This window comes from Balaenoptera borealis (genome assembly GCF_965194805.1).
Source record: "Balaenoptera borealis genome assembly, chromosome: 9".
NCBI lineage: Eukaryota > Metazoa > Chordata > Mammalia > Artiodactyla > Balaenopteridae > Balaenoptera > Balaenoptera borealis.
The window spans coordinates 36813029-36885117 of NC_138873.1; the positions used below are offsets into that span (position 1 = coordinate 36813029).

Consider the following 72089-nt stretch of genomic DNA (forward strand, 5'->3'; position numbering starts at 1 on the left):
GTCAAGGTGTCGGCAGAGCTGTGCTCCCTTCAAAGGCTCATGGGTAGCTTCTGTTCCTTTTGTCTCTCAGCTTCTGGTGAGTGTTAGCACCACTGCAATCTCTGCCTCTGCTTTTACATCACCTTCTCCAATGTGTCCTCTCCTCTTCTGTTTCTTATAAAGATGGCTGACATTGCATTGAGGACCCTCCTTACATCCAGGATGATCTCAAGATCTTTATTTACATCTACAAAGACCTTTTTCCCAAAAGGTCACATTCATAGGTTTGGGAGATCAGAGTGTGGACATATCTTTTGGGGAGGACTCCATCCCACCCACTATAGTTACCTTTCCACAAACAGAACAGTCAACTGTGCAAACTTGCTGTTCCACAGTTAGGCTGACCAACCGTCCTGTTTTTCCCTGCATGAGATTTGCTGGCAGTGGAGTTTTCAGTGCTAAACCAGAGGAAGGAGCATCTCAGGTAAACCAACAGTTGGTTACCCTATAACGGAACAACGGACCTGCGTGACCAACATCCCCATCCTGGAGGCATGATGTCAATGGAGGAGAAAGCAAAAACCTCTGAGAAAAGGTGCATTGGCCCTACGGTGCCCCTTCTCCTTCTGACCTCTGCTTTGACAGCTGTGATGAATGACTCAGAGACTTCTGCTGGAAGGAGAGACCCTAGACAGTAGTTCTGTCTGTCAGAGCCACTCTCCAGACTTAATTTCTGCTCATCTCATTACCTGTGGCAACTCTGCGTTCTCCTCAGATCTTGGGGTCTCTAAAAGCAGCTATGGCAGAGGCAGCTGGCTGGTTACCCTTTAGCCACCTGGCCAGTGATACCTCAGAAGAGTGTTTCTTGTGGACCCAGCAATGATTTGCAGTGTGCTAAAATGCCCTTCCTTTTTCTCCCACCCGCTCCCTCATTAACCATCCCTTCAGCCTCCTCAGAGGGGAGTCAAGAGGAGCAGTGAGGAAAGCTGGGGCTTTGATCTCCTAAAAGGCAGTGTCTCTTTGTCCACTTGGGCCAGAGGTCACTGGGTGAGGAGCAGCAGAGATGACCTCGGCCCCAGGGCCCTCATGTCTCCCTCTTTGAAGAGTTCATCTCAGCCAAGGACAAGGAAAGAGGTCTGGCGTTTGCTGGCTGTGGAGTTGTCTGGGAGCCTCAGCCTTCCACCTTGTTCTAATGACTTCTGTTTTGAGAGAACAAGATAATCCCGCCTTCAAACCAACTTTATGAGCTTCTGGTACTACTCATAGCCTCTTCCGAACTGAAGCTTCATGGAGATAGGGCTATATCTGGTTGCATTTTAAACCCTATTTTATTCTCCATGCTGAAAAAGATAAGATTCTTTTGTGGGAAAAGAGCTGCTTTGCATCAATTTAGAGGCAGTAAATTAAAAAACAAAAGTAACCTGAATGAAATAATAGGATCAGGACATGATCTTGAGGATGAAATGATCACACTTTCTGCTTTTGTCATAGTTAGACTGCATCTTTTTTTTGTGGTTGTTTTTTGTTTTTTTGTTTTTGGTTTTTTGGATTGGATCTTTCATTTACACAAATTTTATACCTTTTCATGATTAGAAATGTTAATCACCTAATTCAGTACTTTACAAAAAATCTTTTGATCATTGCCACATGTAATTGTGATGGTTTAAAAAATCTATATGCAATAATTTTTTGTTGAAAGCAACATTTAAAAAAATTAGATATTCCTAAGAACCAGTTTCTATTCATTCATTCATGCGTTTGTTGCATCTTGATTGACGTATAGTACAGCTTCGTATACTGTTCTTAGTGGTTGCTTTCTGTACTACAATATGCATATGCAATTTATCATGATCCACTGGTATCAACTTATTTTTCACTTGAAGTTTCACTACTTCAGATGAAGTATGGAAACTTCCTTTCATTTAGGTCCCTTACCTATATAATTGTCTTTAGTTCCTTTACATACATTGACCACCACATCAGATGGTTTTATGATTTTTTTCTTCAGACATGAAATATGATATTAGAAACTCATGAGAAGGGTAGTCTATTATATTTACCCATTTTGCCTTTTGTCTAAATTTACCCATTTCCATGTTCTATTTTTCCTTTCTGAAATTCCAAGTCTTCTTCTGTTATCATTTTCTTTCTGTATAGAGAACTGCCTTTAGCCATTTTTTAAGGGTAGGTTTGCAAGCAATTTTCTTAGTTTTTCTTCATCTAAAAAATGTTTTTATTTTCCCTTTGTTATTGAAGAATTTTTTCACTGGACAAAGACTCTGCCCTTGACAGGTTTTTTTTTTTTTCCCCCCCAGTACTTGAAAAACATTGTTCCACACTCATTGTCCTCTGTGGTTTGAAATGATGAATCCCCTGTAATGTGTCATTTGTTTCCGGATGCTTTCAAGACTTCTTCTTTGTCTTCAGTTTTCAGAAGTTTAATTATGATATGTCTCGGTGTGGATTTCTTTGAGTTTATTCTATTTGGGGTTCAGTCTCTTGAATGTGTAAGTCTTTCTCCAAATTTGGGAAGTTTTCAGTCATTATTTGTTTGAATACTTTTTCTGCCACATTCTCTCCTCTGCCTCTGGGACTCTGATGATATAGGTATTAGCTCTTTTTTTTTTTTTTTTTTAACATCTTTATTGGAGTATAATTGCTTTACGCTATTAGCTCTTTTTCCATTGTTCTGCAAGTCCCTAAGACCCTGTTCAATTGTTTTCCCCATTCCAGTTTTCTCTCTATTTTTAAGAATGGATCAATTATATTGATCTGTCCTCAAATTCACTGATTTTATCCTCTGTCATCTCTACTGTACTATGGAACTTATCCAATGAGAGTTTTTATTTCTGTCATTTCTGTTTTTTCCATTCCTTGTAATTTCTATTTATTTGCTGAGATTTTCTATATTTTTCAAGTTTCAAGAGAATTAATAATTGTTTGTTGAAGCATTTTTATGATGGCTCCTTTAAAATCCTTGTCAGATAATTCCAATATTTGATTCATCTCAGTATTGCCATCTATCGATTATCTTTTCTCATTCAAGTTGTGCTTTTCCTGGTTCTGGTATGACTGGTGAGTTGTTGTTGTTGTTGTTGTTTTCTTGGCATCGTGGAATTTTGTGTATTATATTATGAAGCTCTGGATTCTATTTAAGAAGGTAGTCTCAGTTGAGATGTAGAGTTTGAGGTCTGGGTGAGTATGTATGTTAAGCTTTATGCTGGACTTCACTGACATCATTCCAGCAAAATGAAGCACTTATTCATACTGTCTTGTTGCAGATAGGTGGGGTGGTACTTCAGTTTTCCCTTGTCCCACTGACACTTCCCAGAGGAAAGTGAGGCATGACCTTATTGTTTCTGAGTCTAGGTGTAAACTCATCTCCCCTGAGCCCTGTTGAGAAGAGGATGCAAGGGTTTGGGGGGGAGAAAGTCTGCTTGGAATTCTGCTTCCTCCTCTCCCCATACCCCTGCATCCTCTTCTCTGGTGCTTCCTGACAACTCTTACCACCTCACTGGTGCTGGTTGGGAGTGGAGGCTCAGCTCTTCACTAAACCCCACTGATGGAGGGAGAAATGAGGAACCAGAGTGCAGACCAGCCTTGCTTTGCCCTTTTTCATTCTGACTCATTGACGCCAGGTGGGGAATGGAAGATTAGCTTACTACTCAGCCTGCCCAACACTTCCTGGCAAGGAAATCAGGTGTCCTGTTCATTCATTTATTTAAGTAGAATTTGTTGAACATCTATGACGTTTCTCAGACATTAAAGAAGATGCATAAGATAAGTAAGGAATCAAGACAAAGTTGGATCTCTTCCTTTGTGGACCTTGCAGTCTAATGAGTGAGATAATAATTAAAGAAATAAATTTCTAAATATTTAAATCAGGTAAAGTGCCAAGAGGACTTACAAAGGGAAGGGTAGAGAAGTCTTCACAGAGAAAATGATATTTTAATTAAATATTGAGTAAGTAGAAGTTAGTTTGATGAAGGATGTTCCAGGGAGAAGGAAAGAATAGTTGGTGCAAAGATCATGAATTAGGAAGGGCTTGGCACCAGGGCAACACTGTCAAATAGAACTATGATACAAGCAACATACTGTATATAATTTTAAAATTTCTAGTAGCCACAATAAAAAAGTAAAAGGGAACAAATGAAGTTAACCTCAAATAGCCACAAATATTATCATTTTAACATATGATCAACATAAAAATTAATAAAATATTTTATATTCTTGTTTTCATATCAAGTCTTTGAAGTCTGATGTGTCTTTTACACTTCTAGCACATCTTGGTTTGGACTAGCCATGTTTCAAGGGCTCGATAGCCACACGTGGCTAGTGGCTACTATATTGGACAGTGAAGTTCTAGAGTATAATAGGTCTTAACTGAGTGATGGAGGTTGAAAATTCAGGCTTAATTCAGGGCTAGAGTCATAATTCCTCTGTCACCGGGGTGGTTGGACATGGGAGAGACTGGATATAGGGAGACTTGAACTAGGCAGTTACAACATGCCAGATGAGAGATGGTTAGGCAGTGAAGATGAAGACAAAAGAGTAGTTTGGAGGGATATTTCAAAGAGTGAATCCACAAGATTCAGAGCCTGATTTGTTGTGCTGATGGCTTAGGGTTTGGTATAAGCATATCTCCAATCGATGCTGGGAATACCAGAGTAGGAGCAGGTTGAGGTAAGAAGGAAGTTTGTTTTAGACAAATTGAGACTGAGGTACCCATAAGACATCTTAACTAAGACCTCTGGCAGAGAGAGATGAAAATTAGTGCTCATTCTGGGGGTCAGCACAGACAGGGCAGAGAGGAGGCCTTCATACATGTCTTTAGTTTAATACCAGTAACCCAGGAGGCAGGGAGTAAGAGAACTGACTCCACAAATGTCATCTTCATGCAACAACAACAGCAGCAATGAATCAACCATGTGTAAAACCACATTGAAAGAGACTAGAGAATCTATTTCTTGTTTTGAAGTCTAACAACAAAGTAGATGCTCATGTAACTGACAGTCGTTTTTAGGAGCAGCAAAGAGGGCTAGCTCACTTTTCAAAGATTTTTTCCAATCCATGAGTCAAAGAGCTGATGACAAAGAAGGGGTTGTGTGGCCAGCCCCCGTCTGAGACTTTTCTTCTGTTTTCCAGCAGTGCCGGCTTTTCCAACACTGTCTGCTGCTTTTACTCATCGTGACTCTGCCTTGGCTTAGTGACAGTTCACCAGCTGGGCTGAGTGGCCACAGATATACGGGGTATCATGCAGCCTTGACTTTTTAGGAGAAAAAACAGTATTAGAAAAATTAGTGTGGGATTCTGAATGCAGAGATCTCACTGCAACCCAGGAGCTCATAGGGGCATGGCATAAATATCCTCTATTATTGTGTTACTTGGGATGGGAGCCAGCAAATAGTAATGTGTATATTTAGGAAACATTTACTAGTATCCAACCTTACACTAGGAGCTCTTCAAACACTGTCACATTTAATTCTCACAACATAGTTATAGTTTTCTGCTTTTTAGTGATTAAAAAAGTTGAAGTTCAAAAAGTTGGGTACTTTGCCATAGATCACAGAGCAAAAAAAGTGTCAGAAACTCAGATCTGAGCCAAGTTTTAGCTGATACAAAAGCTCTTACTCTTCATGCTGCACTAGATTTTGTAAACCTGTTTGAGGAAGACTCACCATCTAAAGGCAAGCATCACAGCATGAGGGTCTCTTGTGTAACCACTGCTCGAGGGGACATGGTATCATGTAGGTGTGAAGATCTGATGATGATGTGGGCAAAGGTAGTTAGAAAATCTGTAGGTTCTGAGGTTTGACCCCCAGGATGAAGAGTCAGAAGAAAAAGTAAAATGGTGTGTAAAGGGGGTTTGAATGTTGGATAAAGGATGGTGCCCTGGGTGGGCAGAGGGCTCTGCTGGTGAAATATAAGACAGTCCTGGGACATTGAAGCACATTGGCTGAAAGATACATTCTGGAGCAACACTGTAGTACCTACTGAAATATTCTTCCACTGATCTGCAGAAAAAAAAATCCCTTACATTCTTTGGGAGTAGGAAGTAAAATAGAGCTAGCAACGGTAAGAAAACTGAGAGTGGGGCACCTGATTTGAAAGCCTAGTTTAAGAATTGCAACCAGTTCCAAGGGGAGACCTCTTAGGGGCAACCATAGCTCTGTGGCCTTGGTAAGTTAGTTAACCAACCTAAGGCCCAAATTTCTTACTTGTAAAACGGAGAGAGTCATACCGACCCTGTGTGGCTGTTGTTGGGATTAAATGAGATAATGTGCATGAACCACTTGGTACAATAAAGTTACTTTCCCTTCACTCTTGCCTTTCTTCCATCTTTCCCTTCCTTTGTTGAACAGCACTTGTGTTTTGTAATCCAGAACTCTTAGGGTCATTACTATTTGAAAATTTCCATATTGAATGCACAGGTTCCTGTTCAGTTAGAAACTTGTCGATGTGGTATGAAGAACCTCTGGTTTACAATCAGAATAATTAATGGTAACACCTTAGTTCCAGTTTTTCAGGCCAAAAACATTGGGGTCATCCATAATTTACCTCTCTCTCAAACCCCACATCCAAAGTTAACAAATCTTGTTGATTTTATCTTCCAGATCTATTCAGAATCTGACCACCTCTCATCACCTCTCCTGCTACACCCTAGCGATAGCCACCATCACCTTTTATTTGAAATAATGCAGTAGATTCCTAATCAGTCTATTTGCCCACCTTGTTCCCCTTTGGTCCAGCCATTCTCAATACAGCAGCTAGAGGTACTTTTTTACCTTTTATGTATAATTCATATCATATATCAAATCTGTTGCAAACCCTCCTATGGGTCCTCCCTTATCTCACACAGAGTAAAAGCCAACGTCCCTACGATGGTCTGCAAGGCCCTACACAGTCTGGCTTCCTTATTACTTCTTTGATTTCACCTTTTACTACAGCTGTCCTCACCCCCAGCCAGTTCCAGCTACATTGGACTCGTATTCTTAGAGCATGAGCAGGCACCCTCCTGTCTCAGGGCATTAGCATTTGTAGTTTCCTCTGCCTGGAATGCTCTGTGTGGCTTGTTCCCTCATCTTTTAAGTCTGGGCTCCAATGGCACCTTCTCAGTGAGGCTATCCCTGACCACATTATTAAAAATTACAATATTCCACTCTCTGTTCATCTTCTCTGAAAGTATTTATTACTCTCTAATATTCTACTGTACTTTATTGAACCCTAAATGCTATCACTGGAGGTTTGTATTATTATTTCATGGCCCATCGTAAAGAAAAAAAATCACCAAATAAAATACAACTCACCATCATTTAAAAATGCATACTATTATGTGAACTCCATGACAGCAAGGATTTTGGTGTGTTTGATCATTGTCTAGAAGAGGGCTTGGCCCCTAGCAGGTCCTCAATGTATAGTTATTGAATGAATGTGTAAGACCTGTCTCCTGCCAAAAAGCAACTATGGTGATAAGACATCGACATTTAAAAATAAGCTTTGCATAATGAAGGTCAGTTCAGTAGCTGTGCCCCAAGCTCATGCTCTGGGAACCTCAAAGGAAGGGAACAGAATATTCTTGCTAAAGCTTTTATTTTAATTACAAACATACTGTGTAGCTAAACCTGATATGTGTTAATACATCTCAACAAGACCCGCCTCCATTCTTCCCATCCCAGGACCAGAGAACATTTAAAAAGGAAAAGGAGAGAAGATTTAGGAGTAGGTTAAAGATTTATTTTCCTTCCACTCTACAGCACAAACTTTTTTTTATTGCTCATGTGCCCACACTTGACCTCTTGTTTCCCTCTTTCACCCTGGACCCCTGTAACAGCTCCTTGACAAGGGCATCTAATCATTTCTAGCATACGACAACATTTGGTTCAGATTCCCTTATCAGCATTACCTTTTTTTCTCTCCTATTTGCCCCACCTCCACCTTAAAGGAGACCCGGAATGGACCTCAGAGATCAGTGACACGTCCACCACTTCTTCAAACACTTCATGTAGAAAATCTTTCAGAGATGTGATTGTGGGACCCTAGACCTGGAAAATACCTGTCATCAAGACCTTTACATCTGTTAAAGGAATTCATTCCAATGACATTGCTTGGCCCTAAATTTATTGCTAGAAATTTATACACACACACACACACACACACACACGCACACACACATTTTTGGGCTTTTTTTTATACATTTAAAATAAATTCATCTAAACTCACTTATTTCCAATGGGCAATTATAAATCAGTTTATTTAAATAATTGAAGAACTCCAATTTGATTTCTCTCAATAGCATGTATTAAAGGTTTCAGTTAGATTTTTGAAAAGTTGGTTTTCTGCTTTTGAAAAATGTGTGGATAGCATTATAATAATTTTTAAATATGTTACATATATAAGATGCATTTTCATTATATACAATGTATATTCAGTAATCTGAACTTAAGTTATATCTAGTATGTATTTTGTTACTTCCCATTATAATTACCTTATTCATATTCAGGGTAACAGATCCAACTAAAATGAAACATTAACCATGGCTTTTAATTTTCACTTAAAAGGAAACTTTAAGCTGCTGAAAGTGTTGCCTTTTAAAATCAGAATTACTTCCAGATTTCTATAGTGCTCTGACTACAAAAATACTTTTAAATATATACAGTTATTGTGGTGGGAGAAAAATTTGAAATTTCTATCTTCTTATTGACTTTTAAAGACTTTCTTTGACTACAAAAATACTTTTAAATATATACAATTATTGTGGTGGGAGAAAAATTTGAAATTTCTATCTTATTGACTTTTAAAGACTTTCTTTATGATTCATCTGAAAAAGTAACACATTTTTGAAGTCAAGCTATTTTCTAAAGCTAACATGTAAATCCACATTAGCTTAGTCACTGTGATCCATGGTCCTTAATCAGAAGTGAGTGTTAGGAGAATTCCTCACATATAAATGTGAACTTTCCCTTCACCAGCCCAACTTTCTAAATAAGATGAGAAAATAAAACACAATTAATGTATAAGCAATGTGTTCAATTCACACAATTCTTAGAGAATTCTTTGAAATAGACCTTTATTTTTTATGAAGTTACAGAATGAGAGACACATAGTTCTTAATATTCATTGTTTGGTTCTATGCTTGAATGGTATATTTTCTTTAATTTGTTTTCTATAATATAGCAAGGTGAACACCAGAATGGTGGCAGAAATTTGAAGCGATTTGAAATAAAATTAATTTGGGGTCATTAAAAAAATTATTGCATTACAGTAAAAGGTTTAAATTTGAAGTTTTCTTTATTGTAATAACCTCTGCTTTTAAAATTATTTTAATTTTATTTTTTAAAACACTTTATTGAGGTATGATTGACATAAATTATTTTAATTTTAAATCTACCTTCAACTTTAAATGATTTTAGATGTAGTTTCAACAGCTGCTAAATATTTTCTAGTCATATATAAAGAAATGTTTATAAAGAGAAGGCAGGAATCAGATCCTAAAATTAAGGAGCATGTAACTTTTCTAAAATGATGTCAAATATAAATTTAAAAGAGAAAAATATTAAACAAGGGCACTGTGGTTAAATAAAGTGAATCTTGAAGATATTTTAATAGCAATTAAAGTATATATGTTTCTGGTAACTAGAAGCCAAAAACTGATAATAGATAACACAAAAAATAAACAGAAAGATTGTTATACAGCAGAAACTAACACAACATTGTAAAGCAATTATACTCCAATAAAGATGTTAAAAAAAAATTAACGGAAAAGAATGCAAACAAAAAATACTGAAGAGGGCTTCCCTGGTGGCGCAGTGGTTGGGAGTCTGCCTGCCAATGCAGGGGACACGGGTTCGAGCCCTGGTCTGGGAGGATCCCGCAGGCCGCGGAGCAACTGGGCCTGTGAGCCACAACTACTGAGCCTGCGCGTTTGGAGCCTGTGCTCTGCAACAGGAAAGGCCGCGATGGTGAGAGGCCCGTGCACCGCGATGAAGAGTGGCCCCCACTTGCCGCAATTAGAGAAAGCCCTCGCACAGAAACGAAGACCCGACACAGCCATAAATAAATAAATAAATAAATAAAATAAAGCTTATTAATTCTCCAGGGTCACAGAGTGAGATATTATCCACTGATGCTTAAGTTAATAAATTTCCTGGGAACAAAATAAAAAGCTAGACATGTTTAAAAAAAAAAAAATTCAACTGTCAAATATAGTTACATTTTAGTGATATAGTTATATATTTTAAAAACTAATTAATCTTTGCTGTTTTGGTAGTGAGGTTTTTTTTTTTTTTTTTTTTTTGGTTTGCTCTTTTTTTTTCTTTTTTTTTTTTGACTGAGCTGCGCAGCATGTGGGATCTTGGTTCCCCGATCAGGGATAGAACCCGTGACCCCTGCAGTGGAAGCACAGAGTCCTAATCACTGGACCACCAAGGAATTCCCTGGTTTGTTCTTTTTTGACTTTCTGTGAGCTAATGAACTCTTTCTAATTAACATAGCACTAATGCAATCTTTTTAAATTAACAATTTTATTGAGAAATATTTCACAAACCATGCAATTCATCCATTTAAAGTGTCCAATTCAATGGTTTAAGTATATTCACAGAGTTAGGCAACCATCCCCACAATCAATTTTAAAATATTTTCATCACTCCAAAAGTAACCTGTAACCATTAGCAATCTCTCCCTGTTTTCCCCCATTCTTCCTAGTCCTGGGCAATCACTAATTTACTTTCTGTCTCTATGAATTTGCTCATTCTGAACATTTCTTATAAATTGAATCATGTAATATGTGGCCTTTTGCGACTGGCTTCTTTCACTTGGCCTAATATTTCCAAGATTCACTGAGCATTTATCACCACTTTATTCCTTTTCATTGCGGAATAATTATTGTATGGATATATCACATTTTGTTTAGTCATTCGTCAGTTGATGGACATTTGGGTTATTTTCACTTTTTGGCTATTGTTAATATGCTGCTGTGAACATCTGTGTGCAAAGTTTTGTGTGGACATATGTTTTTATTTCTTTTGGGTATATTCCTAAAAGTGGAATTACTGGGTCATAGGTTAACTTTAAAGCTAACTTTAACGGTAACTCTTACAATTCTGAGGACCTGCCAGTCTGTTTTCCAAAGTGGCTGCTCCATTTTACATTCCCACCAAGTGGTGAAGGAGGGTTCCAAAATTTCCTCTACATCCTCACCAACAGTTTGTTACTGTCTTTCTTTTTGATTACAGTCGTCCTAGTGGATATGAAGTGGTATCTTACTGTGGTTTTGATTTGCATTTCCCTGATGGCTACTAATCCAATCTTAGTCTAAACCAGAAAGACATGCTTTCCAGCAACCAAAATACATTTTCCAGAATTTCAAACTTTTTTTCCCCAGAAAAATATATGCATTAAGCATGTTCATATACATGTGATCTATTCTACTTAATTCTCAAAGTGTGAAGGTTGGATTAATGGACTAGGAGACTGTCAGACCAAGTTCTCATTTCTTTCTCTTTATGGACACATTAATCTTTTTCCTATACTCAATTCTAGAGCAAAAAATTTTTGGACTCTTCATGATAGGAGTAACTAATACTATTTGATTGTCAGTTCTTCACATACATCGGTTCCTTTAATTCTTATCACAATGCTGGAGCAGGTATCATCGTTCTCATTTGGAGTTGACTGAGTGATGTAATTTGGCCAAGGCTACACATCTAATAAGAGTTGCAGTAGACATTCAAACCAGGGTCTGCCTGATTCCAAAGCCTATGTTCATCATCACTGCCCCCTCTTAACTCTTAAATATTGTTGCTCAGTTGGGAATGTCATTTGATATGGGTCTGGAGTATTATTTTTAAGTCCTGTGTAATTATTGCTCAAGGGAGTCTTCAAACAGTATCCCACTGTGTGGTGTTTCCTACAGGCAAGCGTTAATTGATAACTTGTTGTACATACTCTGGACCTAAGTCTATGTTAGGTCCTTTGAAAAAAATTGAAACTGCTACTTAATGAGCTCTTACCATGTGCTATATACTATACTAGGTCCTTGATATATATCATCTCTTTAAACTTGCACAACAAGCTCATTACATAGTCCTGAAGCAATTTACAGTCTAGTTGTTGAGATGAGACATATATTTGAGTGCACGAAATAACATTTAAAAAAGAGACAAATAACAGTACATGGTGCCATTAAGCAGCATGTGATTAATTTCCAAGTGAATCATATAGTGTGGAAGTCTCCCGCATTCCTTCTGGTCCTAATCCTTCTCCATCGTAGAAAGAACCTGAATCCATAGTAGATGGCCACACTCTGTCCTCTGCTGGAGTCAAAATTTCCATAATGGCACTGGAACACTTTCTTGGAAATAAATATAGCATAATGATTCTTTGTTTTATGAATACGGAAGTAGTCCTAAAGATGAAAACTCAGGAAATAAGTGAATAAGTTGGTTGCTAATGGCAGCCCTTGAGTCCCCAGCTTTGCGAAGGTTGGACTTGTCAGCGCCTTTCCGTCCAAGGCAAGGTGAGTGGATATTTGCCACTTTCCCAGAGGGTGCTCATTGATTTAACTGAGTAGCACAGAGTGCTGATAAGTTATCAACACCCCAAACCCCCACTTCCACACCCCAGCCGGATGGGATCGGAGCCTCCAAACATTTGCAGATGGGTCCAGTTTGAAGTTATTCTCCCCGCCCCAAATCCTGAGTTTGCCATTTTTGAATTCAGTAGGGAGAAGTTTAAGATTTCACCGATTCATCTCTAGGCCTGTACTAGGGGCAGGAAATCTGGGGCCGGTGGTTGGAGTTAAGGGTTGGGCAGGGGCAAGGAACAAAGGCTTTCAAGACAGAAGAAATAGGGCCTGCAAAGGGCTCTGGACTTTCTAATGAGCAGGATCTGAAGAGGATGAGTTTTGGTTTGTACAACACTCATCCTCACTATCATCCCAGCAACAGACTGCTGTAATGGAAAGATTCCAGTGTGCGGGGAAAGATGCCACTCTGGACCTTTCGCTGAGTACGCTTTCGATGTACTCTTCGCCAGTCCTCAGACAGGCCGTAACCGATGCCTCTAGAAAACAATTCGAATCATGGGGAAAATCTGAAAGCATAACAACAGTTTAATTAAGTGCCTAAATGTGAGAGTCAGGAGAAGATAACTAGCTGTCTTTAAAATTTTCTATAGATATGAATTATGATCATTTTTCAATGAGGTGCTTGTAGGGCTTCTAAAAACCAGCAGATGCTTTTATTTTCAGCTTTTTTATTCTTTTAGATAGCGGCCATCTTATGAACAGGGTAAGGCTCTAGATACAGCCTGGAAGAGCAGTACTGGGTATAGGGGAAGAGCACTGCAGCTAATTGGAAGCCTTGGGCAAGTTGCCAAACTCTCTGGCTCTCAGTGTCCTTATCTGTAAAATGGGGCATTAGTAGCACCTTAGCTGGTAGGGCTGTGGGAGGAATGAAGGGTTAGTACAGATAAGCACTTGGAACAGTGCCTGGCTCAGAGTAAGTGCTCCAGACATTTTAGCGGCTCTTAGCTCTTAAACAACATTATTATTATTATTTTTTACTATTTTAATTTATCATCCATTTAAAATGGTTTCTCTAATTCTTTAACATATTTTTACAGCTATTATAACATTTTATTTACACTTGCTTGTCTTTTCATTTAATTTCTGCCAAGAAGTAAGTTGAATTGCATGGGCTTCTTACGGGCATTCACCGCATAAACAAAGCAAAATTTTATGTTTAACAAGATATTTCTAAAAAGTTGAATTCTGTATTTCAGACTCTTTTGCACCATTTGCTTTATTTATATAACTGAAATACAATTACCATTTTCATCTCTGCATAAAATAATTCATTTCGTTAATTTCAATTTACATACTACATTTCCAGAAATCTGCCCATTGTGGAATGCAAGGCACACTTAACAGTGACGTTGCCTGTAGTCAGGGCCTCTGACGGCAATTCTAAACCTTGTCTTCCAGTCACCAAGCAGTAGTGAAGCAGCAGCTGCTACTCTTCTAGTATTCTTTTTTCAAATATACTATGTTTATGGCTGTACTCACATTTCTGCTAATTTGGAAGAAGGGCTGGGGCAGGGTTTCTGAGTCAGTTAGCTTCCTTGGATGATTTGAAGCCCCTGGCAGCAGCTAACAAGCTGTGGCAGATTCATAGACAGCAGCAGCCTCAGAAAGGCCAAGAAAAAAGATCAGTAGAGCTTCTACGGTTTTTTCTTTTTCTTTTTTACTGGGGACTGGTGGTAAAAGATACATAAAGTGAAGTATACTATTTTAACCATTTTCAAGTGTATCCTTCTGTGGCATGAAGCACATGCACAGTGTTGTACAATTATCACTACCATTCATCTCGAGAACTTTTTCTCCATTGCTTTTTGAGTCAGCCCTGCCCTATTTGGGGAACCTGGAGACTGAGAAGGGAGCAAAGCAGATACAGATTCATGTTCTCTTCAGGTGGAGAGAGGTTTTTTTCCTTTCTTCAAACACCTCTTCAAACACAAAGAGAAAATACATGTACTTTAATTTTTTTCTTGGGCTTTTCATCTCCTCTTTCTGTCATAATATTTTAATATAATACCCAAAAATGAATGTGGATTTTCAGATAAATTTTCTAAGCATCATGAGGGCTGAAATATATCCCTCTTGCAGAAAATACTGAAGTGTGAGCCTCTACTTGTCATGTTAAACTTATCAGAGAGTAGCTGAGAGCTTTTGCGTTCCATCTATGTGACAACCTCCTTCCCTAATCATATAGAATTATAAGAGTAGCCCTGTTTATTGCAGAAAGACAAAGTAACCTCAAAATATGTTGTATATTTGTAATACGCTTTTTTAAAAAAATGGTTGCATTCAGAAGAACTTGCTGAGAAACCATATGAGTGATTGGATAAGACAACCTACCAGGAGAGGTGTGTGAGGGGAATGACTAAAACTTAAGATAAAATAAAAGCCAATTCAAATGAATTTTGAGTGCTGTTGATGGTGATAAAATAGATAAGGTACTTAAAAATGCTGCTAATGGAAAATAAGTTAGTAAACCTGTGAGGAAATTTCTATGTGTATATTTAATATACATTTATTTCTATATAAATTATATATCATATATCTATTTATATGCTATTGTATTTATTATATATGTAATATATATGAAGAATAATTGGGGGAGATTCTGTATATCAAAATATAAAGATAGGTAGATATAGATACATACATCAAGAATCAAACACTTGATTTTTTCCCCAGTTTTATTGAGATATAATTGACATATCACATTGTATAAGTTTAAAGTGTACAACGTAATGACTTGATATATGTATATACTGTGAAATGATTACCACAGTAAGTTTAATTAACACCCAGGAACCAAACACTTTGATCATAACTTCACTTCTAGGGAATTATTTTAAGCAAATGGTTAGACAAAGATTAACACATTAGAATTATCACAATATTTATAATAGCTAAATTTTAGACAATTTAAATAAATGTCCAAAACTGAAAAGTGGTATATTATAACTGATTTATTTGAGGTAAAATGATATTGCAATTATAATTTGTTAATAAAGGATTTTAATGACGTATAAAAATGCTCATGATAGAGGGACTGTTAAATGAGAAAAGAAGAATATAAGTTTTCTATGCAGTGTAACCTCAACCATGTAGAAATATGTACAGAAAAAAGGCTAGTTATATCTGGATGTGGGAATCTGAGTTCCTACATCCATATGCCCATATTCAAACCAATAGAATTTCTTTGTTTTTCTACACTGAGCTCCATTTTATGGGAAAGAAATAAATAAAAAGTAACCATGTTAATGTGAAGAATTTGTTTAAAACTGCTTATCCCAGGGTCGGTCTGTGGGGAGTGAGCTTATTCTTCCACGACTGTTAAAAATGTCATGTTTAATGGTGCCCCTGAGGCACGTTACGTTCTGAGGCGCTTCTGAATCAGGAGTGGTTTTGCTCTGTATCGTTTTAATACTAGGTGAGCGTATTGTCTTCCAATTTTTTGAAATTGGTGGTCTATGTATGGGATCTACACAATTCTGTAAGTAGAAGATCCAGTTAACAGAACACTGCTTTCTTCCATCTTTATGGATAACCTGGGGCTTACAATCTTGTGGCTTCAAGTTTTATTCACTTAAGGAATTACAATTTTTAAAATAATTATTTAATTAGTGGATGTGACTTGGCCCCAAACGGTCTCCCACATGAGAAGGTCTACATCTGAATGATGAGAATAAAGTAGTTTCCAAGGTTTCTTTAGGCAACATAAAATACCAGCTCACGCCAACTGAAGGGGCAATTTGTACCATTAATACATGAGGCAATGACAAAGGAGACAGACCACCAATGTATTTCACACAGACCACTGCATCTTCCCCATGAGGCTCTACTGTGGCAGAACCTTCCAGTGTTACCAATAGAAGACTGGCGTCTCTCCAGGAATTGAAAGGCTCCTTTTCATATGCTGAGCTGCCATATGTTTAGAGTTGATGTTGAGACTTTAAATGTTTTGCGTAGTGGCCACAGGGCTTTGCTTGTATGTGTGCCTTTGGAGCTGTTTCTGAAGACTACCCCACTGTGGCCGTTCTGGGTATTTTAATAGCTTTGTTTGCAATTTGGGATACATATTTTGGTCTAGGATCAAACATGAGCTGTGAATGAAAGATAAACATTTAACTGGCCAAAGGGACTTGCCTGGTGGTGCAGTGGTTAAGACTCTGTGCTCCCAATACAGGGGGCCTGGGTTCGATCCCTGGTGAGGGAACTAGATCCCACATGCATGCCACAACTAAGAGTTCTCATGCCACAACTAAGGAGCCAGCAAGCCACAACTAAGGAGCCCGTGAGCTGCAACTAAGGAGCCTGCAGGCTGCAACAAAGGAGCACATGTGCTGCAACTAAGGAGCACACCTGCCGCAACTGAGGAGCACACCTGTTGCAAACAAATAAATAAATAGTTTAAATAAATAAATAAATAAATAAATAGGTCAAGAAAAATGCTTTCCTTCCAAGTGGGTCCAAAATGGCAGCTTAATTTTGCGTGGCACCTTTTTGGGCCCCATAGGCAGGACTCCTAAGCTTTCCAGATCGAGTATTTCAAGAATCTCTTTTTCCAACTGTTGACCTGACAGGAGGTGCCAGAGTATTTCAAGTGACTCTGATTCATCCTGTAGGGTCCCTGGGTTTTGTCCCTGTGACACCTGAACTGCATTAGAGTGGATGTATCATTTGGAGTCTATGCTAGACTCGAGCCAAGACAACAGTGGTCCTTGTTCTAACTTCTTCTGAGTGAGGAGACGCTTTCAGTTGAGTTTGTCAGGTGGCAAGCATTTTCCTGAATGTCTGATGAACAATGTGTTAGTTCCAGGAGACAGGAATGAGCTTAGAGAGAAATGATGGAGGTTTTTATGTTTAAGTTGGAGGGATATAAGTCCTAGAATCACAGAATGAACCTAATACATGGCTCTGTGCTTAGTAGATTATTGAATAAATAAATGAATAAGTGTACATTACATGAGAAAAACAATGTCTAGATGGGCAATTTACATGGTACAAATGGACAATTTGAGAAAATTAAGACTGTAGAAGTGTTTGGAGTGGGGTTAGATTTAACGGCAGCAGTTGTGAGGAGATTAGAAGAAGGTATTTAAGAAACTAAACTACTTTTTGGAGTATTTGTTGGAATACAAGTATCTCTTTCAACATAACAATGCAAAATTACTCTCTATAGGACAAAGACCATTCCTCTGATGATGCTAAGGCCGTTCTAGTCATGAACATGACAAAGAATACTCACTTACACAGCAAACTCCAGCCTGCAGATAAGTTGTTTTCACTAATTCTTTAAACTCATCCTACTATTTGTCAAAATGTAGCTTTTCTTTTTTTTTAATTTAAAAAAATTTTATTGAAGTATAGTTGATTTACAATGTTGTGTTAATTTCTGCTGTACAGCAAAGTGACCCAGTTATACATATATATATATTCTTTTTCTTCTTCTTTTCCATTATGTTTTATCACAGAATATTGAATATAGTTCCCTGAGTTATACAGTAGGACTTTGTTGTTTATCTATCCTATATATAATAGTTTGCATCTACTAGTTCCAAACTCCTAATATTTCTGTCTCTTATCCCTCTTCCCCCTTGGCAACCACAAGTCTGTTCTCTATGTCTGCGAGTCTGTTTCTGTTTTGTAGATAAGTTCATTTGTGTTGTATTTTGGATTCCACATATAAGTGATATCATATGGTATTTGTCTTTCTTTTTCTGACTTACTTCACTTAGTATGATAATCTCTAGGTCCATCCATGTAGCTGCAAATGGCATTATTTCATATTTTTATGGTTGAGTTATATTCCATTTTATATATATACCACATCTTCTTTATCCATTCATCTGTCGATGAACATTTAGGTTGTTTCAATGTCTTGGCTATTGTAAATAGTGCTGCTATGAACATAATGGTGCATGTATTTTTTCGAATCATAGTTTTGTCTGGGTATACACCCAGGAGTGGAATTGCTGGATCATATGGCAACTCTATTTTTAGCTTTTGGAGGAACCTCCATAGTGTTTTCCATAGTGGCTGCACCTATTTACATTCCCACTGACAGTGTAAGAGGGTTCCCTTTTCTCCACACCCTCTCCAGCATTTCTTATTTGTAGAAAATGTAGCTTTTCTTAATACAGAAATCAAAATATTCTCTTTCAACTGAGTTTCCATTACACTTATCTTTTTTTTCATGAATTTATTTTCTAAGTATGAATCGAGAATCTACTCCATCCCAGACTCCATGATTAGTGCTGGGAGTGCAAAAAACAGGGTCCCTGACTCCAGGAAGCTTGGTGTTTAGGGAATATAAGCAAATAGGCAATTAAGATACAATGTTCCTAAAACATCTCTATTGTCCTTATTTTTTAAGATGTCTGCTTCTATTTATTTAGATGATCTAATTTGTACTCTTTGAGCACATCTCATGTATATTTGATTCCCTAGCATCTGGAACACATTCCATGCACTTAAGTAGATTTATTGAATTTATTTTAATTGAGTAAAATCTAGCATATGATAGATCTAGAAGTAGTATCCAGTGGTTATTATTTGTTCATATTATTATAGAACTTTTGTATTTTGGAAAAATACTGCATACACTGAGTCCAAATTGAGTCAGACCTGATTCCAAAATGTCACTTTATTTTCTAAAATTTATTTTAAAGGGAATATAGTGTTATATAATGGAAAGAGCTTGGAGTTTGTACTTAGAAGATCTGGATTTCAGTTCTGTATAAGTGACATCTTTTCTTAGAGACCCAGTTTTCTCATGTCTAAAAGAAGAACATAAAACTTAGTTCAGGAGTTTTTAAATGAGATTAGGTAGCAAATGTGAAAATCATTTCGTCAACTATAAAGTTAGATGAAATGTTAATGGTGAATCACGGAGTCAGTTAGATACAAAAAGCTATTGGGCATTGTGGAGTCAATTATTACCTTTTTTTTTTTTTTCTGTTCATCATCTCCTCCTTGGGGAAACACCCTTTCTCCATTCCATGTGTCTTTGCTGTGCCTCTGCCCTGACCTCAGCGTGGCACATATGACTGAGTCTAGGCCAGACAGTTTCTGTCTCCTGGGAACTGGGATCTTGTGCAGACAGACACCCAGGCATTGAAGGCCACTGGAGTGGTGGCAGTATCCAAGGCAGTCTGCCAGCTCCCGAGTAGAACATTTTCACTAACCTGTTTTCTGCCCTTTCTCAGACCTGGACGTTTAGCTTTCCCTTCCAGTCTGTGAGCTGCCCCATAGTTTTTCAGAAAACTCCTTTTTTTTGCTTAAGTTAGTCACAAGTTGTGTTTCTTACCACTGAAAATATTAATTGATAAAGGCTCTCTCCCAGTTCAATTTTAATTAGTTTTAAGCAATATTGATTCTTTGTATATTCGTTGCATACACACTCCCTAAAATATGAGTTATGCTTTCTGATTTTGAGAAGCTCAGTCTCCTCTCTGTCCCATGTTTCCCAGCCTTCCCAGCTGGAAACAATGTCTCCATCACTGCTGTGGTCCATACTTCTTTGTGGAAGCACATGACACTGGCAGATTGCGTGGAAGTCCCCAGGAATGCCTCACAGGTAGTTTGCAGGAGTCTCTTGACCACTACTTGGTATTGACCATGCTCTTCTCCTGCTCCAGCTACTCTGGTGTGAATTCTCTAACTGCCTATGCCCCCAAAAGGCAGCTGTGCTGGCAGTGCCTTCTCAAAACTGTTGAGCTTTTGGAGCCATGGCCTTGCAACATGTAATGTCATGTGACATGCGGTGATGATGTAAGGTAGATTACCATTCAATGTCAAGTGAGTGCTCCTGAGAACAAGCACTGGGAATTCCACTGGCGGGGAGAGTTCTTGGAAGATAGAGACTCCCGTGGCTTATCAGAGGGTGTTTTGGGCTTTGATAGAGAGGAATGAAGTGGGAGTGTAGGAAATGGGAAAGCAAAGATGCTGAGGTGATAATGAATAAGGATTTTAGATAGCACTAAGAATAGACAACCTTGAATTGGAGGGGAGGATTCCTGTGGGCTCACAGAGCAGCACAACCAGAAAGGCTCACCAGAGTGAAGCACGAGGGTGTGGCTTGGCTGGGAACAGGTGGGTGAGATTGAGCCCCTCAGGCTTTGGGGTGACCTGGAGGGGGCTGGGGCTCTGACAGCAGCCAGCTCCAGCCATGACCTGCTCTGACCATTTACCTTAGAGTGCTAGGCAAATATTATCATTTTCAAGATGTGCCATGAATGACATTGGTTGGGAAATGCTGCTACAAGACAAGTGGAAGATGAGACTGGAAAGGTAACCTGAAGCCCTACTGCACAGGAAATTGGATGCCTGGGTGGAAATGAAGGAATGGATGGTGAAAACCTTCTAAAGGAAGAGTTGCTTGATTTCTTGAGTGAAGGCAAAGAGGTGTGAAGGGTTTACCAAAGGTGACTAAAGTCTGAAAGGGAAGCCTATTTAGATACATGGGGAAGGTAAACTCTGAACTAGACATGTTAGTTGTTTTCAACTGAAGCACAGAGGGGAATTCTGGGGTTCTAAAAGGACAGAGAAACAGAGTCAGCTGAGCTGCCTCAGCCCTGGAGTGTGTACCCTCTGGCAGGCTGGCTCGGGCAGGGGCTATGCGTGCCACTCTGTCTCTCACCTGGCACCACTGGTGACAACAGCACACTCTGGAAGGACACCTGGCTGGGGTTCATGTGAAGTGAACGACACAAAGCCGACGGGCTCCCACAGGCCAGTCTGTGCTGCCGACCTTAGTACATCAAGTGGTACTAGATCCTCCTGGGCTCGAGTCTCAATTCTGCCACCAATACCTAGGCTACTTCGAACACATCCAGAATCTCCTGGAGCCTTTGAAGCCTCAACCCTGAATCAGGGGCAATAAATATTAGCCACCTTTTTTTACTGTTATTTTAAACTTTCTAACCAAGTAAACTAACTTGCTACAGATTCACAACAGTGACTCAATGTGAAATAAGGAAAATGTTGGCATCGCCTTTCCCAGCCCAGAAAGCAGAAAAGTTTTATCTTCTATGTGAAAGCACAAACCGACTTAAAGAAGAATCTGTTAAGCTGTGAGAAGGTGACTCCGTGAGGAGAGAGCATCGCTGGTGTAAGAGTACGTGACAGCTTTAGTCAAATAGATTTCCCTTCCTGAGATGCTTAAAGAATCAATAAATGTTATCTTTTCCTAAGGCATGCTTAGATAACTATTTTTATATAGAAATAGGACATTTCACCAGATTGAGCATTCATGGATATTTTAAGATCCTCTGGAATTGTCAAGAAGCAGGGAAATTTTAGGTTTGTTATCTGAGAAGACTTCTTCACTGTGAGACTTATCATTTTATAGTGACTGTTCTCAAGGGACAGGTTGCAAAGTCCAATGTTCGTATTGTTTAGAAGCTATACTAGCCTTTATATTCAAAATTTGAACGTGGAGGCAATTCCTGTCCTCAGTAGGAAGAATCAAGACGTTCAGTTGTTTCACTTTCCACAGCTTTTCCACTTATTTTTAAGCCCCCCACAGTATACCACTAAGTAGTCTAGAATTAGCTAAAAGCTGGATTTCAAATGATCTTGATATCTCCCTGAGTTTTCTAGCATCTAAAGTCAACAGGTAGGCTGTTATACTAGTTCTGCAGGATTGAGTGAAGCAGTTATTAGAGAAAAATAAATGATGAGGAAATTAACCCATATTTACTGCCCTTGTCAGACTACATTTATGTTCAAAAACCATGATTCAAAGAACTGCTGGTAACTAGCTTTAAAGGCAGCTTGCTGCATTAAACAGTTACACATGTCGTCTCACTCAGTTTATTCAGCCACTTAGAAGTAGGTGATGAATTCCCATTTTACAGATGAGGAAACTGAGGGCTCAAAGAAGTTAATAACTTGTTAAAGTCACCAGCCTAGAAGGTAGTGGACTTGGCCTGGCAGCCAAGTCTGTCTGGTTCCAAAGCAGAGGCTCTTTCCATTGCATCTGCCACCTGAATGGCCAGCAGAAGCATTAATGACAGCCGTCTAGATCTGGAAGCATGAGTTCCAGCTTGGGAAAAGTTGATACGAAATGAATCACAATCAACGTTGCAGAGTAAGGGCTGGTTGTGTTCTATGAAAAGAGATGATAGGAAAGGACCCTTTCCCCCTGTATAAATATTTCTTGGGCCAGTCATCTCCCTGGGTACTTAAAAATTCTGGCATTAAAAACATTTCTTTTGTTTAAGTCACTATTAAAATGTTTTCAGAAGGTATCACACATTCAGCCTTTGAAGGTGTATCACATCTTTGTGTTAGTTAATACTAATTAACTTGTTCGAAACCTGTTCTCCAGAGAATAATTCACTGGGATGGGACAGGGAAAAATGTAATGCAGGGGAACTAAATTTTGACGCTCTGGAAGGTGGAAAAGAACATTTTAGAGAAGAAACTATGCGAGGATGGCAGGACGAGGTGGGGGATTGCAGTGAGGGACTTCTGCTGGTCCAGGAGTTAGTGTGAGGGCGGCGAGAGGGGCCACCAAGGGTTTATGTATCTCCTTGTTTTATCATTTTTAGCTAAGGCTGGCTCTGAATTGGGGTTTGGGGCACATGTGATGGGGAAATCTGATTGGGAACAGAGCACTAATTAATCCTAGTAATAGTCCAACTTACCTTGGAAGCGAGTTGAAGGCCTGGGGGCTATTGCTGTCCTTAAAGACAGACACCAGGAGACAGCAGGCCTGGAGGCTGATAACAGAAATCAGGCAGACGGGAAGATTAGAAAGACTCAGCCGGCTGGCAGAGCAGGTGGGAGCCGCCTCCTGGGGCGAAATGGAAAGCCAGTGAGACAGCAGGACCACCCTGAAAAGGAAAGGATGTGTAAAAGGGAAGGAAGGTCCAGAACCTGGGTTTTGTTCCTACATTCAAAAGAAAAATGAGCCTGCTGCTGTGTAGTGAGGAAGGATGTTTCTGTTAACACGGAGAGCTGGGAAGAGCCTTGGAGGCTGCGGGACGCCTTCTGGCGTGTTCTGCTTGACCTCCCACTTGACTCGTGGCACCTCGCCTGTGATAGACACCGTGAGCAACCCCCAGGCCTCCACTTGTGACTGTTGAAGTGTTAGTCCCATAATCCAGCCTACAAGTGGCCAGTAAGATGGGGTGCATGGGGCACAGTGCAAATTCCAGCCCCTTTGATAAGTCGTCTGTGGTCTGGGGGCTGCCTGATCAAAAGGTGCAGACTGGGATTAAGACCCCAGATAAGTAGAATGAGTGTCTGGGGAGAGGCCCCTTCTACCCTTTGAGGCCGACTGTTGTAACTTGTGATCTTTATTTAACCCGCACAGAGGTAGGGATTCTTTTCTATTTCGCCTCAGTTTAGTGGACAGTCTGTCTCTCTGATGGCCTGAAATATAACTACTGCGCACGCCAAAGTGAGGTATTTTCCCGTGCAATGCCAAAGGCTGGTTGTTGAATCTCCTCTGGGAGGGCAAACTCTAAATACCATAAATGTTTGATTACAAAAATATTGGGCTATGTTATCTGCTCCTCATCTGGGCTACATAAATAAATGGATCTCTGGGCCAGGATCCTAACTTACTTTCATATGTAGTCTATTTGCTGGCTATGGAAGTTTTGAGGATTTCGTCGTAGGACACTTTGACAATGAAAGCATTATCTCAGTGATTCATTATTTTTTTTTAAAGATTTTATTTATTTTTGAAAAATTTATTTATTTATATATTTATTTTTGGCTGTGTTGGGTCTTCGTTGCTGCGCTGGGGGCTTTCTCTAGTTGCAGCGAGCGGGGGCTACTGTTCGTTGTGGTGTGCAGGCTTCTCATTGCCATGGCGCGGGCTTTTTTGTTGCGGAGCACGGGCTCTAGGCGCACGGGCTTCAGTAGTTGTGGCACGCAGGCTCAGCAGTTGTGGTTCGCGGGCTCTAGAGCTCAGGCTCAGTAGTTGTGGCACACGAGCTTAGTTGCTTTGCGGAATGTGGGATCCTCCCAGACCAGGGCTCGAACCCGTGTGCCCTGCATTGGCAGGTGGGTTCCTAACCACTGCACCACCAGGGAAGTCCCAGTGATTCATTATTTAATGTTTTTGTTGCATATTTATATATAAATGTAATTTGGGTAAAATAGATAAACTGAGGAAAATGAAATATTCCAGGGAGGAGATGTTGTGATAACTGATTGGCAAAACTGTGATGGAAAAATCTTGATACATGAGACACTGTTCTCAGAAGTACAGAGAAGGAACACTGACATGAGCCTGAGATGTAGTCCTAGAAAATACAGATTTGCATGGATCAAGCATTATTATCAATGGAAGTAAAACGGCCCTTTCTCTTTCACATGCTAAGGAAGTTTTATCTTTTCGTATAAGGATCTCATCCCAATGAAGCAAATTCTGGGACACTTCTAGCTAAGCTTCTGTGTATTTGCTTGCTGTAGAACCAGAGATTGAAAAACCCATTTCTCAGATTTATTCACCAGTACTGCTATTTCTCAGACTTTCCTTATAAATCTCATTCTATCTAGAAATATGTCAAGTGATGAAAGTAATTGACTCCTCAAATATTGTCACCAGAGACCTCTAAGGAATACCTTTGAAGGAACTGGCCACCTCAAGCTTAAGAAGGAGCAAGTGGAGTTTCCGAATTGGAAATTGTTTAGACTGAACAGTTATTATTAACTGAGTTATTATAACTGAGTTAATAATGTCAAATCACTTGCAAGCAGTTACGCAATTTGCATTTCTTTTACTGGACACCTGAAAAATGAGGTACCTGCTCAGATTTCCGAACTTCCAATAGTTCCAACACATCTGACCTCTTTGAGAAGACAGCCTCAGAGTGCCATGCTAGTAAAGTGTTACTTAATTAGAGAAACTAAATGAAGAAATTATACCAGTTAATTCTCTATACTGGAAAATATATTTATTTTTGCCTCCATTGTTCTTTTTTATTTTGTACATTATTATTACTGATGAGTTGAAACATGCAAAAATAGACAGATTACTATAACGAACCCTGCTTTACCCATCACCTCCAGACACCATTAACTCCTCATCAGTCTTGTTTCATATAAACCTCCCCAACTCACCTCTTTTTTTTTTTTAAAGGAATTCCTTTATTTTTCTTATTTATTTATTTATTTATTTATTTGGCTGTCTTGGGTCTTTGTTTCTGTGCAAGGGCTTTCTCTAGTTGCGGCAAGTGGGGGCCACTCTTCATCGCGGTGCGCGGGCCTCTCACTATCGCGGCCTCTCTTGTTGCGGAGCACAGGCTCCAGACGCGCAGGCTCAGTAGTTGTGGCTCACGGGCCTAGTTGCTCCGCGGCATGTGGGATCTTCCCAGACCAGGGCTCGAACCCGTGCCCTGCATTGGCAGGCAGTTTCTCAACCACTGCGCCAGCAGGGAAGCCCCTCACCTCTCTTTTTATTTTGAAGCACAGCTCAAAAATCATTTCATTTAATCCTTAAATATTTCAGTATGTTGTAGAGTTTTTTTTTTAAACCCAAGTATAGAGCAATGATTTAACCCCAGCAATAAAAGAATCTTTGAAAAATACCCTCCTTTGTAAAGGAAATTTCCCTCCATTAAAAAAAAAAAAAGAATACCCTTCCATTTTTAAGAGAATGTCTCCTCTAAAATGACTTTGACTAATCTGATTTTGGGGGAAGAGGTCCCTGAAAAAGATTTTACAACTTAAATTTGCTCCTGGTCCTAAGTAGTAGGGACCACTGTTTTCTGGAATTATAAATGGAGACGGGCTCGGTATTTAAAATGTGTTCCAAGATCAGCAGCTTTGCAGCATGGGGGTGGCACAGGGCATGCCTTAATCCTTTAATGAAAAACACGTCTTTATTTGAAATAAAGGAATTTGATGTTTCTATTACATTGGTACTTTACAACTTTCTACTCTTCTAACAGAAACCTGGAAGTTTACATGTTCCTGGCAACCACGTTCCCCTTTAAAACTTGAAATAAACAAAATCTCTTTGATGAGTGACCCTTAGTGTCATAACTGGTGGGAAAAGTGTAATGAAAGGAACTGGCAAAAACCATGAAAGTTCCATGGAACAAATGCTACCAAAATAGAACCACATACTTCTGCTAGGTGACAGTCAACAAAATAAATGTGTTTTTCGATACATTTCTTATGAAAAACCAAGCTGCAGTTCCGATGTCAAATCTTGCTCAGTTCACTTTATTGGAATTGCACTTAAAAAAATGCCCAGGGTTACAAAACTAAGCCAGTGTGTTGCGTAGTCCTTCAATGGCATATGGACCACAGTTTCTTCCCACTTATATTTGAAAATCAACAGAAGCCCAGCATTGGCATTTCCATGGTAAATAAAAAGACATCACATTTCTCTTTCCCCAGGCCAGCTACTTTTCCAGTTCCCTCTCCCTGTGCTCAGGAAAACAACCCAGGATCTGAGGTCCTGTGAGAACCTGCCTGATTCAAACTCTGCCAGGAAAACATGAAGTGGTTTACCTTACGCTACAATGCAGGTTGGGTGAATAGTGGGCTGATCAAAAAGGATAACAGGCTGGAGCACTGAATAGAACCACAAGGAAATCCATTCCTAAGTGGGTTTCATTCGACATCCCTGCGTCCTGTACTTGGTTTCAGATCTCTTGTTTAGCTCCCCTTTCAGTACAGCTCAGTTGATTTTTTAGTTAATTTAAAAGCAGTAAGAACATGTCAAAAAACCAGAAAGCAAATGGGACAGTCACAGCTTCCTTTCGCAAAGATGGTTATCAGCACTATCAGACATCTCCAGTCTTCACCCCTGGGAACAAGCCTTCGTTTAGATAGTGTCTGAGGATTAATTGGCAAGGAGCTGTCTCCTGATATTGAGTTTCTTCCTTCCCTAGCTGACAAGCACACACCACTCCCGCCGGTTTTCTGTGATATTCTGGCGCTTGAGAGTGGTTCTGAAATAGCCCCGGCAGACCTGCCTTCTTCCACTGTTGTGCACCTACTGGCCAGTTCCCAGAGACTAGAATATGGTTAGAAAGAAAAACAATGGCCCTCAGTGCCACAGTGTAGAATGGCAATGGGAGGAAGTGACAGAGACACAGGAAACAGGGAGAGAGGTTTTCTTACACAAACAAGCCCAGGGAGGAACAGGCTAGGAAAACAAAGGTAAAGCTGGAGAAAGCAGCCACCGGGCCCTGGGGAGAATGTGGTCAAGGGCAGGGTCCCCCTGAGCAGTGGAGCCAGGGGCCTCGGCGCCTGTGGCACTTCAATCGGTGACCAGGCCTTCAGGGGCTCCTGAGGTCTGAGGCCAGCAGAGGCCAAGAAGGAAACATAAGAATGCACTAACTCCCAGGGTTTGGCGTGTCTGGGAAGGGCTCACCCCATCCCTGTGGGAGTCAGGGGCCAGCCCCCGCTGCCTTTTCTGCCTTCCCTCCGGCTTCCCCATATAGCAGCAGGTCATAAGCCCTGCCCAGTGCACAGCCCCTGCCCCTGAGCTGTGACTGATCTCTGGAACTGCCTGCTTAATTGTTTCTTCTTGCAAAAGCTGGAATTCCTAGCCTCTCTAACTGACGCTGCACCCTTGCTCCATCCTTCCTGGTTCAGGAGTGGGTTCCTCTGGGTTGGATCCTTGCCTCAGTTGCTCCCTCATCTGCATTCCCATAAACTCTCCCAGAGCCTGCATGATCTCTCATCATTGCTTGCTGCTCACCCACCTCCATGATCCATGGCCTCAGCACAGGCCTGCACTTAGTAGGTGCTCAGGAAAGGCTTGCTGACATAAAGCTAATTGAACTTCCTGCCTGCACTCTTGCTTCCAGGTAGACCCTTCCTGTCCTGGGGCTTCTGATGCTGGCCACTCCCTGGTGACCCCTCTTGGCCACCTGCAACGTTTACTCACTTTTTCTTCCAGAAAGGGACCAGGGACTATTCTGATAGAGCAATAGGAAACCCTTTTGCCCACTCCCTATTTGGGGAGTGGGTAGCATAGTAAAAGTAAGACTACTGTCTAGAGATTCCTGTCATCTCCAATAGTCCTTTGTGGAATTAGTCTTGGAAGGTTTTCCCCCTCCCCCATCCCCAGGGGGAAATGATCCATCCAGGGGCAGCTCCACGGGTGGCTGGGGGGATGGTGATGGCTAGAGCTGCCCTACAGTCTCTACTGCCCTCTCTCCTAAGCCACCATGAATGAAGACAATGCATTTTTTTTTATATGCACTATTTCTTTTGTATGACTATTGCTGTTTTCTAAATGTAATATTAATAAAAGCATTTGACCAATCTAAGCTGGAGTTTCCCAAAAGGTAGCTGGAGACTTAAAAAAGGTGCTCTCAGAGTGAAAGGGAGGACCAGCTGAGCCCAGAGAATGTTGTTCAGAACAAATTTATTCCCTTACATAGGGTTTCACTTTGGGGGTATTCCCCCCTTGAGATATGATGCCGTATTTAGCATATAGTTTGACATTTATTCCTTCGTATTTTGTGATTCCCCTTAATATTGCACAACTATTCAGTGACATTTACATGTCCATACAACTTTGTGTGGTGAGGTTATGGAGAAAGAAAGAGATGGGCCAGCAAATGGATGTGAGACCTGCCTTGTACTCTGAAGCCCTCCCCATGGACCCTTGAGGAGGAAGCAGAATTTTACAGGGGTCCTCAGTAAATAGCAGCCAGGTGGCCCACGGTGGGGCAGGAAGGAGCTTTTGGCTCAAGGAGAAATAGTCAACTGGATGACTTGAAAGCAGGTGTGAGAGAGAGGGACGTTCCCAGGGTGGATGGGAAAAAAACCACCATTGGAATCACAAATTAATTGGGTGGTTAGTTGTTTAATGTATTAAGTTACAAACTCCTCTCATTAAATTACAAACTCTACATGGGTAGCGACTGTGTCCAGAGTTATATTCAATAAATATTTGTTGAGCAGGTGAATAGATACATTTATTACACTATTGATTTAATAGTTTCTTATTTACTTGTTCATTCAGTCATTAAAAAAAACACAAAAACACATTGACTCTCATCTTTGGGCTGAGCACTAGAGAGACACTAAGAATAATGTAGAGCAAATAAATAAATGAAGCTGCTCCATTAGGATCTGCTTCTCTGCTATAGTTCCCAAAACTCACTGAGCTTGCCCTGCAAAAATTACTTTTATTTATCCTGCTGGAAACCAGCACCTGCATACATGGTTCATATTTACTGGATTCGGCAACAACTTCCCTGTTTCTCCCAGCTGGAATTATCTCGTTTCTTCATCTTTCCAAGGGAGAGTTAGGATTCTTAGGAACTCTAGCTCACTCCTCTGTTAAAACTGTCACCATCATGGAACCATCCTAGTTGGGTTAGATTAAAGTGCATTTCTTTTTCTTTTTCTTTTTTTTAATTGGGGTATAGTTGCTTTACAATGTTGTATTATTTTCTGCTTTACAACAAAGTGAATCAGCTATATCTGTACATATATCCCCTCCCTCTTGGACCTCCCTCCCACGCCCCCCCATCCCACCCATCTAGGTCATCACAGAGCACCGAGTTGAGCTCCTTGCGCTATACAGCCGGTTCCCACTAGCTATGTGCACAGACGTCAATCCCAATCTCCCAGTTCATCCCACCCTCCCTGCACCAGGCCCCACCCGTGTCCACACGTCCCTTCTCTACGTCTGAGTCTCTATTCCTGCCCTGAAAATAGGTTCATCTGTACCATTTTTCTAGATTCCACATATATGCGTTAATATATGATATTTGTTTTTCTCTTTCTGACTTACTTCATTCTGTATGCATTTCCAAAGTTAGAACCCATCTCCACATCTGTGAAAATGGAGAGGAGATGAGCTTAGATTTGACTTTAAGATGATAAACACAGGACTATTTTTTAAATGTTCTGGAAGTTATAAAGCTGATTACCTCTTAGTCTTGGGCAAAAACATAGGGTGGGGATTTTGAAACTAGAAAGAAATTTGAAAACAACTTGCAAGTTTTTCTCATTTTATAAAGACAGAAGACAGAGTAGGACTTAGCTTCTATTTTTAGCTCTGCTGCTCCTTATTTGGTTGTCCTTAGGCAACTCCACCAACACGTTCTTAGTTTTATCAGCATCTACCCTATCTACCATGTATCTTAAAGAGATTATGGATATGGAAGAACTCAGAGAAGTTTAAAGTGCACATAAATGTACTGCTTCTGGAAATCTAGGTGGATGATGATTCGATTATATAGTACCTGGGAATCGGTTTCAGATAAAGCAAGTCAAGACTATTTCTTTAAATGAGATAATAGGTATAAAGCTCTTAGCACAGTCCCAGGCCTATGATGAGTGCTTGATAAATATTTGCTATTATTACTATTATTCTTTCCCATTCTGAAAAATATAATCATTTCAGAGCGCTACCAATTACACCTGAAAATAAACCTGTCTTGGTTTATACTGAAAACTCAGTATGTGCATGAAATATCTTTATTGTGGTTAATACAACAAGCTCAAGAGCAATATTTTCATGTTAAAGGAATAAAATCCATGCATTAAGAACTGGAATTAATTCCAGAGAGCAAATTGCTTTGATTTCAACCCTCAATAAGTTCTTATCTTTCTTTATCTACATTATTCACTTAAAGTATCTTGGGTGAAAACTTTGTTTTGAAGCATCAGATTTAAAATGTTATTCTATGACTCCAGTGGTTTTGGTATAATTGTTACACATATTTCTAATCAGTTTTCCTAAAAGTCCAGAATTTGGGGGGAGCAGGGATAATCATAATACTCCCTACTTATCCATACCATTTAAATAACTGGAACACAAAAGTGAGGTAATTTTAGCCAAATAGTTGGAGCTTCAAAGAACAAATCCCTTATTTTCTTTTTTAAAAAAAATCTCACTTTAGGAAGCGGTTTGTGTCTAACAGCACAAGCTGCTGAATAGGAATATTCATTCTTTAAGTGGGGACATGCAAAGGCCATGTGAATGTGGAGTTTTAAAAGTGTATAGCTGATTCAATTTGTTATAAAGCAGAAACTAACACACCATTGTAAAGCAATTATACTCCAATAAAGATGTTAAAAAAAAGTGATTCTAAGGGAAAAGTATAAATATCTCAGACCGCTGTTACCCATTCTATAATCTTCCTCCCCAGTTTGTGTTTCTCCTCTCCTTCTGCCATGGCTGATGTTTCCTTTGGGGCTGTGCTATTACTCACAGTGCTTCTAATTTGGTATTTGACTTCAATTGGATTTTAATTAAAATAGATCACGACTGGAATGAGACACCTTGTGAGAGAGTGAACTCCATCACTGAATGTATAGTCAGATCCTGGATGGCTGTATGGTGAGGATGCTGAAGAGAGCATCCTTTGGCAGTTGGCCTATGTAGTGAATAGAATCCTTTCCAATAACTGGAATTTTGCTCTACAGAGCAAATTTCTTTTTTTTCTTTTTTGCCGAATTTTCTTTTTCCACCATTTCAGAAAGACCTGGGGGCAGTAAGGAGCTATGAATCAAGTCTTTAGGTAAATGAGAGAAGGATTACTAGAGAAACTTGGTGGTGATGGATGTTAACTAGACTTATTGCGGTGATCATTTTGTAATATACACAAATATCGAATCATTACGTTACACGCCTAAAACTATTATAATGTTATATGTCAGCTGTATCTAAAAAAAATATAACAAAGAAACTCGGACCCTAAATTACAAAACCATAACATTTTAGAACCAGCAGATACCTTAGAGATTATCTTGCTCACTGATTCTCCACCTTGACTGTACATTAGAACCATTTCGGTTGCTTTAAAAAACAATACCAGTATTGGACCTTCACCCCAAAACACTAATTCCCTTGAATTGGCTTCACAGAACACCTTTCTTTTCTGACCAAAAAAAAAAAAAAAAGAAGATGAAACCTGCAGATTCTGTTAATTGTACCAGGTTCCAGAGTAAGTGGTGGCAGAACAGGACCAGCACCACCAGTGTCAGGGCAGTGTACTCCTATCAGAAATCACTTTTTTAAAGTCCTGTTTATTTCTCTCTTCCATCTCATTTTTTTACGTTCCAGGTGGAAATGGTGGTCCTCCATTTTTTCACCCCATTTCTTCACCTCAGCAGTCACCAAACACCAACTACATCTTGGAAGGATTCATCTTGCAAAATACCTTGGAAACTCCAGATAGTTTTGTTTATTTAAAGGGCCTCTGACCAGGGACACTTGGGATAAACTGAGATTGTGTGGAGTTGATGAAGCTCCCCATGTTAACGCACACGCATCTTGAGAACCAGTTGACCATTTGAGAGGTTCAAAAGTGTAAGAAACCTGATTGGAATGGGGTCAATGCAAAAAAGGTATTCCGTGGTCTTTCGCTCTCTCCCTGAATTTTGATGAGTAAGCTGCAGTCTGGTTAAGTGGGTCACCCAAGAGGCTCCCAGGTGGCCCAGCCAACCTCAGGAGGAGACACTGTGGCCCTCTGACCTGAGGGCAGAGTTTTCCGTTACAGAAGTGAAATGAGGCTCCAAAGCTGGAAAGGGGGCATTGTCATTGGAAGGTGCCTGACTTACAACCCAGAGCAAAAACTCAAAGCTTTCTGTCTTCCCCCAACCCCTCCCCACCACGTTTCTTTTCAAAAAGCAACAAATTCTGGCCGGTTATCATTTATGCTCCACCCGATTCTTCTAAGTCAGCTTTTGTGCAGGAAAATAGAGAACTATTTTCATTGCCTTATCAGTGTCCCAGGAAAGGGGAAAAGAGGTCTGGCCTGCTATCTGTGCCTTGCTTGGGGACAATGAAACGCTGAAAGCAGGCTCCAAGGGTGAGGGGCTGCCACTTCAGACCCACAGAGTGTCTGCAAGGACCAGGGAAGGAGGTGATGGAGGAGGGGCTCTGCTTAGCTTACTGAAAACATAATAGCTCCTTGGGGTGGGCTGCTGCAAACAGGAAGGGTGTGGGCAGGATCTGAGTGCAGCTGCCATTCTGCTCATGCTGCCATTCTCACAGCCTTTGATCAGCAGGCAAATGGCATTTTGTGCCCTGAGATAAATGCCTGGTCAGAGGGTGTGGGCGGCTATGGAAGGGGATAAGGATTAAAGATGAAGGTGGCTTATAGACTGCCTTAAGGATGTGTGTTTCAAGTCTGGGATCAGGAAGGTGCTAGGTGCAAGGACACAGAAAGTTTCCCATGGATGCATTCATTCATTCATTCATTTGTCAAACGTTTGTTTGGCACCCAGTAAGTTCAAGGCTCTGTGCTAGACACTGTAGGGGGTGCAACGGTGAATAATACACAAGCCGTTTCTAGTCTAATATGGAAAATCTTAAGCGTGGGAGGTTATTTGAGATGCCAGAAATTGCAGGTTGGAGGGGAGCAAGAGGGGGGGTACTTGCTCAGCCTATATACATTCTCCCCCACCGTAACCTCAGATACTCGCTGCCCCCATTTCCACCCCTCCCCACCTTGGGATGTGTGCCCTGCAGTTGAAAATGACTGTGAACAAGGAACACTCTGGGCGTGTGAACTGGGTGGAGACAGATTAGTAAAAACAAGGGAAACTGATGCTTGGTCTAATAGAGAAGCTAAGGCTTATACAAAAACAAATACACAAATAAGCAAACAATAACCAAAACAAACAACCAAAACCTTCAAATATACAGTAAGGAGTGTTATTGCAGTGGAGGAGATGGAGGTCTTAAGTAGTGAGAAGGAGGAGGAGCGGTCCCTTCCAGCCAGGGCAGTGGTGGTCATTGTGATGATGGGTGTGTGAAGAAGAGCTTCATGGAAGGATGATTCCTGGAAGAGGCCTTGAAGGGTGGTGAGGTGGCAATGGGCAAGGGATGCCTGGAAGGATGGGAAGGTAGAAAGAACATTTTGGGGGCAAATGAAATATCACAAACAGAGTGCAGTGGCAGGGGTGAACACACCTAGTAGAAAATAGCTCCCTTTGGCTGAGAATGTACGTTTGTCCCGAGAGAGAACACTGGAAAGTAGAGTCGAGCCATTCTCTGGAGTGTTTCAAAGGCAGGCTAAGAATTTTAAGCCTCTAATCAGGCCACAGTGAGTGGAGGTTTTATCCTCTCACCCATCACTTACCAACCTTACACTTTCCCGTAGCCTGAAGGAAGTCCCCCAGATCCTGTGGTGTAGTGCCTTGCCTCTGGGCCAAACACAAAATTTGAGGGCCACACACCAAAAAAGTTTAATAAATGGCCTAAACCTTTTCTGAAATTCTAGGCAAAGGCCTCTTACCATTCATTAATTGATTTCATAAAACAAATATCTCAGAGGTGTCCTATTTTAATTCATAATTTATAATTAAAGTATAACTTATAATGCATAATTAAAATTTAAAAAATTTTAAAATTTATAATTGAATAACATCCTGACATTGTTCCAGACCTTGGGGGATATCACATTGAACAAAAAATGCAAAATCCTGCCCCTAAGGAGCTAACATTTTAATTGCAGAAAAGCAACCAAAAAACATATGCATCAAGTCATGGTTATGAGGAAGAAGAACGCCGGGTAATACATCGGAGAGAGCGTTGGTGTTGGTGGGTTAGTTTGTGTAGGGTGGTCGGGGGAGGCCGCTCTCATACGTGAGTGATAACGTGGGCAGCAACATGACTGAAGTGAGAGAAAAGCATTCCAGGCAAAGGGAATTTGGTCCATCCTATAGTGGTTGCAAGGAGCGGGGACCTTGCCAAATTCACTAGTGATGGATACACGCATCTCTCCTTGGGAGGTGAGGAGACAGGTAAGGGAAAGCCCGTGCCGTATGCTTGACCTGGAAACCGTCACACAGCCTTCGGGAGCTTTGCCCCTTGGTGGCCAATCCTTTGTTGCTTAGTGTTGTGTAGTGGTTTGATATGATTTCAAATCCAGTTGTTTGTGACAAAAATGAAATTGTTTTTAAGAGTAAAGGTGTTTTCAGAATGAAGTTATTCTTTTGATATAAAAGTGAAATTGTGTGTCCAGATGGCATCACCCACATCTGTGGTTGCTGAGAAGCACTCGGTAGCTCAGCTGCTCAGGGTGCTGCTGGGGGCCTATCAATAAGAACATATAAAGAAGCAGCTGTGGCCAGGGCACTGGTTTCTAAATATCCAGAGTTTGTGAGGACTGTCTGAGGATGTTCAGTCTGGGCAAGGCCACACCCTGCTGATCTAAATAGCTCTCGTAAGACCTTGGGGCATTAGCTCCTGCCTTAGTAAAGGCCACTCTTCGACCGGCAGTGGCGAAAGCCAAGCAGCAGCCCCAGGAAGGTCATCTTGCCGAACGACATCCCCGTTCCCTAGCAACGTGATCCAGCAGAAAGGGACTAAACGTTTTCCCCAACTCATCTAAGGGTACACCTCAAACTAAATTTGGATTTTATTCCTTCATTTCCCCTTGCCTGAAACAATAGTGTAATTAATCTACCTTTGGTTTGGAGTATGTTATTTCTTTATTGGCCAATTAAGAGACATTATCCTGCATGCTATTGGCTTGCGAAATCTTGATAATTCCCACAGTGAACTTGTGTTGAATACAATATTGGCAAAGACATCTCAGTCTCTGAGCATAATTTGCTGCTCCTCCAAACAAAACACTCAGTATAGGCTTCTTAGGATGGAAGCAAACAAAATTTACCCAAAATATCTTCATAGGCCCTGATTTTGGTGAGTAATCCTGGATTAGGAAAATGTTATGGTTTAGAATTCTTCTATGACACTGAAGGTGGTTTTGGAAGGAGACTGTGAAATTTTAAAAGGGTGTTGAATTGTTAGGGATGGGGAAGGCCTTCCTATAAATCGGTTCCTCGTTAATCCAAAAAACGGTGTCTCCTTTGAGGTGTAAAGGAGGATAACATCTCTGTTGCCTGCTTGAGAGCCAAGAACTCATCAGTAAACAATTCACGAATGTCAGAGTTTTCTTTGGCAGATGAAACCCCTGTTGAAACACTACAAAATTTGGTATATTTCTCCCTGCCCTGAAACTGCCTGTTGCTTTCCCAAACTTACGTAAATATAGTTGGAAAAGTTCAAAAAAGCGTGTGTGTGGAAAAATTGGCAAGTGGAATGAGTCTCATGTTTTGGTATACAGTGTGCTCCTAAAAATGAGAAAGTTGAACCATAGATGTACTCATTTCCTGAGAACTAAAAATGTTTTTTTAAATCCTAATTTTTAAAGAAAAATTTAGACATAATTCAAGAACTATTGTCAATATTAATTAAGATTGAGAGTGATCCTTCTTTTTTTTTTTAAAGTTATACAAATTTTATTTATTTATTTATTTATTTATTTATTTATTTATTTATGGCTGTGTTGGGTCTTCGTTTCTGTGCGAGGGCTTTCTCTAGTTGCGGCAAGTGGGGGCCACTCTTCATCGCGGTGCACGGGTCTCTCACTATCGCAGCCTCTCTTGTTGCGGAGCACAGGCTCCAGACGCGCAGGCTCAGTAATTGTGGCTCACGGGCCTAGTTGCTCCGCGGCATGTGGGATCTTCCCAGACCAGGGCTCGAACCCGTGTCCTCTGCATTGGCAGGCAGATTCTCAACCACTGCGCCACTAGGGAAGCCCCGAGAGTGATCCTTCTTATAACTAGTATTAGTCTTTTGAAAATATTTTTATTTTAGTTTCATAAAATAATAAGGGAAATGTAATTTTAAAAAGGCTATCAGAACTTCCCTCTATTCTTTCCTTCTTTTTTGTAATGACATTTCTTTACGTGTGATCGTAAGAAGACCTGGAAGAAGACTTGGAAGACCTCTTTTCAAGGAGATGAGATCTGTTTGAATGCACTTTCCTGGGCTGCTGTGGGGATCTTCATTTTTTGGCCCCAGGAGGATCTTAACAATATATGTATCAGGACCTCTGAAATAGTCAGCAAATGTCAAGTATAAATGGGTTATTCAACTGCATACTCATCAAAGAGGGAGTTTTAAACTAGAGAAGGAAACCTATTCTGAAGAGACTTAATTTTGTTCTGTACTGGATCCCTGGAATTAAACATGTACTCATACATACATACATACACAATCTGCATAGATACATAAATCTCTAGAAAATATAGCTTTTATTTTTCCCCTACTCATGACCACAAATCTTTTTCTTTTTTCTCCATATCTTTTGGAAAATGACCTGGGACAGCTTTAATGGTCTCTTTGTACCTTTACAGAGTAACAGACCCTAGAGCATGAACTCCAGCTTGCGTGAGGGATCTAGGTTCTGCCCAGGCTTGAGGACCTATCTGCCCGAAGATTGGAACTCTGGAGTGGCCCTGTGGCCCTTTGGTGTCTTGGCTTGGGCCCAACTGTAGGCTAGTGGGACTAATGGGGGCCAGGAGGAGGGGGATCTCTTCCCGTCTGCTCTAAGAGTAATGGTTTAGAAATGGCTGCTTTTGAATAGCCTGCCTGACCTAATTGGAAAACCTAGGAGATGTGCTATTGAACAGATTTCCCTGTCTGGGAATTTTTCTTAATTTCTGGGGCAGGTCCAGGATAAATCAGATATTTCAGGCATGGATAAAATCCATTTGACCCACACTTGCAACAGGGGCAGAAGACCCCTTAAGTGTAGTTCATCTTTCTTCAGCTACTTCTTAAGTCTGAGAAATTGGGTCAGTAACCTAACCTCCTTGAGCTTCTACTATGGCTTTATAATGGGTAGCAATTTCTTCCTCCTAGTGGTATCACAGGGCTTAAATGAGACACTGTGTAGGGCAACCATCATCATCCCTAGCACGTTGTGCCTGATGCACGTCAGTTCCCCATCCCTTGTCTGTGAACAGGGCACAAACACTGGTTCAGGTGCTCTGGCTATGAAGCCATACGCTGTTCTCAGACCCACCTGACAGCTGAACACACGATATTAACTATTTCAGAATTAGTTGTGAAATCATATGAAATTCCACTTTCTTAAAATCAACATTAATTCATTCAACATGAATATCTGCTAGACTCTGCTAAGTTCTGGAGATATCAATGAAGTACAGTTTCTATCTTAAAGCAGTTCTGAGTTTAGGGGAAAGCCCAGCACATAACAGACAAGGATGGCTCCAAGGATTACTTGGAGTCAATCAGGCGAGAAGACTGGGGGATGAAAAAGGCTCCGAGGGTGGGAATCATTTTTAGTAAGGACACTAGATAATTCAGATGGAGGTGCCTAAAGGAACATACTTGAAAACAACACTGCTCTTAAATACATTCATTCCAGAAGTCTTAATTTTTGTGAGTAACATGACTCTCTTATAGTTAACTATAAAAAATAAACTGACTTTATCACCCTGCGTCTGTCTTATTATGTACTCCTACATTTATTTTTGTAATCTCCAATTCTATTTACCAAGAAAATCGCCCTTTCTCCAATCATCACTTTTTCCAATCATCACTTTAAAAACAACAACAGCAACAAAAACAAGCACCCAGATAATTAAATTCACTTAGCTTCCTCAAAAACATAGACTTCCATGAGTATGTCCTCTAAGCTGCCAGGATTGTGCTGAGTTCTCCGAGTGCTACAAACAAATATGTGCAGGCTCGCTGATCTGAGACACATCATGAGGTGTCCAGTGCTCACTCAGATGTGTTCGGTTTGAATGAGGAATGAGCATTAAGTGTGTACCATGGGCATTGCATAATATTGGAGCATCGTTTTGTTTGAGTTTTGCTATCGTAATGACTTGCGGGTTCAAGTTGTGTTTATGCAGCACTGTGACAAACAAATTGAAAAGTGAAAAAAATTCAACAAGCTAGCTGATTGTGTTCCCTTCTTATCACACCAATGATTCGCTTTCTAACTTCAGCAGAATGAGTAAGTATTTTCATGGATAGCAGGTACAGATTTGGATTAAGTATTCCATCTGGAGTAGGTTATTTTTGTTACAGCTTAACTTTGTGAAGAAAATTATAAGAAACCACTATGTGTACTTGCATGAGGCTTGGTATTTACTTTTACCAAAACTTAAAAATCCGCGTACAGAGAGAGGTGCCCAGCCCTGCTGTATCCTGGTTAATTTGCAGTATAATTGCCCTTTGGGCCAGAGGTGGGATTACTTATGTAGCAGCATCGATGTTCACGGTTTTGATTTGTCATAGTGTCCGGAAGAGGGGTAAGTAATATATTCCTGTAAGGTAGAGCCAATTGCTGGCTTCTCTTTCTAAGAGAATTTTTTTTTTCCATTGAAGTGGCCTGTGAGATGCAGATGGCTAAGTGATTCCGTGATGCATGGTGTCTCACACATCTTAACCAGTTAGAAAGGGCTGTAGAGAATTGCATGGAATTAATCCCATCCAGAAGGTCTAGGGACAGCCTCAACTACTCAAACTCTAGTTACTTGGTTTACAATGTCACAAGAGCCCTTGATGGGATTAAAACTGTGTATCTCCTGGCAGTTTGTCTGTTATTTCTTGTGAAACGTGTGTATGCCTCTGTGTGTGTGTGTGTGTACAACTGTGTTAGCATTTGTCAGGGGTTAACTTTAAGCTCTCACATTCATTTTATTCAATCCACCAAGCTAAGAGGTTCTTTGAAAATAGCCACTTCTTTTACATTTATAAAGACCATGCCATTTAGTTGACTTCTCTTGACTTTTTCGAGTGTTTGTTTTGAATTTTCATTTTATACAGGAAATAGACATAATCACCAATAAATTTAACTTTAATAACTTAGACCCTGGGAGCCTTTCCTGGTTGGCAAAAAAATTCCCTGCATGCTGCAAATCCTCCTTATGGGATATCCTATTTCTTATCTGGAGTTGAAAGTAGGATTAATCCACATGATTAAGAAAATCTTTCTAAAAGATACCCTGCATCCTCTTTAAAATTAAACTCTGCTTGGAAGTTTCTTTCTTTCTTACCAAAATCATAATCTCAATTTTAAAAGTAAAAGTAGATCACAGGATTTTGGTGTTTTCTATAGGTATTTTTAAAACTCAAAGATAGTGGGATCCTACCCATTAATTATACCCCCCAAAAATGATGTTAGAATATAATTTTGAATCAGCTGATTATTAATAATCAATATTCATTTAGCAATATACTCAATAGATCAGAGAAATTGGGCAATATAAATAAAAAACTTTTGATTCTTACAATTAAATTATCCATATGAAAAACTTCTACATCATATATACTGCATATATATGGTGAGTGCACACACACACACACAAACACATACAGAGTTCATCTGCTTTGTACATTCTGAAAGCCAGAAACCCTTCTGTAGATGGCATTACTAAGGTTTCTCATCTTTCCCTTTTGCTTTCTAAGGGTGGAATAACATGGCTCCTTCCCAGACAGTCAGACGTGCTATAAAAAGTAACATCAGCCATGGGAATTATAAAGGCAGAAGGGATATGCCATAAACAGGGATAAACATCTTCCTTTATGCAAAGCTGCCAGATCCCTTTAAGCAGAGAACTACTCCCCGTCCCCACGGTGGCCCCCCTTTCCTGTCCAGGGACCAATGAAGCAGGGCTTTCCCTCCTAAGTGACCCATCCTGAGAGGCTTAGATAAGGCACAAAGTTGCCCTCAATAGACTTCAAACCCCCATCTCTGGGACAAAGTGGGAAAGCTATACTTTTGTTACCACTCTATCGAAGAGAAAAAATCCAAAGAAAACATTCACTGGACAAAGCCTACTTTGTGTGCTGAGAAACCCTGATCCTTGACTATTGTCTCCATCCTATTTATGCAACAGAGATGATTTTTCAGAGGTTAAGCAGAATTATCAGCAGGGCAATTTTAATACTCTATGTTTATTTGCTTAGCACACTCTCCATTTTCTAAGGGAAGAAAATATTCAAGCAACTTTCTTTAAACAAAACTTTATAGAGGAGAAAACATAATGTTCATTTCTGAATAGGAAAGGCCTCTCATTGTGAAATGTTCTGATATAATGAGAAATATACTTTATGCCAAGCCTTAAGAAACTTATTCCATACACATGATGTGTAGATAAAATATGTTTTATATTTATATTTTTTATTATATACTGTATATTAGTATATATAATATACATTATTATTTCAATTCTTTTATATGTGAACAAGTGTAAGTTCTAGACATGATGTTTTTTTCTGACTAACTCCCAAATTCAAACAGGTTTTAAAGATGTGTAATGCTTTCAGGTCGTGGAGGAGGTAGGAGATGGAGTGAGAGGTGGAGAGTGCCAAAGACAAAAAGATGCAGAAGGGGAAGCATGGGTTTGGGGGCCCTGTGGTCCAGGTTCTGTATCTTAATTCCACATCTTACTCATTAATAGACCTTAATAAGTATTATTTTATTTTGATTTTGAGCTAAAATGGTGGGATAATACCTCCCTTACAGACCTACAGTTACACTTGTAAAAACCTCCATTGTAAAGTAGCCGTGAAAAATGAACTCTAGAGGTGGTTAAGTATCAAAGGTAGATAACTTTGGAATGACTTAGTTTCTATTCCACCTCCCCTTGAGAGGCCAAGGTTGTTTTGAGAAGCCTTTGCTACATTATGCCAGTGAGTTTTCAAAAATCCATTACCCAGTCAACAAGTATTTACTGCCGACTCTGTGCCAGGCATTGTGCCAGATACCAGAGGGATTCTGCAATGTGCTTCAAGGAGCCGCAAACGTTTGATTTGAATTTTATTCTAGACATATATTTTAACTATTTGAAAAAGGAATAGAAATGGCATGCATGTTCAATATGCTATGTACTAAATTTTAACTCTTTTGACATCACTGATACCATAACTTGTGTCCTCAGGTTAACTCATTTTTGTGTAGATTCAAAATACAGCTTCTTCTGCCTTCTCTGAAAATATTTTTCCTTCTCCTAAATGTGCCATTGATTAGGAATGTAATGGTGCTTAAATGTTCCTTTAAAAATTCAGGTCTGCTCAAGTGTACTCATGTAAAACTGTACAAGTACATGACAGTGTTATGTGAATGTTGGGCTCGATTAAATTTCAAGTCAGGCCTGGGGATCTGCTCAGAACATGCTCTATTCCCAGGATAACTGTACAATTGTGCAAAAATAAATGACAAGCTACTTTGTTCGATACAGTTTGGGACACTTACTGTAAATGTTGGGTGCTTTTCTTCCGACTTTTATATTTATGAGAAAGAATAAAGAGTTCGCATATTGTTGTTGATTCAATTTTTTAAATGAAATGCTCCTCACTTTTTTGAAGCATGTGTTAACTTTGCAAGGAGAACCGTGCACAAGTTTCATCATTTGTAAAGACTTGTATGGTTGGATTAGGATTTCTCTCAATACTGTGCAACCAAAACAAAATACAGCAAAAAATGAAATGCTGAGACTGATTTCAAATTATTTTCTAAATCAAAATACTGGTTGTGCTCAATGATTGATTTTGTAGTAACTCAATATTATAAATTAATTATATAAAAGAAGTACACTAGTAAAATAATGTTTTGTCTGTTATATGCTGGGGCATAAAGTACTACTAAAGAAGTATAAAAATAAAAAAATTAAAAAAAAATTAAAAAAAAGAAGTATAGAAACCATGGCTCTATATATGAATTTCTCCAAAAAGAGGGTCATGGGGAAGATGGCAGGCAAATTGTTGCAGAAGCTCCATTTAAGACAGTGCTATTTTCCTTTTTTTTTTTTTTCTGGATAAAATGGAAACTTAAACCCCAAACAAGTAGGTTGTATGGTAATACCAGCACGAGCGTTTTACAACACAACTGGATGTTGTATAGAATTGCGAGTGAGATCATCTTGGGACCTTCATGTTTTACTCATTTTATGCACAAGGTCCCTTGTGTGAAAGCATTATCAAATTGCCTCCCCTTACCCACTTCCCGAGGCTCAAAACCAGGTGTAGGGCTTCCCTGGTGGCGCAGTGGTTGAGAGTCTGCCTGCCAATGCAGGGGACACGGGTTCGAGCCCTGGTTTGGGAAGATCCCACATGCCGTGGAGCAACTAGGCCCGTGAGCCACAATTACTGAGCCTGCGCATCTGGAGCCTGTGCTCCGCAACAAGAGAGGCCGCGACAGTGAGAGGCCCGCGCACCGCGATGAAGAGTGGCCCCCACTTGCCGCAACTAGAGAAAAGCCCTCACACAGAAACGGACCCAACACAGCCATAAAAATAAATAAATAAATAAATAAAAATTGTTAAAAAAAAAAAAAAAAAAAAAAGATCTTAGTCTACAGAAAGACATCCCTATGCATTCAAATCCTTCCAGTGTCTGCTAGACAATGCCCAGGCTTACACTGAAAAGTAATTTCTTTAAAAAAAAAAAAAAAAAAAAAAAAACAAACCAGGTGTATATCTGGACAAGGGTCATGTGGACTCTTCTGGTTTTGTGGAGCATATTTCCCCTTTAACCCAAATACCAATTCCTCCTTAATTTTTTTTTAAATTATTTATTTATTTATTTATTTATGGCTGTGTTGGGTCTTCGTTTCTGTGCGAGGGCTTTCTCTAGTTGCGGCAAGTGGGGGCCACTCTTCATCGCGGTGCACGGGTCTCTCACTATTGCAGCCTCTCTTGTTGTGGAGCACAGGCTCCAGACGCGCAGGCTCAGTAATTGTGGCTCACGGGCCTAGTTGCTCCGCGGCATGTGGGATCTTCCCAGACCAGGGCTCGAACCCGTGTCCCCTGCATTGGCAGGCAGATTCTCAACCACTGCGCCACCAGGGAAGCCCCCTCCTTAATTTTTAAAAAATTACCAAAAAAAGTCATTTAGATGTTTAAAAATGAAAGCACCAGCTTTATAAGTGTTCCTGTGGGAATGTTTCCCTTGCTGTGGTCAATATTTAGAGTGGACTACATCCTTAGTATCTATCATTGTTCTCAACACCAAGGAGTAAATATCACTTCCTGTTTTCAGATCTTACAAACTGAAAAGGAGGAAAGAAGAAATAGGGAGCAACCTGTCAGCATGTGAAGCTAATGCTTCCCTTAGATGATAAAGATTGGATAGAGGCTACGTGTTGTTTCAAAAAGTTTTTGTGCATTTGGGGGTGGGGTGGGATGGGAGTACTAGAATAGCTTTTATTAATGCAGTGTGCACTGCGTGAGTAATGATGTTCATTTATTACTCCATGTAGAGTCTTGATAGTTTAAATGTTGGCTTTTATATTAGTGATGAGTTACAGTTACTTTTTGACCTGTTGCACCTATACTAGGCAACTAAATAGATACAAATTTCCATTTAGAAATTAGTGATATATTTTATTTTATCTTATTGTCTAGGACATTTGGTGTGATAAAATTGCTTTTCCATCAACTCACTGTCTCCTGGTTGGCTATTCCCTTTGATCTTCCTGGTCCAGAAAGGTTACATACCTCTCCTGAAATCTGTTTGCAAATTAGCATTGGTATTATTAGCCTTAATGATGCCAGTTTTCATTTCTCAGTCTCTACCTTCCTCTCTTACCTCTTCTTCCAGTGGACTTGCCTTACATTTTTTGTTTGTTTTTCTGGAAGGAACGTTATTTCTTTTCTTTTTTAAAAAAATTTTATTTATTTATTTATTTTTGGCTGTATTGGGTCTTCGTTGCCGTGCGTGGGCTTTCTCTAGTTGCAGCGAGCGGGGGCTACTCTCTGTTGCCGTGCGCGGGCTTCTCATTGCGGTGGCTTCTCTTGTTGCGGAGCACGGGCTCTAGGCGCGCGGGCTTCAGTAGTTGCAGTGCGTGGGCTCAGTAGTTGTGGCTTGCGGGCTCTAGAGCGCAGGCTCAGTAGTTGTGCTGCACGGGCTTAGTTGCTCTGCGGCATGTGGGATCTTCCCGGACCAGTGCTCGAACTTGTGTCCCCTGCATTGGCAGGCGGGTTCTTAACCACTGCGCCACCAGGGAAGTCCTGGAACATTATTTCTAAACATAGACCATTGTTTCTAAAATTTTTCCCTTCTGTAATTTTCTGCCAATGTTCATAGGTATTCACGGAATTCTCTTGCATAAAATTCGAACAACCTGAACAAAATTCTGCTACTTTTTCATTTTGGAACCACTCTCCCCAGTCAAGGCCAGGTTAAGATGGTCACTATATTTACTTCTCTCCCTATGGATCACCACCCAACTAGGCTGAACACGAACGAGTGTCTAAGCAGTGAAAAGATCCTTGATTATCTCTCTCATCCCCTACATGAGACACTTTAAACAAAAGACACTCAGAGCTGATTATCTGAAAATCCTGCCAATGTAAAAACTTCAAAAAAGTGTTAAAACAGGTGGAAAAGAATGTATCTTTATGCTTAACTCATATACATTTAAAATCATTGTTTTTGTTTCACAAAATAAATGTGTGAGGGCAGGAGTAGCCTAGAGGTTAGCTTTGGTCTGAGTTCTTGAGATATAAGCCTGACTGGGACTTATTCTGTGCTCTCCAGCAAAGCACTCCTTGCATCTATTTCCCTGACTGTGAAATGGAAATAATTCCACCATCCCAAGGGTCCTGGGGTTTACTGTCAGTGAAGTGCTTTGGATTCCACTGCTGAAAGGCACTCAGCAAGTTCAAAGCACAAGTATTAAGAAAGGTTTATCATATTTATAAACCAGTAAATCCTTCCCATGGGTGTAAAATGATTCTTCCTAGTTTTATTCCCTACACAGACTTAAAAAAAAAAAAAGCTTCAGATTCTTCCATACTATCAACTTAACACTGTGCTCCAGCTGTTTACATGCACAAAACTCTTCCCATCCTTTTTTGATTTGCAGCATGCGCTGAGCCCAAGACAAAAGAACGCACTATTCACAAGTGTGACTCATGTGAAAATTGAAACTTCATGCTCCATTTTCTTAAGGGCCTTGCTTTCTTTCTGTGGGTTAGAATAATTGGGAATAAAGATAAACACTGTAATATAAACATGAACGTTGAGTCCAATAAAGTAAATTTGAATCAACTGTTCACTGGTAAACCTAGTGGACAAGTGAGGAAACACCAAGAGTCGAAGAGGTAGTGATGAACTTGATCCATTATTTCACTAGGCATTTTATGTAAATACGTTATTTTAATTAATAGAAACAGTGCCCAATTACAAAACACATGGTGATTGTAGTAACTGGTGTTTTATACAAGAGAATAGGGAGCCCAGAAGAAGAGTAGAGGGCACCTGACTGGCAGCATGTACGAAGGACAGCAGACTGAGTAGAAAAGGCCCAACAGAAGTGATGGTACCACAGGTTAGAGGGAAAAACAAAGAAAGGTGACCTGCAATGTGTGCCAAGTTTATGGCAGACATCATGCTAAGCACCTTACATGCACTATCTGATTTCATCCCAATAATGGCTTTACAAGATAATTATTATGATTGCTTCCATTTTGTTGAAGCTGAGAGCTATGTCATTTTTCCAGGGTAATGGAACTACTAAATGATAAAACAAGAATTCCTACCTAGTTTCATAAAACTCCCAGTCTAACTGCTTATACCATATCCTGGCACCATTTTGGAAAAAAAAAAAAAAACTCTGTTGATCCTCAAAACTATTGTTATTTTTCTTATTATGACTGGGTAACAAGCACACTAAAATAATGTTATTAGTTTTCATCTTGGCCTAGTGTGTCTCTTTCACTTCTCTGTGTCCATATTCCCTTTTCCTAAATCACTTTTGGACTGAAAACCTGCTCTTTGAATACTTAGATTGAACTCTGTTTTAAATATGATGCTGGTAGTGAAAATATACATATATAAGGTATAATGCTTGGTGTCCCCTTATGCCCTAATGATAAGGGTGGAGACACATTGAGATGAAATTTGAGGATTTTAGAGAAATTTTGGCATAAGGTATATGAAAACAAAACCCCATTTTGGACATCATTTCAGGAAATTTTTTTCTGAGTTGTGTACTAGGAAAGGAAAACTCTAGTTCTGGGAAGTTCTATGAGAAGAAATTAGCATCTGGATTGCTCTGAAGAAAGCAACTTTTGCTCCAACCATTTCTATCCCTCAACATCTGTCTCCAGAAAGTCTCTAGTAAGGAACTTTACCTTTGTGAGACTAGTCCCAAGCTGTGCACTGACCTACTAGTATCTCAGCGCTCACTTCATTAATCCATTCTCTCCACTGCCCTCTAAGGTTACCTCCTTCTCTATTTCTCAGATCTCTAGTTTTAGTTCCCTGCCTAAAGTTTATCTCTTCCCCTGTAGCCTGGGGCTGTGAATTGCCTTTGGTTCTATACTAGACCCCTACACTTCGATCTGCTTCTGGGTTCTCTCTGTTTCATCCATAAACTAAAAGATGAACAAGGATAGGGAACAACAATGCTTCTTCAGCGACCAGAAGAGCACTGAGGTGTATCTTCATTAAGGTTAGGGCAAGAGTGAGGATCCAGTAACTGAGAGTTCCTATGAGAAACAAATTTTTGTTGTTTATAAGACTCTAATCTATGGATTGCTGTTATAGCAGCCAGAAGGGACTCAGACATCCATACAGTGGACTACTCAGTGATTAAAAAAAAAAAACAACAAAAACCGGAACTATTGATACCCCAACAGCTTGATGGATTTCCAGGGCATTATGCTACATGATAAAAGCCTACTCAAGCAGTGCCCCAGAAGCCACCCAGATCTTTGTCAGCTGCTGCTTCACCACAGCTCACCACCACCCCCTCACATGTAGAGAGACCACGGGGGCCCAGCCTGCTCTGTGGAGTGGTTCCACAACAGGGCAGGAGCTGCTGAGGCTGGGGATAGTGAGAGACAAACGGGACTTGCCCCCGAGGCAGGGTAGAGAGACACCTACTGCCAGGTTTCCTGCCACAGCCTTGCCGTGTGCCCCAGCCTGAGCTGAGCAAACACTCCAGCCCTGCTCACTCCATGCCACAGTGTGATACTGGATCTGGGGCACTCATGACCAAAGAAAAGACTCGACCATGGGACGCAAAGTTGACCTAGTCCTGAGGTGGAGCCTGGGTGGGGCAATGGCAGCCATTGTTAGCACTTACTCAACCTACCAAGGTGATAGCGGCCAGCACACCCTGAGGAAAAACGTGACTTGCATCCATGTCAAATCCAGCTCTCCCATCAAAGGCATTGTACAGACACAGTCTGTGTAAGGATGCTCCCCACATAAGAACACCCCTTCAAGATGATAATAGGTAACTGCTTGACCTATATTCATAGAAGCAGAGAAAGTTAGGGAAAATAAAAAGGGAAAGGAGCTATTCTCAACTGAAAGAGCAAGAGAAAACCCCTGAAAAAATAATGAAACAGAAATAAACAACTTACCAGATAAAGAATTTAAAACATTGGTAATAAAAATGTTAATTGAATAAAGGAAAAGAATTGATGTAAGCAGTGAACATTTTAACAAGAAACTAGAAAATATAAAAAAGAACACATCAGAAATGAGTAAATCAATAGCTGAAATAAAGAACACACTAGAAGGAATTATAGCAGATAAAGTGATACAGAAGAATGCATAAGTGATCTGGAAGATAGAACAGTAGAAATCACCTAATCAGAGCAGCAGAAGGAAAAACAAATTAAAAGAAAAAATAAAAGCAATTTAAGAGATCTCTGGGATAATATTAAGCATACCAACATTTACATTATGGGGTCTCAGAAGGAGGAGAGAGCTAGAAGGGGATTGAAATATATTTGAGGAAATTATAGCTGAAAACTTCCCAAACTTGATAAAGGAAATAGATATTCTGATACAGGAAGCACAGAAGGTCCCAAATAAGATAAGCCCAAGATAAACCCACACCAAGAAATATCATAATTAAAATGGCAATATTTAAAGATAAAGAGAGAATTCTAAAGGCAGCAAGAGAAAAACAAAGACTCATATATGAAGGAATCCTCATAAAGTTATCAGCTGATTTCTCTGCAGAAACTTTGCAGGCCAGAAGGGAGTGGCATGATATATTCAAAGTGCTGAAAGGGAGAAACCTACAACCTAGGATACACTACTCAGAAAGATTATCATTTAGAATAGGAGACCCTACAGGACTTCTCAAGCAAAAACTAAAAAGTTCATCAATACTAAACCTACTCTAAAAGAAATGTTGAAGGGTCTTTCTCTAAGTGAAAAAGAAGTAAGAATCTATAGGAAAGGAAAAGTCCCACTAGGAAAGGCAAAATCCCCCTAGGAAAGGCAAATACGTAGTAAGGACTGAGGATCAACCACTTAAGTAAGCCAGCACATAGATTAATAGAAAAAAAATTGTAAAAGAACTGCAACTACAATAAACAAAGAATAAGCATGAGGATGTAAAATATGAAATCAAAAACAAAAAATGTGGGGGAGGGGAGTAAAAAATGTAGATCTTTTAGAATGTGTTTGATCTTAAATGATTACCAGTTTAAAACAAGTAGATATAATTATAGGTCAACATATATGAACCCCATGGTAACCACAAATCAAAAACATACAATAGATACACAAAAACTGAAAGAAAGTCTCAAGAAATTTAAGAGGATAGAAATTATTTCAAACTTTTTTTCTGCCCAAAATAGTATGAAACTAGAAATCAATTACAGAAAGAAAGGTGAGAAAAACACAAACACATGGAGACTAAACAACATGCTACTTAAAAACCAATTGGCCAATGAAGAAATCAAGGAAGAAATCAAAAAATACCTCGATGCAAATAAAAATGGAAGCACTACACTCCAAAATCTATAGAATAAAGCAAAAGCAGTTCTAAGAGGGAAATTTATAGTAATACAGGCCTTCCTCAAGAAACAAGAAAAATTCCAAATAAACAACCTAACCTACCACCTAAAGGAATTAGAAAAAGAAGAACAAATAAAGCCCAAAGTCAGCAGAAGGAAAGAAATGATAAAGATCAGAGAAGAAATAAATAAAATAGAGCAAAAAAAAAAAAAAAAAGGAAAAGATCAATGAAACAAAGAGCTGCTTTTTTGAAAAGATAAACAAAATTGATAAACCTTTAGCCAGGCTCACCAAGAAGGGAGAGGAGCCAACTAAACAAAATAAGAAATGAAAGAGGAGAAATAACAACTGATACCACAGAGATACAAAAAATGGTAAGAGAATATCAGTAACAGGTATATGCCAACAAATTTGACAACCTAGAAGAAATGGACAAATTTCTAGAAACATACAACCTGCCAAGACTGAATCAAGAAGAAACAGACAATTTGAACAGACTGATGACTAGCAATGAAATTAAATTTGTAATAAAAAAAAAATTCCCAGCAAACAGAAGTTCAGGACTGGATGGTTTGACAGGGGAATTCTACCAAACATATAAAGAAGAGCTAATACCTATCCTTCTCAAACTATTCCAAAAAATTGAATAGGACAGAAACACTCCCAAATTCATTCTACAAGGCCACTATTACCCTGATACCAAAACCAGACAAAGACACTACAGAAAAAGAAAATTATAGGCCAATATCTTTGTTGAATATAGATGCAAAAATCCTCAAGAAAATATTGCAAACCCAATCCAACAATATATTAAAAGGATCATACATCATGATGAAGTTGGAGTTATTCCAGGAACACAAGGATGGTTCAACATTTGCAAATCTATCAATATGATACATCACATTAACAAAAGGAAGTTTAAAAAATCGTATGATCATCTCAGTAGATCTTGAGAAAGATTTTGACAAAATTCAACATTCATTTATGACAATAACTCTCATCAAAGTGGGCATAGAGGGAACATATCTCAACATAATAAAGACCATTTATGACAAACCCACAGATAATATCATATGCAATGGTGAAAAGCTAAAAGCCTTTCCTCTAAATTCAGGAACAAGACAAGAATGCCCCTCTCACCACTTTTATTCAACATAGTATTGGAAGTCCTAGCCACAGCAATCAGACAAGAAAAAGAAATAAAAAGCATCCAAATTGGAAGGGAAGAAGAAAACTGTCACTGTTTGCAGATGACATGATACTTTAGAAAACCCTGAAGTCTCCACCCCAAAACTACTAACAAACGAATTCAGCAAAGTTGCAGGATACAAGATTAATATACAGAAATCTGTTGCTTTTCTATACACCAATCATGAACTATGAAAAATAGAAAATAAAAGAACAATCCTGTTTAAAATCACATCAAAAAGAATAAAATACCTAGGAATAAACTTAACCAAGGAGGTGAAAGACCTATACTCTGAAAACTATAAAACATTGATGAAGGAAATTGAAGATGATTCAAAGAAATGGAAAGATATCCCGTGCTCTTAGATTTAAAGAATTAATATTGTTAAAATAGCGATACTACCCAAAGCAATCTACAGATTTAATGCAATTCCTATCAAAATACACAGGGCATTTTTCACAGAACTAGAACAAATAATCCTAAAATTCATATGGAACCACAAAAGACCCCAAATTGCCAAAGTAATCTTGAGAATAAAGAACAAAGCTGGAGGTATCATGCTCCTAGACCTTAGAATATACTACAAAGCTACAGTAATAAAAACAACATGGTATTGGCATAAAAACAGACACATGGATCCATGGAACAGAATAGAGCCCAGAAATAAACTCATGCACCTGTGGTCTATTAATATACGACAAAGGAGGCAAGAATATACAATGGAGAAATGGCAGTCTCTTCAAGAAAATGTTCTGGAAAAACTGGATAGCTACACGTAAAGCAATGAGATTAGAACATTTACTCAGATCATATACAAAAATAAACTTGAAATGGATTAAAGACCTAAATGTAAGACCTGAAAGAATAAAACTCCTAGAAGAGAACATAGGCAGAACAGTCTGACGTAAATCGTAGTGATATTTTTTTGGATCTGTCTCCTAAGGCAAGAGAAATAAAAGCAAAAATAAACAAAGGGGACCTAATTAAACTTTTGCACCACAAAGGAAACCACTGACAAAGTGAAAATACAATTTACAAAATGGGAGAAAATATTTGCAAATGATATGGCCAACAAGGGGTTCATATCCAAAATACATAAACAGCTCATACAACTCAATATCAAAAAGAACAACCCAATCAAAAAATGTACAGAAGACCTGAAAAGACATTTTTCCAAAGACATACAGATGGGTAACAGACACATGAAAAGATGCTCAATATTGCTAATTATTAGAGACATGCAAATCAAAAGAATAATGAGATATCACCTCACACCTGTCAGAAGAGCTATCATCAAAAAGTCTACAAATAAAAAATGGTGAGGATGTGGACAAAATGGAACCCTTATGCACTTTTGGTGGGAATGTAAATTGGTGCAGGCACTATGAAAAACAGTATGAAGTTTCCTTAAAAAGCTAAACATAGAACTACCATATGATCCAGCAATTCCACTCTGGGTATATATCCAGAAAAAAGGAAAACACTAATTCAAAAATACATATACTCCAAAGTTCATAGCAGCACTATATATACTAGCCATGATATATGGAAGCAACCTAAGTGTCCATCAACAGACGAATAGATAAAGAAGATGTGGTATATATATATACAAGGAAATATTACTCAGCTATAAAAAAAAGAATGAAATTCTGCCATTTGCAGCAATGTGGATGGAGCTAGAGAATATTATGCTTAATGAAATACGTCAGACAGAGGAAGACAGATACTGTATGACATCACATATGGAATCTAAAAAATAATACAAACGAATATATATACAAACAGAAATAGGCTCAAAGATATAGAAAACAAACTAGTAGTTACAAGAGGGGAGAAAGAAGGGAGGAGGGGCAAGTTTGGGGTATGGGAATAAGAGATACAAACTACTGTGTATAAAATAGATAAAGAACAAAGATATATTGCATAGCACAAGAAATTACAGCCATTATCTTGTAATAACTTTTAATGGAGTATAATCTGTAAAAATAGTGAATCACTATGCTATACATCTAAAACAATATAATATTGTAAATCAACTATACTTCAATAAAAGAATACTAAGTTCTGCCAAACAACTTTTTCATTTTCCTTTGTTCTTATTCCTAGGCTCCCAAAGAAAATTTCACGTATGAAAAATTTACCCAAAACATAAAATATAATCTATATTATTTCAAGGTCTCTTGATTAATTACAGTACTGTACCAAATTAGAGCATAATAAAATTCAAGGTTTGAAAAGTAATGCATTTGTTCATTCTGCATTTTCTATCCCATTCTGATGAGTAATGCAGATGAGAGAATGTTCATTCCTCAAGTAAGTTGCAAAGTTTTAAAACTCATTGATTTGTTTTTTAAGCTCGCTGAATAGGAGGATGTCTGTAGTTGTTTAGAACCTTAATTATCTTTTTTTACTGACAAAATATAAGAAAGTTACTTACTACCTCCAAATCTCTAGGAATGAACAGTTGGTCTTTTGACTTTCCCTGGCAGAACAGTGACTTTAAATCTTTGCCAGCACAGGTTAAGAGATCAACTCTTCTCTCAGAGCCCACAGAAGTCAAACTCCTGACTTGTAGAAAGTGTTTGATTTTTGTCCTCCCTTTTCATTCTTTTCCTTCTACCTTCCCCAAAGCATTTTCACTCTAGATAAAACATACAAACTCATAATAAGGCAAATTCATTGTGTGCTGGCCTAAGCCACCCGCCACCCCTGCCTCAGCCCCACACAAAAGTAACAGTTTGAGCATAACTAGCTGCCCAGGCTTTCCTGGGGACACTCAGGGATGGAAACTCGTAAGCTTATTTTAGGACAAGCTGTTCTAAACCCCTGCTTCCAACCACTCCTAAAGTGGTGACGGAAGCTGCTGTGACCCCAAGCTTTACAGAAGAGCTGGTTATCCAGGGTTTCTCAAAAGGGATATATTGGGATTCTCTTCAGTGACATATGGGGGTTAGGAGAGTGAACATTAATACAACCATTTTTTAGGATTGCTAGCATATGGTGATAATAAAAAGCACGCTAACTTTTAGGTTTTTGTCACCGCTTTAAATTCTCTACAGACAGTGCATCCACTTGTTGCCTGTATTTGGAAAAACTACCCCTATCATCCTCGCTTTCAGAAAGCCACCGGTTTTCTCACTTCTCTGCTAAGAAGCATATCCTGCTCTCATCTTTCCAGACACATAGAGTGAGACTCAGATATGACCCAGAGGGTAAGCTCTGAAAGGGTAGGGGACAGAAAAAAGACAAAAAGAAGGAACGATTTTTCTTTTCATGCTGAAAGATAACTCTACAAAATCAGTTTTACTACAATTAACTGAAAAATAAATTCCAGATTACCATTACAAATACCAGTTTGAACTTGATCATCTTTGAAAAGTCTCTTTCTCAGTGTAAGAAGCTTAAGCACAAGAATATTAAAACCAAGACGTTAACTAATGTCCTTTTCTGACTTTTTACTCTTTAATACTTCAAGTCTCATATCAGCCATTGTCTCCTCTAAAAAGTTCTTGGCCACCAGAACTAGACAATGTTCTATCTTGGGTTATGTTCCGTAGCAGCAGAACCAGAGACAAGAATTTTTGTGCATATGATTTATTGAAGGATTCTTCTCAGAAGAAAGGGAGTGAGGGAAGCAGGGTAGGGTAGGGAAAGAGCTAAACAAGAACATAGTCTTAGTGGGAGCCAGCTTCAGCCTGATCCGTGGAGAGCTCTGGAGCATTGCACCATGTTCTTGGGTCAGCCTTGGACTTGGGTACACAAAGTCAATCAGTCGTTGACTACAGGTTGCTCCTGTGGGGGAGGAACCTAAGTATCCATCAGGAGAGGTAATTCCCATTTGGTCAAGGGTAATTTTCTAGGTAAGAAAGCAGCTGTGAGCCTTTAGCAGACAAACTCACAGTAGCTGCAGGATCAGCGCACTGGCCTGGAAAAAGGGGATCTTGGCAGGGAACCAACAGCATCTACGATACTCTATTCCTTGTGCCACTCATAGCCAATTGCTTCTCACGTGAAATTCTCTCCATCCAGGAACATATTTTCCAAGACCTGGTTAGCCAGTGGGGTGGTGTTTAGTTGATCGACATCAACTGGCCAAGTCATTGTGTCCACAATCATTTCATGACTGGTGAATTCAATGGAGTTGATGGAGACCATGATTCATTCACCCTCTAAGTCTCTGAGGGTGGTACCAATCTCTGCCTTTCCCTCTGGGATGTGATATTGTTTTTATGAATTATCTTGGAAATTTCAGGGATATTCACTTGTTTTTTTTCCTACTGTAACAGCTCTTTCTCTACTAGGCTGAAGAAGGGAATCTTGACAGGGCAAAACAGTGGCATCCACTACAAGGTCTTTCCTTTCTGCCCCAGATCCCTGCTACGTGGCTTTATCTTAGTCCTTAATATACTAGCATGATCTGTTTACATGACTGTGTCCCTCACTAGGGCAAAGATCTTTCCAGATCAGTTAGAGAGGTTCATCTCCATTTATCTTTGTACCTCCCAAACCTAGGACAGTGCCTTTCAGATAGTAGGTATTCAATGATTACTTGTTGATTTGAACTCTCACCAATAATAATAAAGCAATAAAATAATGAATGAGGTAAGGATGTAATGTATGTGTGTAGCACTTTATCTTTTGGGGGCTGAAAGACAGTAAAACCTACAAACCTATTGTCTACAAAACAATAACAAAAAAACAAAAACAAAACAAAAAATGAAACAAACTACATACAAGGCTAAGGTACAAGTTATTTCCATTGCAAAAATATTTTTTTCATATTTATGAATCCTACATTCCAGTAAATATAAATACAACTCTAAGACTCTTATAAAACAATATCCTCCAAATAATATTTTTGATATGACAGAAGTTCATCAGTAGTTCTCTTATCTTTTGAGTCTCTCCAATTAACATTCTGAAAGTAAAATTGGAAATTCTCTAAGTTGTAGGGTTAGGATTTAATCCTTGGACAAGTCCTCCTCAAGTCACAAAATCTATAAATTATTCTTTTGAAAAACAATAAAGCAGGAGAGAATTGCTTGATGGAAGAGTGAAGGGGTAGTGATAAAGCCACCCAGGTAAAGCCAAGGAAAAAGTAGGCCCTAATGTGTATGTGTGATACTGACAAAAAGACTTTGGGAGTAGTGGGGCTTCAGACAAGGAAATTACTCTGTACACTCAAGGCTTTCTTCATAGTGTTACTTAGTTTAATCTCAACACTGAGGTGTTTCCCCAGTGGATTTTGAATGTTTTTTTCTGAGTGCTGCACTAATAACAACCTTAACAAACTCAGCTTTGTTTTCCTTGCTATAAAAATTTTGCAAAGATTATCTTTTTAATCCGTACAACTTATGCCAAGTGACTGCTAATTTTCTTTCTGATTAAAAAGCATCCATGATTCTTGCAGCAAATTTGAAAAGTAAAGAAAAACATAATGGAAAAATAATCAAATCCTGCTACCTGAAGACAACCACTATTAACAATTGCACTCACTTCCAAACATTCCCCTCTTTGTGTGTGTATGTATACGTATACATATATATCCTATTTTTATATAACATAATGTTTTGTGAATTTTATCATGACATTAAAAATAATATTTGTAAGAACCCTTTTTTTCCCATGCTGCATGGCATGCGGGATATTAGTTCCCCAACCAGGGATCGAACCCATGACCCCTACAATGGAAGCACAAAACCCTAACCAGAGGATTGCCAGGGAATTCCTTGACTACATGATATATTGTCATGTGATTGTACTATTATTAGTTTAATTAATTTATTTAAATGTTCCTCAATTTTGGGACATTTAGATTTTTCTTAATGTTTTATTGTTATTATGAATAACACTGTAGTGAACAACACTGTAGCAAATAGTTTTTGGTCTACCTTTCTAGTCACTTAATTCATTCAGTATTCATTTAGTCAACAGATATTTACTTAGTCCTTATTACAAGCCAAAGGTAATGCACAATAAGCTAAGCATACAGCAAAAGGCAAGCTAGGCCACTCTCTGCCCTTTCTGCCATCATGGAGATTTTGATCTGCCAGGAAAGAAAATTCTGAAATTATTGTAATTACAAGTGGGATGACTGAGAGGAAGTGCAATGGGTCTTATGTGTTAGTGAGGTTGGCTGTCATAACAAAATACCATAGACTGGGTGGCTTAAACAACAGAAATTTATTTTCTCAGTCTGGAGGCTGGAAGTCTGAGATCAGGGTGCCAGCATGGTCAGGTTCTGGTGAGTGATTTCTTTCTGTCTTGTAGGTGGTCCCCTCTTATTCAGTGTTCACATGGCTCTCCCTCAGTACTGTGCTTGAAGAAAGAGATTTCCCTCTCTTCCCTCTTCCCTCTCCTCCTCCTTCCGCCACCAATTCAATCGGATTAGGATCCCACCCTTATGACCTCATTTAACCTTATTATTTCCTAAAAATCTTATCTTCAAATACAGTCATATTGGGGGTTAGGGCTTCAACATATGAATTTGGGGGCAGGGGACACAATTTAGTCCATAGCACCTTGGGAGGGAGTCTAGTTGAATATCTTCTTCAAATGTTTAAAAAATTTAAGGTTTTACTAATTTTCTTTTGAATTTAGATGTACTCTTTTAGGGTTGCCAGACTTAGCAAATAAAAATACAGAATGCCAGTTACATTTGAATTTCAGATAAACAGCAAAACAACTTTTAATATGTCCCACACAATATTTGGTGTCCTGTATTTTCTCTGGCAGTCCTTTCTTTCATGCTTTAACATGACCAATGTTACTTTTTTATCCATGTAAGGGATCATATCCTACATATTTGTTATTCTTCAGGACACCTTGTTGAATTGACATGTAAACAGTGATATTAAGTATTTTTAAAGTATCCAGGTAAAATTTATTGCTCCATTTGTCTGACATTTCTGTGGGTAGAAAGTTTTTTAAAAAGCTATTTCTCTCTATCTTTTTCTTTTAATCAAATTTGTATGCCTTTATTATTATATGACTAAATTTTTTAATTATTTAATCATCAGTTCCTAAAGCATCAAAACATATGTACTTCTCTTCATTTTAACATAAGATTTTAAATGGAGGAAGTCTTGTTTAAGAAAAAGCATTCTTAATTCCTTAATAATTCTTCATGGAACCCCCATTATAAAGTGAACATTTAGTTTTCCTTGAAAAGTCTGTACTCCTGGAAAACTTTTTATAAATACTCAGAACAATGTGGCAATGGTGTAGGGCTTTCAGAAGACGTGTTGGTTGCACCTCTTCACATTAATTCTTTGTCCCAAGGCTGCTTTTCACTGTATTTTAGGCAAGGTCTCTCTTATCTCGAGAGTAGGGTTTCAGCTGCGAGAATACTTTGTGACTCTCAACCACTTTCTCTGCCTTAAAGTCTTTGTTACTGTTCCTTGAAAAACACTCAAGCCAAGAAGGTGGCACAATTAACATTTGCTTCAGTACTCTCACAGAAGCTCTACCCAAGATAATTTTACACTCAGCCATAGACACATTATACGAATTTTTTTCAAGGGATTACCAACTGGAAATGAGAGCTGAAATGTATCCTATACAGTACAATTGTACATACCAAGTACTAGCGTCTTAAGAGACACAATGTCACCTTATCTATGGAATCTAGCTACCCAATGAAATAGTCAGCAAATATTTATTACATGGAAGTATCTGATTTGAATGTCAATGTTCCCTAAAGTACTTTACTGGTCTCCACAATCCTTTTCAGGTTTCCTAAGATTGCTTTTCTTTCTCTTCTCACCTCTAAGTCCATAAACACCTTGTATTGTCTTGCTTATCATCTCTGAAGAAATACACTCTACCAGAATGACCCAAGCTCCTGGCTAGTAAATGCTGAATTGTAAATTGTTGAGGATGGAGAACATAGAACATACAATTATGTTTCCCTCTTTTAGTTAGGTGTTGATTTAATCAATTCAGAGAATGGGAAGCTGTGAATTAAAAATATTCTCACGACGAGTTGAGAGGAATACCTTAGTTTTCTATATCCAAAGGAGAAATTTCTTTAGAAGCCTGAACTACAAATGTTTTAATACAATTGCAAGTGACAGCTGCTTTGCCATGTACTTTTCTTGCCTAGCAGTGACTTCCAAGCTCTACAGTTCTTTTAGAACCTAAGCTTTGTGGGCATAAGACGTTTTAGTTACCTAGCTCACTTCTCTATCTCTAGTGCCTATAGCAGTGTTGGCATATAGTATAGTCCCTTTAAATATGTACTGAATGTATGAATAAATAAAATATAGCCAAAAAAAAAGTGTGTTTGGTTTCACCCCCCTGGTGTATAATCATGAACAAATGCTTGGTGAAGTAAGAGAGATACTCATGATTAGCCCTAATTTCTTTTCTACTGTCGAGGTGGGTGTTCATCAGGCATACCAACTCTTTCTAACTGATGTTTTGAAAACTTCCCTTGTTAAACATTAGTGACTTTTGTCCTGCCATGTTTACATACCTGAGACCAAGCACAGGCACTTTTTGAAGTTAATTAAAGATTCACTTATGTTAAACATTTCCGGATGATAGCAAGAGACCAACTTGGCAGACAAGAGAAATAATCTCTAGTACTTCCCTCTGTGATTTTTCTCAGACAGGTCTTGAAGGGTCTGGTCCTAATGGGATTGACAGAAGCAAGATGGGGTGATGGGAAGATGCTGTGCTACTGCCTAAAGCAGGAGAATGCAATGCATTCAGGGACAGAATCACCCACAGCGCCCTTTGCCTATCTGAGCGCACATTATCCAGGACAAATGCAAAATCCCCTATCTGACTCCCCTCAGCACCCACCACCTTTCTGGTATGCCTTCTATTAATCTGTTGTGTGTTTGAAGGCTAATTTTAATACCAGCTTAAAAGGTGACCTTATCAGATGGCTTCCTAACTTTTTCACGTGAAAGTGTCCTTTTATTTATTTTCTCCCATGATCAACTAGGTTCTAGAAGATTTTCTCTATTTAAAAATGGTATTTATAAACGAATAATTAATTTTTCATTTTCATATTTATTTTATTTTCATTTATTTATTTTATTCAATTTGCTTATTGGAGTTTTTCATCGGCAAATGATAAGCTGTTACCACAGGCATTGATTTAGTTCCAGCCAAGAGCAAAGAGACTCAGTGGTAACCCCAAGGAAGTTTATCATGGGAGAAATATATGACTGGCCTTAGGCTGTTTGAAATATTCAAAGTAACTGCTGTGGACTCCTGCCGGTCTGGGGCTGAGAATCACATTACACTGCACATTGGGACCAACTGGGGAGCTTAGAAATACCCTATTCCAGGCCAAACAAATTAAAATTTCTGGGCCCTGGAGTGATTTTTTTTTTTAAATAATAAATTCATGTGGTTAAAAAGTCCAACAATGGGGCTTTCCTGGTGGTGCAGTGGTTAAGAATCCGCCTGCCAATGCAGAGGACACGGGTTCGAGCCCTGATCCAGGAAGATCCCACATGCCGCGGAGCAACTAAGCCCGTGCGCCACAACTACTGAGCCTGCACTCTAGAGCCCACGAGCCACAACTACTGAAGCCTGTGCACCTAGAGCCCATGCTCCGCAACAAGGGAAGCCACCGCAACGAGAAGCCTGTGCACCGCAGCAAAGAGTAGCCCCCAGTCGCCGCAACTAGAGAAAGCCTGCGCGCAGCAACAAAGACCCAACACTGCCAAAGAAAAACAAAAAAAAGTCCAGCAATGCTGATTTTGATGCATGACTAGAGTTAAAACCATTACACAGTGTAGCATACCTAAAGCAAATGTTAAAAACAAAACAAAAGTAAAAAATAGAAAGGAAAGGAAAAAGCCTGCCTAGGAAGATGCATCAGTATCTGTGAGAGAGGCTTTTGGAACTGTGGGTCCGGTGCTAATGGCAACTCCTGAATGTGAGGGCAGAGGTGCCCCTTTCCCCCGAAGGACCCACCTTCCCAGGGCACGTCTCAGTAATAGAACAAGGCACTGCCAAATCCAGCAGGAAACAGGAGAGTGAGCTCCAACTCAAGATGTCTCAGGATTAAATTCCCTGCATTCAAATACGTGTGGGCACCATTAATTTCTCAAGTGGAGTTCCTTCAGCCAAACAGTCCTGCATTTACAATGGCTTTCTCTCCTTCCTATACGGCTTTGGTGTCATCCCTTCTGTCATGCCCAATGTTTGCTAACATTTTGGTGACAACTAAGGTTACAACGTAGGCTGGTAGTAAAGGTCAGGCATCTTTGCAAGATTTTCTACTTTTTCCATGGTCCTCCAGGCCCCAGCCCTGGCCCCCTTGCTCCTGACTAGTGACCATTCAAAACCTCAAGAGAAGTTATGTGTTTATTAAAGATGTCCAATATTACCCCTTAGGATCTGCAGATGAACAAAAGCATTCTGAGTAGGGATATTATTGCTGTTGGAAAAATTGCTCATAAAGGACGAAATCGTTGATAAGAAATAAACAATAAAGTGAATGCTGAACATTTTATGAAATGTGAAAATTCTCTGGTTCAGTATATTTGCAACTGTCCTGTAAAAATAAAGAGAAGACTTCCATAGGTTCTTTTTGATAAATTTAGTATATCTTGTAGTACCTCACTGATTTCAAAAAACAAATGCCTATGCTTTTTTCACTTATCATGTCTTTCTAAAAGCCGAGCATAGTAAGGGACCTAAAAAAATTATTGGACTCAGCTCTCTGGCTAAGTAAGGGAATATAGGAACTGTTCAGTGACTACCCTCAGAGGCAGCTTAGCTGGGTGGACAGAACAAAGGCTTTGGAGAAAGCCAGACCTGGGGTTGAACATATGTTCTGTTCTTTACCAGCTGTGTGATTTTATGCAAATTACTTAACCTTAATCAGGCTCAGAGTTCATATCTATAAAGTGAGACTGATAATACCTGTCTCACAGAGTTGTTAGAAGGATTAAACGAGCAATCTCTGCAAAGCTTACTGGGTCTGTTGTTTAGGGATAATTCACACATATGCTACCATTATTATTATTATTCAAAAAAGTAGATGACACTCCCTTTTCTCAAAGAGTTTACAATCTTTTGAGGGGAAGGATTGATGCCCCCGCCAAAAAAAATACAAGTTAGAATATAATGAAGTTCTCGACTAAGAAGAAAGATAAAGGAAGGGGTTCTGGATTAATGTCAAGACTGGGGTCTAGTTCTGGGGTGGACTGTGTGACCTTGGGCAAGTTATTTAACCTCTCGGGGTCTCTCATTTCCTTACCTATAAAATGCAATTATTCAAGTACATCAGGTGTTTTCAACTTCTAAGTGTCCACGAGGAATGAGAATTCTCAAGCCATTTTGAGTATTTCAAAAAGCTCAGTAAAATTGGGGTTTGCACAATAAAGGTGCTCAGACTAACTAAGTTGTCAAAATTCTCTGCTTTTTCAGGATTAAAAAGGTCACTCTTGAACAATAATGTTAGTTTTCATGCAGATGAGAAATTATGGTCAACCATAATATTGTAGGAATTTGCAAAAGAGATAATAAAGTGGATTCTTGATTATTAAAAGATTGGAAGGGCTTCCCTGGTGGTGCAGTGGTTAAGAATCCACCTGCCAATTCAAGGGACACGGTTTCGAGCCCTGGTCCAGGAAGGTCCCACATGCTGCAGAGCAACTAAGCCCACAACTACTGAGCCTGAGCTCTAGAGCCCGCGAGCCACAACTACTGAGCCTGTGCGCCACAACTACTGAAGCCTGCGTGCCTAGAGGCTGTGCTCCGCAAGAAGAAAAAGCCACCACAATGAGAAGAGTAGCCCCCCGCTCGCTGCAACGAGAGAAAGCCTGCATGCAGCAACAAAGACCCAACGCAGCCAAAAATAAGTAAATAAATAAATTAAAATGTTGGAAACTACTGTAGGAGTTAATATTTTCCAATACTCTTTTCTATTTGAGTTTTTTTAATTTTCGGCCACACGGCTTGCAGGATCTAGACCAGGGATCAAACCCAGTGCCATGGCAGTGAAAGCGCTGAGTCCTAACCACTGGGCAATCAGGGAAATCCCTTTCCTATTTGATTTTAATCACATGTCAAAAGCACATGTTCCTGAAAATCTGTGAAATGGATTTTCAGTTTCATAAATTTTTACTCTTATTTTCCCCAGACTCCCTAACAAAAACCTATGCTCCGATAGTGCTTTGCTTTTTGCCTCAGCCTCTGTTTCTCCTTCCAAGCCTAAATCTTCCTCATGTCCCAGCCAGCTTGACTACCCCAAGTCACACTTCTCTCAACAGCTATAGTACTTCAGTTCACCAGCCTGATACTCCATCATATAGTTCCTTTTCTACTTTGTATCTATGTCTTAGTTTCCCAGTTAGACTGTAAACTAAAGGGCTCATCATTGTTTTAGATTGATATTCTTGCTCTTATTTTCCATAAAACTCATGAATTTTAATTAAATAAATTGAATATTTATATACACATCTTCAAATTATACGCTTCTGAAAATATCTTGGCTCTCTGAGATGAAGGATTTTTAAAAATGTATTTGTGGAGATTGACTAAGTGAATTGATCTACATGGGGCAAATATTAAAAAAGAAACTGAAGTTTGGTTAGAATATGAAGCTTAATTGCAAAATGTATATTTATATTATGCATTTTAGGTCTTGGGACCAAGCCTAAGTAGGGCAGCAGGTATAACGGCATTACATGTTTAATTACACATATGGCATAGAAAATCTTAGAAATGGACAAAATGATCATTAGGACAAGTCCAGTTTGTCCCAGCACATGGGATTTAAATTCACACTATTTTATTGCTATATATTCTCAGGTACATAGAATAATTATATCACCATACTATGTGGAATGGGTTTTTTACAGCCTTGTTGACCTACTATGCCACTTGTTCAGACTGAGATTTTATCAGATTTCACAATTGCTCTACTGTTAAGAAGAAGGTGTTATTTTTCTGTGCATGGCAAGAGAGTTTTGGTAACTGTCTTGAAAGAAAGCATTGGTTGTTTTTCATCATTTGATCCACTATTTCTTTCACTATTTGCCATTTCTTCTGACCATGGATACTCTTCTATTTTCATATATTCAAACTATTTTTAGTTTTCACTTAATTTTTAAGTCAGTGTTTAATGTCAGACTAAAATTATTAAATGTAGATATTTTATAAGAGATTAAAAATGTTTCCAGTGTAGTTTTCATCATCACTGCCATTTCCTCAAACTGATCTTATTAGCATAATTCTACACAATGAAAAATATAATGATGAATTATCTCATATTGGACAAAAAAATGACTACTGAAATTCATGTATTATACTAAATTGGGAGATTAGAAAAAAATTTTTAAATTAGCTTAAAATATAAAACTAGCCAAATTCTTTAAGTTTAAAATTTTAAATCTTTAATGAAGACTCCTTCTGGGACTGAGGATTTAGTTGACATTTTTTGGCTAACCCAGGGACAGGGAGGTGACCCACCTAGTTGTGGTTAGACGAGCCAGCGCTGAGGACTTAGCCCATGTGGTTGGGAGATTGGTTACACAAAGGGGATTGAACAAGTAACTAAATATGTGGAGGATAGTGAGAGCCAGGCTTCTCACTGTTGGAGATTAAAGTTACAAATATGGAAAAAGAGAAGGCCAGAATAAACCCTGAATTGGAATTTGCTGTATTGATGGAAATTCATGGGTTATTTTCTTTGATATAAATAGAAGTAGATATAGGTATAGATATAGATATAGATATAGACACAGACATAGATAAGATATCAATTGTATTAGTCTGCTTGGGTTACCACAACAAAATACCGCAAACTGAGTGGCTTAAGCAACAGAAACTTATTTTCTCACAGTTCTGGAAGCTGGAAATCCAAGATCAGGGTGTTGTTGTGGTCAGATTCTGGTGAGACCTCTCTTCCTGGCTTGCAGACAGCTGCCTTTTCAATATGTACTCACTTGGCCTTTCCTCAGTGCATGCACATGGAGAAAGAGAGAGAGCTGTCTGATATCTCTCCTTATAAGGTCACTAATCCCATTGGATCAGGGCCCCACCTTTATGACCTCATTTAACCTTAATTATCTCTTTCTAGGTCCCATCTCCAAATACTGCTACAATGGGAGTTAGGGATTAACTTAAGAATTTAGGGGCACACAGATATTCAGTTCATGGTATATATATATCTCCCTAGAATCCAGATCTTGGTTCACTGAGAAGAACCAGGACTCCTTAGAGAAATGACTTATTCCAGGGCTTGGGCAAATAAAATTCAAGATGAGTCTAGAATATCTTACTAAGCCAGGTAGTAAGAAAGTGTTCAAATGATGACACAAAAGCCAGCTTGAATGAGCTCCCACTTGCCAAATCTGGGATAATTTAAATATCAAAATAAGTAATAAAAGTAATGGATTATAATTCATTGAATAAAATTTAAAAACTGTCTATTAATATCTCTCTAGATAGATGATAGGTAGATTAAAGGACCAGAGGGAAAGCTCTACCTTAAAGTAGAAAGAATGATGGAATTATGAAATTACCACTTGGCAAGTACAATTACAATAATCAATTCAGGCAAAAAAAAATCATTGGAGGATACCCAAGCTAGCTGGTGATAGTTTGATGAGCAACAGGATATTTACAGTGTTAATGTGTATCTTACCAAAATACTTGTTAATCACTTACTAATAAATAGAAAAAAAAAGAAAAAAACTGGCAGATACCATTGTAACCAAGTGGTAAAAGTTAACAGCACCCATAATGGGACAAATTGACATCATGTGCTTCCTCATATCATACTCCAAGAAGAACACAGCATCACTGCTGTGGTAGTATTGTCATAAAGCATACCCTGAATCTAACCATGAGGAAAAATCAAAACCTTCAGGTTGAAGACCACTGCACTAAATAGTCCTGTTCTCTTAAATAATATCAAGTACCTAAAACACAAGAAAAGACTGAGAATTTTTCCAAGTTAAAGGAACTAAAAAGACATGGCAACTAAACACAAGTAATCCTAGATTGGATCCTCAATTTATAAAGGATATTATATTATATAATTTGAATGGAGTCTGTGAGTGTGATGGTGGTAATTTATTTATGTGGATTTTCTGATGATTATGATTGTTCTGTGCCTGTGTGGGAGAATGTCCTTATTTTTAGGAAATGGACACTAATATCTTGAAGCATAAGGGGGTATTTTGTCTGCTACTTACTCTTTTTTTTTTTTTAATATTTATTTTTATTTATTTATTTATGGCTGTGTTGGGTCTTCGTTGCTGTGCGAGGGCTTTCTCTAGTTGCGGCAAGCGGGGGCCACTCTTCATCGCGGTGCACGGGCCTCTCGCTATCGTGGCCTCTCTTTTTGCAGAGCACAGGCTCCAGACGCGCAGGCTCAGTAGTTGTGGCTAACGGGCCTAGTTACTCCGCGGCATGTGGGATCTTCCCAGACCAGGGCTCGAACCCGTATCCCCTGCATTGGCAAGCAGATTCTCAACCACTGCGCCACCAGGGAAGCCCTGCTACTTACTCTTGAACGGTTCAGTAAAAGTATATTTATTATATAGAGTAATTAAAGTGATGTTAGATATATATGTTCATATTTTACTTATACATGATGTATGATATATATGCGTATGTATATATAGAGAGAGAGCGAGAGAGAGAGAGAATGGGATAAAATGTGAACAATCAGCCAATCTGCATGTAGGTTACATGGGAGTTCTTGATACCATTCTTGCAACTTTCTTATATGTTTGAAATTATTTCAAAATAAAAGGTTAAAAAATTAATGAATTTCAGTACAAACAACATAGGAAATTAACTTAAATCAATTACCTAAGACTGAGAATTAGCAAGTGTAAAAGAAATTACCCGAGAGAACAACCTAAGGTGAAATATTAGAAATACTCATATTTAATAAAAATTCTTTCAGGGAGAATCGTAATCTGTTGATAAAGAAAAATAAGCTGAAATGAAATCAAGAGATGTCAGAGTTTGCCAGAGTTAAGGCATAAAAAAACCTTTATTGCAACTTAATTACTAAAATTATATATGGTTATTCCTTACTCATTCTAAAAGGGAACATACTGAGGTATGGACTTATTGGACATAAAAACATCACTGGACTTGCTTGAAAATTAAATGTAATTATTTTCTAATTTTCCTGAGTGATCCAGGAAAAATGTTGCTAGATTCACATCATCATGCTATTTGGCTCAGCCCCACGTATGTATTAGATGTTTCTCCATGGTAATGACTGGGAACAGACACGATATTTTTTTTTACCATAAGCAGTGCCTAATCTATAGGCAATTAGAAGAGCATAGTGTAAGGACGGGAGTGCTCTCTTCTTACTGGGATAAAGAAAATGGAGGGGTTGGGGTGCTTGTTGGAGGACCATATCCTTTTAAATCCTATCCAACAATGACAGATGGACTTACAACAATGACAATCCAACAATGACAGATGCATTAACTCAAAGTATATTCTATACCAGTGGTTCTCAAAGTATGGTCCCTAAGACTTCAGCAACAGCATAGCCTGGGAACATGTTAGAAATGCAGGTTTCCAGGCTCTGCCCCAGACCTACTGAAGCAGGGATGCTAGGATTGGGGCCCAGCAATCTGAATTTATTAAGTTCATCAGGAAATTCTGAAGGTTTCGAACCACTGATAACTCATCCACTCAGCAAGTATGAAAGAACACGGTCTGTTAAGAAATACTCAGGCACCTGTGTCTCCTCAGAAAAGGAACTAATTCCCAATTTCCTTACAGTTAAAAGCCTTCAGAAAGAATCATCGTAATTTACATGGCTCGAGCCCTCAGAGAACTGCTTAATATGACCATAAATAAAAATTTAAAAACAATTAGAGAGGCACCAGAAGCTCTTTTTATCCTCTTGTGATCCTCTACATGCACCACGGACTTGCCACTTGGCTATAATAATTTAAATCCACCTCTATATTAAGGTTCTTGGTTTGCAGTATTTGCATTTGGGAACCAACTGCCTGTCATTTTGTGGCACCATGGAATGATTAATAATGCACTGGATGATTTATATAATGCGCTGGATCACTCTGTGAACACATCCTGCTCATTAAATGGAAATGGCTTAATACAATACCTGCAGGCCAGTAAGCACAAAATTCTTCTACAGGGTTAAGCAGAGGTGGGGAGTCTGTTTTAAGTTTAAGATAAAGCAAGATTGGGAAGTCCAGACAACCTTGTAAGAGATGTGGAAGGGATGAGGAGCAGAGGAAAGCAGAAGAGGGAAGGGTGTTTCTAAATTCCCATCTGCCTGGAATGAGAGCCAAGGTGGGTCTCAGTAAACGTGCACTGCCTGCCCTCCACAGATTCCTGAGTGGTTCAGGTGCATTTGGAAAGGATGCAAGAGCACTCCAGTCACATTTTATTTTGGTGTTTCTAACACAGACAGCGTTTTAATCAGTTTGGGCTACCATAACAAAAATAAGATAGACTGGGTGACTTCAACAACAAATGTTTATTCCTCACAGTTTTAGAGGGTGAGAGGTCCAAGATCAAGAAACCAGCAGATTTGGTGTCTGATGAGAGCCAGCTTTCTGTTTCACAGATGGCCCTCTTCTCACTGTATCCTCACATGGCAGAAAGAGGGTAAGAGAGCTCTCTGGGGTCTCTTTTTATAAGGACACTAATGCCATTCATGAGGGCTTCACCCTCATGACCTAATCACCTCCCAAAGGACCAACCTCCAAATACCATCGCAGTGAGGATTAGGTTTCGGCATCTGAATATTGGGGAGACACAACATTTAGTCTATATCAGATAACTTTTTCAGAACTTAGGAATCTTGCTGATTTTAAAGGAGAAGATGCTTATTTAAGTAATTTGGATTGGTTATTTTCTCTCCCCAAAGGACAATCCCCATGCCTCTGAGATCTTTGAGGCCAAATTCTGCCTGAGGTTTCCCCTGACACCTGGAAAAAGTCATTTTACCTTCATTTATAGATTACTTATTTCTCTCTTAGAAGCAAAACCAGCTCTTGACACACGTATGATTATCAGTTCCATTTAACAGCCCCTTCATTGGCATTCCTGGACTTGAAGCCCCTCTGGATCAAAGATCCCACTCATGGGATGGCCCCCAGGCCTGAGACACAGGCAAGACTAAAAATTTCATTCACCTGGTGGGCAGTCCATCCAGGAGGGTTATCCCCAAGCCAAAAGCTGCAATTAGTTTTCTGAGCCCTGCAACTTCAGATCCTTTAAATGGTGCCCTGGTGGAAGTTCTGTGGGCCAGTGATCCTGGGGGCTATAGACCTACTCCGAGGTATGCGGCCAGTTATCTTAAATCCAGCTCTGGCTTCCCATCCCTGCCACTCCCTGGGATCCACTTTACCTTTCTATTAGCACTTAAATCTTTTTACCTACACTAAGGCCCGCTACCCTAAATTCACACCCCCCTTCTAATGGATGCTGCCATAAACCCACCATCAACCAACCCTTTGAAGGGCAAACAGGTTTTAATGGGTATTCTGGTATATTATGTAGTTGGTGCAATGTACAATTTCTGGTCTACACCAGAGCTGGGAGAAGTGAGCCCAGTTCATTTTTTTTTTTTTTTTCTTCACTTTTACAAGACTGAATTTATTTTACTGTCAGTAGAGTTAGACATTTTTAGAATTCTTAATAATTGCCTATATAGGATCTCCCTTGTTTCCTGTACACACCCATGGCTTTAACCATCACCTTGTGTAGGTGACTCCCAAATCTGTATCTTGACCACATCCCATCCCCTGGGACATTTTGATTACATTTATCCTCTGTGCTCCCACCAGTTTGAACTATTTGCTTTTCCTGGAACGTTCAGGATTATGCTATGTAATTTTTACCTCTGATTCTTTGAACATAATGTTCCATCACCATCAACAACATCATAGCTAACATTTATGGAGTATCAACTATGTGCCTGATGCTTTCCTAAGAATATTACACATCTTTGTTCATTTGAACCTCACAACGCTTTTTAGGGAGTTACTATTGATAGCTCTATTTTCAGATAAGGACATTGAAACTCAGGGGATTGTGTAGCTTGCCAAGGGCTTATAGCTAGTTAGTGGTAGAATAGAAATCAAATCTGGTTACTGTGACAGGGGTGCTTCCCCCAGCCCAACCCAATGCTTGCACATCCTTTAAGATCAGGATCATCTGTTGCACAAGGTCTCTGTGTCCTCCATGTCTCTTCTCCCATGGTACTTTCCACCCCATCACATTGCAGGGCTTTCCCTTACACATCCTGCTCACCTCTTGTTTCTGACCCGAGCCTCTGTGAGTGGTACTCATGTAGATCATGACATGACACATTGTTAGTATTTTTTTGCCTTTAGGATATCTGTGTTTTTATACTGCAGTTGTGTAAGAAGCCATGTTTTTAGCTGGATTGATGAAATGTGCCGAAACTGCTTGAATTCCATCTGATTACCTTAGAACATGAGGTGATCAGAGTAAAGGTAGGAAACACTTAAATGAAGGGCAAGGGGGACTTTTCCAGGTTTGGGGTGTCTGAGAGGCCAGACCAGGTGGGAAACTCTAATTCCTGTGCTATTTGAAATTGGGCTGCTGGACAGGGTATAGATACTGTGTTTAGAAATGGGGGAACAGAATCCTAATTCCAGATCTACCTCTCACTGGCTGTGGGACTTGAAGCAGAATATTTAAAATTCTCTGAGCATCAATTTCCTTTATTAAGAACTTTTTAGTTCTTAAGTTCATTTTACTTCAAAGATGTAGTTAAAACACTGAATATGAAAGAATTCTTTTATTTCTTAAAAGTAGGGCAAATGAGGATAATTATTCTTACAAAGAACTTCAAATTCTGTCATTCCAGTTAAAAAAAAGAAAATGCATAGCCTGAAAGAAAAATATTATGTGTTTGCAAATAACTGCTCTCTGACGCCTTTGCATTTGCAGTTCATAGAGAAAACAAAAAAGTACCTTTATAGGCCTACTTAGAAGTAACCCCAAAGGGCTGAGTATGCATATTTTAGAGTCCTGTGATTTTTATCAACCCTTGCGAGCTGACAATAGCGGATTTAGCAAACTCGGTGGTTCACAGAGGTGTGGGCAGCATTCTAGGGCCTGGTCTCCCATAGACTAACCAACCCCTTCCTTTTTGAGTTTTATCTACAGTTTCTCTATTAACATTAAGTCAATGCTCTGGGAAAGTCTGTAAAACAAAAAGTCCAGGACGTGACTTGGACAGATTGCTGACTGTCTTTCACAAGCTGGATTTTATGAACTCTTCCATGTATGACAGTGTTTTGTTTTGGTTTTAATGTATTCGATGGTGGAGGGATACTGAACCAAACCATTGTGGTGAGGCTCACAAAGATTTAATAGAGTCCTAAACAGGGCACAGAGAGGAATTCATTATGTGCCAGGAGTGAGATTCCAATGATATATATTCAAAATGGGACACTATCATTAAAAATTGAGTGTATTGAGATGAAAATGCTTGAATTTATTAGCAGGTCATGCACTCAGATGGTAAAATAGACCATGGTTACAATGAAGTATAAGAAGGAAAGATCATCAGTGATGAATAACTAAATATCAAACATCACACCTCTGCAAGTTTCACAAGAGATCCAAACCCTGTAAACTTATTAATCCATAGCAGTTTCTAAATCTCTTCTTTCAGAAGCCAACAATCCATTCAGTCAGAAATGTAGCTGGGTGTTTGTTGCTGTCTGAATGGCGAGCAGAATTATCCACTTTCCACCTTGATATTGTTCGGTGTACCATCATGGTCACAGGCACAATATTGTCAGTTTCTCTGCCCCTCACTGTCTGTGGAAGACAGGGCTTGATATTTTCCTGTGGTACCTGATGTTGCACAAATCTTGAACTTTTAAGAAATT

General features: G+C 39.2%; 1 long non-coding RNA gene across 1 annotated transcript; it reads right to left on the reverse strand.

Moving 5' to 3' along the window:
* Positions 1 to 10508: 10508 nt before the first annotated feature.
* LOC309635299 lies at positions 10509 to 43291 on the reverse strand. Its single transcript, XR_014248743.1, has 2 exons — positions 25958 to 43291; positions 10509 to 25630 (listed from the first exon to the last, which is right to left on the reverse strand). It is a non-coding gene; the product is annotated as an uncharacterized lncRNA (long non-coding RNA).
* Positions 43292 to 72089: the final 28798 nt, after the last annotated feature.